General features: G+C 43.2%; 4 protein-coding genes across 4 annotated transcripts; 3 read left to right on the top strand and 1 right to left on the bottom strand.

Moving 5' to 3' along the window:
* Nucleotides 1-4,843: 4,843 nt before the first annotated feature.
* Nucleotides 4,844-14,663, top strand: LOC137157433 (C-type lectin domain family 12 member B-like). The gene is made up of 4 exons (XM_067554683.1): nt 4,844-4,937; nt 12,665-12,819; nt 13,306-13,418; nt 14,537-14,663. The coding sequence occupies exons 1-4, from the start codon at nt 4,844-4,846 to the stop codon at nt 14,661-14,663; spliced, it is 489 nt and encodes a 162-aa protein (XP_067410784.1).
* A 6,340-nt stretch (nt 14,664-21,003) lies between these two features.
* Nucleotides 21,004-27,459, bottom strand: OLR1 (oxidized low density lipoprotein receptor 1). Its single transcript, XM_067554674.1, has 6 exons — nt 26,804-27,459; nt 24,766-24,864; nt 24,230-24,379; nt 23,479-23,630; nt 22,384-22,502; nt 21,004-22,107 (listed from the first exon to the last, which is right to left on the bottom strand). Exons 1-6 carry the CDS (start codon nt 26,886-26,888, stop codon nt 21,969-21,971), a joined length of 744 nt encoding a protein of 247 aa, XP_067410775.1. The 5' UTR covers nt 26,889-27,459; the 3' UTR covers nt 21,004-21,968.
* A 3,165-nt stretch (nt 27,460-30,624) lies between these two features.
* On the top strand, nt 30,625-36,253 carry TMEM52B (transmembrane protein 52B). The gene is made up of 5 exons (XM_067554675.1): nt 30,625-31,408; nt 32,081-32,124; nt 33,324-33,362; nt 33,835-33,995; nt 34,690-36,253. The coding sequence occupies exons 1-5, from the start codon at nt 31,325-31,327 to the stop codon at nt 34,932-34,934; spliced, it is 573 nt and encodes a 190-aa protein (XP_067410776.1). The 5' UTR covers nt 30,625-31,324; the 3' UTR covers nt 34,935-36,253.
* Nucleotides 36,254-49,156: 12,903 nt separating this feature from the next.
* On the top strand, nt 49,157-59,917 carry GABARAPL1 (GABA type A receptor associated protein like 1). The gene is made up of 4 exons (XM_067554676.1): nt 49,157-49,471; nt 53,154-53,232; nt 55,033-55,151; nt 57,490-59,917. The coding sequence occupies exons 1-4, from the start codon at nt 49,382-49,384 to the stop codon at nt 57,553-57,555; spliced, it is 354 nt and encodes a 117-aa protein (XP_067410777.1). The 5' UTR covers nt 49,157-49,381; the 3' UTR covers nt 57,556-59,917.
* Nucleotides 59,918-70,993: the final 11,076 nt, after the last annotated feature.

Here is a 70,993-nt window from a genome sequence, read left to right as displayed (position 1 = left end):
GGATTTGAAGGAGGATAATGCGGTAGCTTTGTGAACTTTTACAGGAAGCTCCTCCTGAGAGTGAGGGGCAGCATGGGAGGAAAACACAAAGGTGCTTGGCTGAAAATTAACAAGTAGCTGGTGACAGTCTGGATCCTTGCTCTCTGGGTAGAGAAAAAAGGCCTTATTTAGTGATGCTATGCAGGAAGAATTGATAAGATTTATGCCAGCCACAGTGACTGCTCAAATCCATTCAATGTGCTGCTACTAGGATTATCTTCCCGGCTCATTACTGTGACCACATCGTCCTTCTCTTTGCATCCCTTCACTGGCTTTGTTAGTCTCATTATGCACTGTCCTGGAGTTCTACAGAGGGATCCCATCCTGTCCTGCAGGTGGCAGTCTCTTTACAGTCTGAAATGTGAGGATCCACAGCCCTAGCTAATGTCGCCGCAGAGGTTATTTTTATACATATTGATGTCAATATTATTCCCAAGTGGTGTGGTATCTATTTATAGGCACAGATCCTATGGAGATGCGTGCAGCATAAAAACATCCACAGATAGAGAGCTGATTCACAAAAACATATGATGTTTATCTCTCTCTGCTTTTCAAGGCATCTTTATGACTCCTTATTTAGTCACTATACATATTTGTCACTGAAGAAAAACATTGTTTAAAAAATGATTAAAAAGTGACTCAAAGGCTGCCAATCGCAGAGAGGAGGCAACACTGCGAAGAGGTGTGTGTGTGTGTGCACTTCTTTTTATCATCAAATCCATTGTTGATTTCTCTCAGGTCTCCCTGCTCTACTGCCAACATGATGTCCAGTTTGCTCACACCGTGCCTGGTCCTGTTCATAAGGCTGGTAGCCTTACTGGTCCTGTGTAAGTAATCAGACTTACTGTATTTACTTCTAGATTTTAGGGAATGAAAATGCTGGTGAAATCTGCTGGTCTGGCAGCCCCATGGAAACTGATACCCTTTAAATATCCACAGAATCAATACATCAAGGATAGCAACTGTTCAGCCTTCCAACAAACATATCCCCCCACCACACCAACCCTAAGTTTCTCACCCAGATCTTTGATGATCACCAGGTTTTGCACTTAAAACCCACCATCTCATTTCCCACAGGCCAGGAAAAAGCTTGATGGTAACAACTTTCAGTTAGTAGTGACATGTGTTGGCTTCAGATCAGTGACTGGAAGTGAAAATCTTTTTATCCCATTTAAATATTGTTCAAATTTAATGTTCTCTTACAAAAGATCCTTTTACGTACATGCCTTTGATAATGATAACATTCTATTAAAACCTGTCCCGTAAAAGTGTGTCTTAATTGCTTATTTCATAGGAACATTCCTGTGAATAATGGTAAATAAACTTGTAAATCCTCTGTCCCAGAATGGGCACAGCATGGCAATGACAGTGAAATATCCCTCCCTTCCTTAAGCACCCATCACAAAGGGCCCTGGCCTTTAGTCATGCAATCAGAGGAACAATCTCCAACTTGTAAGCTGGGCGTACAAAGGGAGGTGAGGTGCAAGAACGTTCATTTTCCAGGATGCATTCCATTCTTTTCCTATCATTCAAGATGACATAGCAAAGTGATCAATGAATGCAAGTTACAATGGTGTCCTGTTTGTATGTGGACACTTTTCCATTAAGAATTGGACTGACTCCCCAACTCATTTCACACAAACTACGGAACAACTGTCAGATGGATCCTCAAAGATTCAACAACTATCCCTGAGTCACTTCCCTGTTGGATAATATACATATTTTGTCTGTGTAACCATGTGTTTCATTTACCATTACTTGTCCACTCACACGTCCCTGCCTGTTACAAACTCCGCCCTTCTGTGATGCCTTGCCTTTAATATAGATTGAAAATGCTTTGGGGCACAGACGCTTTCATTGTATGTTGGCACAATGAGGTCTCAGTTCAGACAAAGGCCTTTGAGAGCTACCATAATACAAATCATAAATAACAATAGCACCTGTTTAGCACTCTGTATGGCAAAGTTGAAGATCAGGGTTCAATTCCCATTCAGTCTCTTTGGAGAAAGGATTAATCATTCTCCATGTCCATCAAAGGTAGGACAAGACGTAATCAGCTTAGTTTGCAGCAAAGGAACATCAAGTTAGACAGTAGGAAAAGCTTTCTAACTCTGTGGATACTTATGCACTGGAGCAGTTTACCTAGAGGTTGTGGAATCCCCTTTCTTGGAGTTTCGTAAGAACACATCAGACAAACAATGTCAGGAACGGTCTCCGTTTACTTGGTCCTGCCTCAGGTAGTACTGAGAGTGCCAGTTTTGGTGCCTACCATCTCCAGATGAAAGGCTGCAGATAAGAATGGTTGCTAAGAGTCTCATTATGTCTCTGTGCAGGCAGTGTGCGCTGGCAAAGTCTAATCTTATCTTTCCAAGTACACCTTCCTATTGTTTAAAGACATATTTATATTTAATAATGTAAAGATGGCATGTGGGAAAGTCTTTGGATTTAGATGACTAGATGACATCTTCAGGTCCCTTGAAGCTCTGTGGTTGGTCGATGGAGACATTGGCATGTGACCTTGGCCCTGGGAGGATAGGGTAGCAGTCCCTGGGAGGGCAGGAGCATCTCATATCTCTCAGCAGTGGGCTTTCTGGCTAAGTAAGAGACAACACTTATGGGTGACAGCAATTTGGGGCCTGAAGGTAGGGACTGGATGAGCAAAACAGCAAAAAACCAAAAAACAAGGCAGCCATAGAGAGAACCTCAAGTTCTTTGTTGGTGACAAAGAGGACCCTAGGGAGACAGGGAAAAGCAATTTATACACAAGGGTTGGATTAATCTATGGGGCTACAAGGGGCTGTTTTGGCTTCCAATACAAGTTAGAGCATTCTGAGGGTTGCTCTAAATTGTGCCTGTTTGGTAACTGCCCCAAGGGGATCATTCGGTAGGCGAGGCATTGCCCAAGTGCTCCCTCCCCTAGGCACACACCTGACACAATCCACAAGCACACGGATTGTGAGGGGATGGTGTAGAGCTGGCTACACTCATTGTGTCTACTGGAGTTTCCCTAAAGCGAGAGAAATCCTCAGCTGCTCAGTTCAAGAAGTTTTTATGGTGTCTTCACATGAGTGGAGTGGTGGAAAGATGCCCTCTCAGGGACTGGCCGGTGTGGATTGATTCGTTTTTACCAGAGTTGGTTAAAGAAAACATGTCAACATTGCAAAGACAAATTCATTTTGTTAATTATCTAAATGGTTTTAGGGATTTTTTCCCCCAGAATTTTTTTTAATCATAATTTTTGAAAGCTCAATGTTAAAAGTCTTAAACTGATTTTTTGTAATTTTTAAAAGCCCAAAAATGACTCATCAAAATTAGCAATGCAAACAACCAAAAACAGTTCCCAAACTAAACATAAACAATAAATACAACCAAAAAAAATGTTGCTGGTGGAAATTTTGAAAAACAAAAGCAATTCAGAAAATCCCTAATGTTTTTGCCGAAAATTTCATCTTCAAAAAAAGGATCAATTTTTTTCTGAAAAGAAAATTGAACAAAACATTTCCACCAGCTCTAATTTGTATCTTTGTCTTATAATCAATGGTTAGCGCAATTTTTTATCTTCTTCATCTAAATCCAATGAATTTCCCATATACCATCTTTACATTATTAAATATAAATATGTCTTTAAACAATAGGAAGGTGTACCTGGAAAGATGAGATTAGATTTGCCTGCACACACTGCCTGCACAGAGACATAAAATAGTTTCAGCAGCATCCTCATCTGCAGCTTTTCATCTGAAGAGGGTGGACATCAAAGCCAGCATTCCCAGCGCCACGTCTGTAGCACCAAATGGCAGAGAAGGAAAATTAACCTGGCTCTGAGGTGAATGAGATGTGTTCATCCTGTTATTGGGACTTGAAATGTTCGGCAGACATTAAAGTCGGATGAAGAAGAGCACAAGGGGCAGGCCAGACTCAGTCCACGATGAGATTCTCAACATTAGATCACAAATTGAGTTCAGTCTCTCAAAGACTGTAATGCTGTGGTCTAATTCTGGTTGTCAGGGTTAGTGGGTGGGGTGCTGGGAGCTGCTGGTGACCTGTGATATACAGAGGATGATACTGGATAATCTAGGAGTCATTTCTGCCCTGAAACTGTATGACTAAATTTCTGGGTTCAAATCTCATACCAGGATGTGGGCTTGTCTCTAAAGCTGGAATTGCAGAATTGTACCAGAGAACTGCCCCTCTGCCCGGGGGTGGGAAAATTGAGGACAAGCCACACTCTTAGCATGACCCTGTCTGTCCCTTGGGCTGAGAACGGCTCAACACAGGCGCCTCCTGTGTGCTACCATGTGCGCACATGAAGCTGGGGTTGGTGCAACACTGTGTTGTGTAGTCACATAGTTGGGCTCCGCTAAAGCTGGCCAGGAAACAGAATTTCAGGTCTGTGAAAAAATTTGAGTCTTCAGAAAATTTTTTCCCTCCTGAATTGGAATGAGACTGGGAATGGGCTGCAGTGACCTCTTGGTATTTCCAGAATAAAACATGCTCCCCACCTGATGGGCTGCCAAGGAACTGGGGAGTCTGAGGAGGCAGGCAGCAGGTGAGCTGGCAGGGAATGAGCTCTAGCCCCAACCCCTAGTGTAGTAGAAGTGTCTCAGTGAGAGGGTCAGGATTTTCCTCTAAACATAGGAGCAGCAAATCTCAGTTTAGCAGTGTGTGTATTTCCTGTAAGGGTTCAGCTGTAACACTGAGGAGTGAGTAATTCTTCCTTTTTCAGCTTGTCCTCTGCAGGACAGTCAGACTCTCATACTCTCTCTCTCCTACTGGATAATTTAAAACACTGGAAGAGAACAGCAGCATGACGGATGTTCAGGAAGAGGATGGATACACTATTTTAAACCAGCCATACCGAAATCCAGTGACCATCAACATATCAACATCCAAAAACCAAGGTATCATTTCTGCATATTCCTTGGACTTTCATTATTACAGTAGATAATTACTGCAGGTACAATTTATCCTATCTAATTCAATAGATGAGCAACAGTTGTACTTACAGAATGTGTGTTTATTTCTATACGGTACTTGTATTTCTTCTGATAAAAATGAGTCGTGTAATTGCAGTGAAAATGCATGGTGGCTGTGTACATAGAATCATAGAAGTGTAGGACTGGAAGCAACCACTAAAGGTCATCGAATCCAGTCCCCTACGCTCAAGGCATGACTAAATAATAACTAGACCATCCCTGACAGATGTTTATCTAGCCTGCTCTTAAAAATTTCCAGTGATGGAGATTCCACAGTCTCCCTAAGCAATTTGTTCCAGGGCTTAACTATCCTAACATAAATTAGAATATTTTCCAAATGTCCAACCTAAACTGCCCTTGCTGAAATTTAAGCCCACTGCTTCTTGTCCTATCCTCAGAGGTTAAGGAGAACAATTTTCCACCTTCCTTCTCGTATGGACTTGAAAACTGCTATCATGCCCCCTCCGCCCTGCCCAGCCTTCTCTTCTCCAGACTAAACAAACCCAATTTCTTCAATCTTCTTCCCTCATAGGTAATGTTTTCTAAACTTTCAGTCATTTTTGGTGCTCTCTTCTGACTTTCTTCAGTTTGTCCACATCTTTCCTGAAATGTGGAGCCCAGCCCTGGACACAATACTCCAGTTGAGGCCTTATTAGCACAGAGTAGAGTTGAAAGAATTACTTCACATGTCTTGTTAACAACACTCCTGCTGATACACCCCTAATAATGTTTGCTTTTTTTTGCAACCGTGTTACACGGTTGACTCATATTTAGCTTGTGATCCACCATAGCCCCCAGATCCCTTTCCTCAGTATTCCTTCCTAGGCAATCATTTCTCATTTTTTTATGTGTGCAACTGATTGTTCCTCTCTAAGTGGAGTAGTTTGCATTTGTCCTTATTGAATTTCATCCAATATATGTCAGACCATTTCTCCAGTTTGTTCAGATCATTTTGAATTTTAATCCTATGCTCCAAAACACTTGCAACTCCTCCCAGCTTGGTATCATCCGCAAAATTTGTAAGTGTACTCTCTATGCCATTATCTGTATGCATAGCGTGGAAGGCATTATTTATGACAATTGCTGAGGCATCAATGGTTCTGACTTTTTTTGTGTCTAACAGGACATAGGATTTCCAGACTCAGCTCTAGCAGTTAGAAGCCAGCCCTGGTCTAGATTTAATTATTTTGGTAGGGTTTGTTTGTTAATTTCACACAGGGTATTTGTGGCCGAGGAAGGATAATATGATATTAATGGAAAATAGTATGTTTAAGCCTGAAACTCTGCTCTCCCAAGCCCCAGATTAACAAATTTTAAGGCCACAAGGCATGATTGTGTCATCAAATCTGACCTCCTGTTTAACACAGAATGTAGGACTTCTCTGAAATAATTTGTGTTTGAACTGCAGCAATCTTTTAGATAATCAACCAATCTTGATTTAAAATTTTCCAGTGATGGTGAATCCATGCTACACTTGGTAAATTGAAGGTGTTTAGTTTCAAGGACCTGTTGAATTTAATGAGACTTAAATGCGTGCTGAAAGTTAAGAACATGATGAAGTGCTTTTCTGAATTAGTGCCTCAATCTGTAGATGACAGAGATTCTGGGAGTGCTCTGCATCCCTTCCGGAAAGGGTTACATTCAATTTGTAAGATGTTATTCAAACACTTCTCTTTTCTGTTAATTGTGACAGAGCAGAAACATGTGGTACTGACACAAAAAGGCATGGGTAATTTTTCTTCTAATTCAGAGAATCATCAGAGCATTCCATGATTTCACCATTTTTAGATCATAGGAATCCCCAACCTGTCTGGTTTATCCTCCATCTAGTTCAGTATCTCAGTTCCAACAGGAACCTACAACATATGTGTAAGAGGAAGGTACAACCCCCTATAACGGTCCCTTTTGTTCTTCTCAGCTTCCATTGGGCTGAACCTGGCACCTCAAACAGTCACTGAAAATATTTGATAGTGAAGAAAACTGAAGAGTTTTTAAAAAGTATTTAATAGTGAAACCAGATGGCTGCTAACGGGGAACGGGAAGCACCATGGCACCGTGGGGGAGGGATTCACTTCTCTATTGCACTGAATCCACTGTTTATTTCTCCCAGGGCTCTCTGTTCCTGTCTCCATATGGCGTCCAGTTGCTCTGACTTTGTTTACACTGTGCTTGGTGTTGATCATAGGGCTGATTGTCATGTGTAAGTATTGATACAGCCTTGATTTCTTTTAATATTTTTAGGGAATTCCAGCATTAGTGGAAAGTGTTTGTTTGGCAGAAGGCATCCAACAAGACAGTCCTTCCCCCCAAAACTGCCCTCTCTCCATCTACCAGTGTCCCTCAGACAAGTATTACTAAAAGATCTGCAATGAAAATCCACTCACTCATTTCACATAGGCCACTGAAACAGTGACTTTCAGACAGTAGCTATCTGAGCTGAATCTAGGTCAGTGACCTAGAAATGAAGGTGATTTATATAAATGAGAGAGAGAACCAGATTGTGTCCTGAGTCATGTGTCACCAACGTATTTTAATTAGGTTCCAGTTACAGAATTCCAACGCTGACTTTACCGTGTCAGTTTCAGCATACATCCGTGCTTTTCACTGATTACTTGTTGCTCAGGCCTCTTTTGACTACAGGTAAACTGGATACCTCCTCATCTGTCTGACAGCCCTGTCATATGTGTAGGCCACTATCATATCTTTCCTCAAAATGGGCAGATTCATTTATTCTCTGAAGCGTGAATGTTTACGTCCCTTCAAAGACTCTTTGGTTTTCTTAATCTTTGTTATGGTAATCGTGGATATTAACATTGTTCATATAAACAATTTTCTTGAATTCTGCTAAGCTCCCAGCCTCCAGGATTTCTCAGCACAATTAATTCCACAGGTTAATGATACACTGTGCAAACAAGTAATTCTATATATCGTTAAACATGCTGCTTTACAATGTCATTGACTGAGCCCTTGTGCTTGTATGCTGAGAGAGAGTTAACAGAAATGCCTGACCTACTTTCTCTATACCATTCCTTATTCTGTGGTCTTATATCACACCCTTTCTTATTTGTTGCTTCTCCAGGTTAAACAATCCCAGTCATTACCACTTCTTTTCATAGCGAAGCTTTTCTATGCCACTAATCATCCTCATTAGCTTTCTCTGAATCTCTTCAATTTCTGTTCAATTGTTTTGATAGGTGAGGCTGACTAGAACTCAACACAGTATTCCAGGGCATACCATTTATGAAGTGGCATTATAATACGTTCAGGATTATTCTTCATCCCATTTCTTGTCTATCCCTATGCACTTTGTTTGCTTATTTTGAAGGCCAGGTCTACGCTTGGAAGGCTTTGTACCAGTTTTTCTCATACAGCATAGCTGTACCAGTATGCTATGCTGGTAAAGTGTTCTGAGTGTTCATGCAGCTTATATTGGTAGCTCACTGAACGAAATAAGCTATACGAGTAAAAACACGGTTTTGTTCATATAACTGCATCTACACTAGTGGCTTTTGCCAGCACAGCTCTGTCGGGCACTAACCATGTCCCATCACTCCCTGTTAACATGGTTATGCTAGCAAAAGTCGGTAGAGTAGACCCAGCTGAATGCTGCTTCACATTTAGCAGAGGTTTCATTGAGATGTCCTCAGTGACACCTATGCTTTTTCTTGAAATATTATACTTTAAGGGGTTCCAAAATAATGGTATGAATAGTTCAAAATACTCCCTCCAATGTGTATTTCATTGTATCTGCCATCATGTTGCTCATTCACCTGTAAGATCATTCTGTAATTAAACTACTTATTATTGTGACTTTATTTATTTGTGGTGTTTTTACATCCTAGCATCCTTTCAACATGTGATGTTGTAGCATCTAATCTTCATGGAGTTGCATCAGAGAACACTGATGTTGCAACAAGATATGAAGAAGCAAATGATATGCAGTAGCATAACAATTACTTTGTAAAAGGTCTCACTGGATGATGGTTTTGTGAATTTCAGTTTTCCACGTGTCCAAGACCTATAAAGAGGGAAGGAGGATGCAAGAAATGAGAGAGAGTTTGTGTTTGGAAGGGGAGGAGCACCATAAGAATAATGGTAAATGGGGGTTCTTATCCACATGGGCTGATGACCTGTATATCCTCTATCTGGGAGAAAAGGAGAAAGGTAATGAGGGTTGTTGCTAGAACACAAATTTGTAACAAAATGTTTTTTAGATAGAATAATCTTCTTGATCATTTGATCAATAAATAGACAAAGAGATAATCAGAAAGAGAACTGAATGAATATGTGAGCTTGGATGTCAATGATTTACTACCACACATTTGGGATGAGAAATAGAGAGTTGTATAATGCACAAAATGGTCATGTGTTAGGTACCTTTCAATGTAAATCCCAACTCAGCCTTAACTATTGAATTCTGACTGGTGCTTGTATAATACCACATATTTTACAGAAAAGCTGTTTCAGAAATGGGTTAGTTCTTTCTTGATTAGTTAATTAATTAATTAAGTTTCACATAATAACTGGAGAGCTCATTCCCCAGAACAGGCAAAACCAGAACAGCAACAATGCAAGGTTGCTGAATAAACAACATTTCCTTTCAGGGTATCCTCAAGGAGCTGCTTCTAGGGATTAGAGAGTAATTCAGTCTAAGTGGACCATTTACTCTTTCTCCTCTCTGTTGAAATTACCTGTGACCCATACGTGCCTAGGGTAACACACTTATAATGCCAAGGTCAGGGCAGGCTGCAAAAAGGAGAGCAGATTCTCCCAAATTGGTGGCTAACAGTGAAGTTAGATTCACCAACCAGTCAAAAACAGAACTCCTGATTCCCCACACTGGTAATCAAGAAGCCCAAAAAATGAAATACATAGCCCCTTTATTGCATTTCAGTCTCCGGCTGCCAATCAGCAAAAAGGTCCAATAAAGAGACAAGTTAAAAAAACTCTATTCACTTTACCAAAATGTTCTCTGGGTCCACAAAGGGTCAGACACATTACCAGATCAATACTGGTTTGGATCTTACCCAAAATACTACACCACCAGCCAATCATTTAGTAACTCAAACTTAAGATCATAGAATCAGAGAGAATTAGGGTTGGAAGCAAACTCAGGAGATCATCTAGTCCAACAACCTGCTCAACCAAGAACCAAGCCCAGCTACATCATCCAGCCAGGGCTTTGTCAAACCGGGCCTTAAAAACCTTTAAGGATGGAGATTCCACCACCTCCATTCCAGTGTGTCATCACTCTGCTTGTGAAACAGTTTTTCCTAATATAAACTTAGACTTTCCCCATTACAATTTGAGAACCATTGCTCCTTGTTCTCTCACCTGCCACCACACAAAATAGCCTAGCCTCATCTTCCTTGGAATCATTCTTCAGGTAGTTGAAGGCTGCTATCAAATCCCCCTCACTCTTCTCTTCTGCAGACTGAACAAACCCCAGTTCCCTCACCCTCTCCTCATAAATCATGTGTCCCAGTCCACTAATCATTTACGCTGACCTCTGCTGGACTCTCTCCAATTTGTCCACATCCTTTCTGGAGGGGTGGGGGCAGAACTGGACACGACACTCCAAATGTGGCCATACCAGTGACAAACAGAAGGGAATAATCACTTCCCTCAGTCTGCTGTCAATATTCCTACTAATGCAGCCCAATATGCTGTTAGCTTTTTTGGCAACAGTGGCACACTGCTGACTCATATCCAGCTTCTTGTCCACTGTAACCCCCACGTCTTTTTCTACAGAACTGATGCTTAGCCAGTCAGTCCCTAGTCTGTAGCAGTGCATGGGATTCTTCCGTCCTAAGTGCCGGACTCTTCATTTGTCCTTGTGACATGGATATAATAGCATAGTGACAATGCTAGGCCTGATGGCTTAGATATGAGTTTGAGATAAGGGGGAAATATGTTAACTGCACCATGACCTAGCTATGAGTTTGAAACAGAGCAGATAAAGATGAAAACAAGTAACCACAGCTTATAGCGGATTGGTCTCTAGCTAATTGCCAATAACAGAGAGAATAACAAGTGTTAAGAACCAATCCCCAAGTGGATTGAGACGTAACCAATGAGCTTATTGCTTGGAGTAGGGGGAAGGGGTATATTAGGACAAGGGGTGATGCCCTGTCACGGAGCTCTCCGCAGGCCTGTAGTGTGCATGGACGGTGCTGTGTGAAGCAGGGCCATTCCTGGGGCAACTTGCTTATTGGAAGGAAATGGGCTCCTCCTTCCTGATTGTGGTAAGCGCCTGACTTGTACCTCGAACTGCCAGAGTGCTGTAGCAGTCAGTTAGACTGATCTATGCCTCTAGCAGCCTGAGTGTTGCTTAAATAAATTAAGTGTGTGGGGCACTTCCTCCTCCGGCTGGTCTTTTCTTGGTACCGAGATCTCAAAGCACGAACCCTCCATCTCGGCGGAGCACAGCCGTCAATAAAGTTTCTTTAAAATACAGCCAGCTCTCCTGGACTCCTTTCTCCCTCATATTAGCCTCCCAGGGGATCCTGATCATTAGCTCCCTGAGGGAGTCAAAGGCTGCTTTTCTGAAGTCCAGGGTCCGTATCCTGCTGTTCTCCTTTCTTCCTTTTGTCAGGATCCTGAACTCAACCATCTCATGGTCACTGCTGCCCAGGTTGCCACCCACTTCTACTTCCCCTACCAAATCTTCCCTCTTTGTGAGCAGCAGGTCAAGAGGAGCTCAGCCCCTAGTTGGTTCCTCCAGCACCTGCACCAGGAAGTTGTCCCTAACACTCTCCAAAAACCTCCTGGATTGTCTGTGGACTGCTGTATTGCTCTCCCAGCAGAAGTCAGGGTGAATGAAGTGCTGCATGTGAACCAGGGCCTGTGACCTGGAAACTTCCATTAATTGTCTGAAGAAAGCCTGAAAAATAGGAAAATATAAGCAAAAGTAGGGAGATCTACAGTAATGTAGAGGACCCCAAGCAGGTGAGGTAATCTATCTCCCATGCTCAAATATTGGTTTTATTGCCTACATAGTTCTGGTGGCTTCAGACATAGGAAAGGGGGACTCAGAATGATGGGCAACAAACGTTGGACTCATGGACCTGTTGTGCAGTGAAGTGTCGGATTAAACATTTTCTGACTTTTCCTCATGATTTGTAGAATCATAGAAGCTAAAGAAGTTAAGGAAGACTTTAAACCACAGGCCACATTTTGTTCTTTTTCTCTCCTCTCTCCATATAGCCAGTGCAGGATTGCTCTATTGTTTGGTCCAAAGAAGGTGGAAATATATCAAATGGGGATTCAACCACTTTCCTTGGGAAAGTAGATCACCTGTCAAAGGAGTTCACATCACACATGTCACATAGCAGCATCACATGGGGATCTCCATCAAGATGTGATATAACACATATCTCATTCTGAAACTCCTCAAATGGGGCCAAATCCTGAAGTCTCGTCCCAAAATTTTTGTAGCTTTTACTCAGTCAAGAGCCTTTGCTCTTAATGAGTCTGAATAAAGAGTGATTCAAATCTAAGTATGGAGCCCAGAATTTGGCCCATGAAGATTTAGTGGCATATACATTACAGTTCTCCACTAATTTGCCTCTCAAGCCAATGGCTGTAGGTTCTGTGTTCTTCCCTTAAGAGTTCAGAATGAGAAACATAATGGTGGTTTTCTTCTGTTTTAGGACCAATATGTACACTCTGCCCTGCAAACTGGCAATGGGTGGGAGGCAACAGCTGTTTCTATATTTCAAAGCAGAAGGAGACCTGGCAGCAAAGTCAGAAGTTCTGTTCCTCACAGAATTCCACCCTTTTCATGCTGAAAGAGAAGAAGAAGCTGGTATGGTCCTATCCTACTGTGTTTATCTTTTATCTGTATGTAATTTTTCTCAAGTTCCCATAAATCAGAAAATGCATTTTGGTGAGGAACATCATAATGCAAGATATTATTAAGGAAATAGGAGGCATGAATCTCTTCAATCCTGCTTATGAGACGTGGATCTTCTGCTCCAGAGACCACATTCTGCACGCTTCAAGAAGACGGGGTTGGTCAGCGCTCTAACGAGAATTGTTGTCCTTGTCTTCTGGCTGTAGGAGGAACCAAGCATAAGGCATCCACACTCGCAACTTAGACGGGCAGAAGTAGTTCTTACTGCAAGGTGTAGGTCGTGACAACCGGATATGAATTTTAGGCTATTATAATTTTGAAGTTGCCCTTTTTCTTCCTTTTTTACTACCACAATTTAACAATAATTGATTTCCATTCGATATTTTTTGAACCTACAAATGTATTAAATATAAAAGTATTTTTCTTATTTCCTTACAGGAGCATATACCTCAACTAGATAAAAACCAGTATTATTGGATTGGATTATCATATAAACCTGATGGCTGGTTTTGGGTAGATAATACAGCTCTTTCTACAAAGAGACAGGACTGGTAAGTTTCCACAACTTAATCTTCAGTAGTTTAAATCTTTGCATGCATAATATTGTGTCTAAGTAGCAGAGAAAGACTAGATTCCCAGTTTTACTGACCTGCAGAAAACTTTAATATGAAGGCTTCATGCTGGGACCCAGTGCAGACACCTCTAAACCTCACATGCTTTAAGGTAGTGGGTTCCAAAAAACTGCTGCCAGAGAAAGGTGAGGCTTAATATTCTAGAGGGAAAGTGGGTAATCGGGGGAAGCAGAACGGTCATGAATTGGTACCACTCATCACTGAGTGGCACCAGTTAGACCCATCCAGTTTGGAAAGCATCCCTAACTTCATTCCAGTCTTCCTTCCAGCTACCAAACCCTCCTGCACCCACTTCTTCTACTCAGCCACAGACAGGCTCCCACATTTAATTCCCCCTCAACCATCATAATTTTGAAAACCCTCTCACACCGCAACTGGCAAGATTAGATAAAGGGAACCTGTTTTTCTGTTTTTAAAAATCTCGTAACCTAATCTTCATTGGCCTCTCTCTAATTAGCTGGGGGAAATTCTGAATCCAGATTCCACTCGTTCCAAAGGTAGTAAATAGGGGTGGTTAAAACGGTTGCAACAGTTGTAGAAGGCAGGTCTGGTGCCTTTGGATGAGAGCTCTGCACTGCCATGCTGGAAACACAAATTCAGTTATTTTATTCTTCCTGGGACCGGGCAGGGAGTTCTGTGCAGAATCTCCTGTGTGCTGTTTGGCGAGGCAATGGCATTTTAGTTTCTTCATCCAAGCCGCCCCCAGATCTGGCTGCAGCTGGAAGCATTGTGGCTGACGGGTCCAATGATCCAGCAGTTGGTGTTCTGCACTGCCCTGAGAGTGATCTGGTTTATAATCCCATTCCTGGACCCGTTATCTCACACCTCCTGGGGCAGAAAAAGCACTCAAGAAGCCATGCCCATTGACCTCAGGTTCAGTTCTTTGCTTTGCCAAACGCTCCAACAGTTTGAACAAACGTTACACTGAGAGTGACTCAATCAATTTTTTGTGATTATGGGGCTATCTGAACGTGACTACACATTATTTACAGAACTTGACTTGACAGGATGTAATAGAATGCTGCTTTATATTCTAGGATTGTTTTGTCCTATGATGAAAACTGTGCATACCTGTACTATCATCGTTTGAAAGTTTATAACAGTAAGAACTGTAACACAAAGTACCCCTGGATCTGTGAGAAGGCAGCTGTGCAGATGACCTAAAGAAACACTGGAAGAGCCTCAATGAGTTCTGATTTTGTTATGCAGATTTCTCAAAATGAGGGTTCACAGTGATATTTAAACAGTTCCAAAACCAGAATACTTGCTTGCTTGCAAATCAAGAAGCAGAAACAGGCCAAGGAAGTCTCTGGCAGTTATAAGGCAATAGCAGTATCAAATAGCTACTGACACACACCAGAGAGGAGGTACGTGCACAGTAAATCTAGTTCTGAAATGTGTAACAGCTGAAAAAGTTAAACAAATAATTTCAGACAAAAAATGGGGCTACAGAAATTAGAGATAAGAAAGACCTATGTGACCATCTATTGTCAATCCCCTGGGAACTCACTACATACCTGTTGCCTACAAAATATTCTCCAAGGCTTTATCTGATCCATTTTAAATTATTCAAGTGATGAGACTACCACCACTTCCATTTGGGAAGATTTACGATCTTCTAATAGATCTGTTTGAAATATTTCCTGATACTCCATCTTTGCTTTCATCACATTTACTCCTAGTCACTGCATAATGACCTTTCAATGACCTTCCTTCTTCTACTCTTCAGAGACTTGTGCAAGATTATTGTAGCTCTCTGGGCCCTCAGTCACTGTCTGGATCTGAATCATTTCCTCATAATTCAGTACCTCCAGCGTCTTGATCATTTTGTGTAGTATGGGGCTGTAAAAAATGCTCAAGAATCCAATTCCATATGATTACCTTTTTACTGTGGTAACATGGTTTTAATACAGTACCTAAGAACTCTCTGGAACTTGCTGGCAATAGATATCAGAGTCAAATACTGCAGCTGAATTTCTGAAAGCAATGAGTTATTGTGAACAGAATAAGCCTTGTAGTTATGCAAAGGAAGATGAGGATAATAATTAGATTTCTGCTATGAGCTCCAGTTGGTGTTTCACCTAAAGACCCCATGGAAATTTTAGGTGATGAAGAACACATAGCCTCTTAATTAACAATGCTCCTCATAGAACATGTTACCCCGTGTACCAGAAGCCTTTTCTGAAGGGGCATGTGGAGGTTGGGTGATCTTGTAGAGGGTTAGGAAAAGTATTAATTACTGATGGTGGGGAACCTGCATGTTGTCTCTATTTTTGTATTACACGCATACCTTGATTTTTGGACAGATGTCTTTTATAACTCCAAATAAATTATACTTTGTACTTCTCTGGCTCCTTTCATCAACAGATCTCAAAGAACTTTGCACACATGAATGAATGAAGCCTCATGACACCCCTCTGTGATACTGTAAAGGTTGATACCAGCTGCGGTGCTCATACTAACGGTTCTGAGATTTAAATAGAAGTCTGCTTGTGATGGCGTTTTCAGTGAGGGGAGTTTACCACCGGTACACAGTCCCTGAATTAGTTGACTTTCAAGCCAAGTTTCAAAGTATTTCTGTGGTCTGAGGCTCTTCTTGGGGGAATGAGTTAAGTGGGTGAAAGAGAAGAAAGATTTCTGAGAGATCTGTATTCTTTTTGGATGTGCATTGTCCATTGGAAGTTGTATGTAATTTATTTCAAATCCATTTCTGTACTTAATGTCTAGTTGGCAGCCGATAATAAGCGGAGTGCCCCAGGGGTCGGTACTGGGGTTGGTTTGTTCAGCATCTTCATTAATGATCTGGAGGATGGGGTGAATTGCACCCTAAGCAAGTTTGCCAATGACACTAAGCTGACTGGAGTGGTAGATATGCTGGAGGGCAGGGATAGGATTGGGCCAAAATAAATCTGATGAGGTTCAACAAGGAAAAGTGCAGAGTCCTGCACTTAGGATGGAAGAATCCCATTCACTGCTCCAGACTGGAGACTGACTTGCTAGGCAGCAGTTCTGTGGAAAAGGACCTTGGGGTAACAGTGGACAAGAAGCTGGATATGAGTTTACAGTGTGCTCTTATTGCCAAGATGGCTAACAGTATATTGGGCTGCATTAGTAAGAACATTCCCAGCAGATAGAGGGAAATGATTATTCCCCTCTATTCGGCATTGGAGAGGCCTCATTTGGAGTACTGTGTCCAGTTCTTTGGGTTGTCCCCCCCCCTCCCACCACAGAAAAGATGTGGACAAATTGGAGAGAGTCCAGTGGTGATTAGGGGACTGGGTCACATGACTCATGCAGAGAGACTAGGGGAACTTGGCTTGTTTAGTCTACAGAAGAGAAGAATGAGGGGGGATTTGATAGCAGCCTTTAACTACCTGAAAGGGGGGTTTCAGGAAGGGTGGAGCTAGGCTGTTCTCAGTGGTAGTAGGTGACTGAACTAGGAGCAATGGCCTCAAGTTGCAGTGGGGAAGACCTAATTTGGATATTAGGAAAAACTTTTTCAGTAAAAGGGTGGTGAAGCACTGGAGTGGGTTACCTAGGGAAGTGATGGAATCTCCATCCTTAGAGGTTTTCAAGGTGCAGCGTGACAAAGCCCTGGCTGGGATGAGTTAGCTGGGGTTTGTTCTGCTTTGAACAGGGGGTTAGACTAGACAACTTCCTGAGGTCACTTCCAACCCTAATCTTCTATGATTCTATGATACTCAAAGCTCAGTTGGGACACATACATTAAAAATGAGGTGTCTGGATCTGAATGCAATGTTCTAGGTGTAGTGTCACCTGAGACACCTGAAAAATGACTATCACGTCTGTGTTCTGTGACATGACACCTCGAAGTATGAAGCCCCAGACTAAAATGGTCTTTGTGCTATCATATCATGTGGCAAATTCATGTCTAACTGTTTGTCCACTCACTCATACAATAAGTGAATTTCAGCATTACTACTTTTCTGCTTTATCCTTCCTGTTAAGTACCTGGGCCATACTCTCTGTTGTGTTTGGCTTCTATCTTCATTGGAAAGTATCAATGACATCTAACAGGTCTAATACAATCAGCATGGAGGTTAGATTTTCCGTTACCCGGAGGAGATCACCTGTTAGCAAAGACCAATTGTGCATAGTGGGACAGTGTGTTCTATTTTGTTATTTTAGGGTTGCTGGTGAGCACAAGGACAACTATGACTGACTTGTTTTCTTGTCAAAAAACTCGAGTGAAATATTTGATTTTAATTGTAAAAACAAATCCAAGCCAGACCTGCCCAATGTGGCGCCCTGTCCTCCTCTAGTAGTGGCTAGATCAGATAGAGCTTGATGAACCTGCTGCAGTCTTGTCTAACAGTCAGTAGAGAATCATGCATTAAGATCAAGAAGTCTTAATCAAGATCCCTGCTGCTGATGACTTACCAAGAGGTGTCAGTGTTACACAAATGTGAAGAATTACATGGATTTTGAGACAGATAGAAAGTGTTTGTGAGGTGGAGAATGTGCTGACCTTCCCACCAATCTTTTGATTAGAGCTGTACGGGGGCCAGGAATTCTGTCCCATACAAAATTTTACATTCCCTCCCACCCCCGAAATGCAATTCCAAATCAGAACAAAAGGTTGTGAAATAGACATTTGCAAAAAATGCCATAAAAATGGGCTACTGGAGTGTTGAGGAGATAGGGAGCTCGGGGAGTCCAGCAGTCTGGGTAGTCTGCGTGACCGGGGAGCTGGATGGATGGATGGACGGATGGATGGACAGGCTGACAGGAAACAAGGCAGCCATGTGTTCCCGTGAACATTTCTATTCTGTCAAATCAACATTTTCCAACAGAGAACAATTCCACTGGAAAATGTTTGTTCAGCTCTGGTTGTGAGTCTTCATTCTTAGAGTCACAAGTTCATTTTTCTGTAGCTTTAGGAAGGGAAGCACATCTTAATTTAGCAGCACGGGTGATTCCCATATGATTTCAGCCAGAGCACTGGAGAGTGAATAATGTTTCCTTTTCTGACTTCTGCTTCTTTAACATAATTGTATCTCTTTCAGCCAGGGTTAATATATAGGGAAAGAATAACAGATTAGCTGAAGGACAAGGATGAATAAACAACTTTAGATCTGCAGTCCCAAGCACTAGTCTCCATCTGCAGAACATAAGTGTAAACATAAGTATTATTACCAAGCATTCCTGAGGCTTTGTTTGATGATATAGATGTATGATGTTGTCATCGGTATGACTAATTCAGAAAACTAACAACAAAATAAATATTTACATTTCCAGGGTCAGCTTTATCCCTGGTGTAAGTCTATGGATCCAAAGAATGAATTTGATCCATTGAGTATGTATACATCTACAGCCCGAATCACCTTTCAAATCAGTTTTGTAACTAGGGATGTTTGAAAATTTTCCATCAAAGCTGTTTATCAATAGAAAATTGGGCTTTCAACTAAATGACTTTTTTTTCTTGTGAAAAGTCTGTTTTCTGTGGAAAAAAGTGAATGTGCAAACCCCAACAAATATTTGCAATGTAAACCTGGAGTAACTTCATGGAAGTAAATGGAGCTACATAAGTGCGAAACCAATTTCAAGGAGAAGAAAATTGGGGCCATAAATCAACATTTTTTTTGTCTTTGTACAACATGGTTGCACAGATATAAATGACTACATAAGGACTGGGTCCTCCAGTCCAGTCAAACTGTATTCAGCACAACACTGAGTGGGAGGGACAAAGGTGATTTGAGTGGTTTAATGTTGAGGCAGATTCTATGCTGGCTCAGTCCTTCGCATAGATTAAAACAACCTCATAATCACTCTTCTGTCTTCTCTACCAACAGCCCCAAGGAGCCATTCTGGTGCCTGGGGATTGCCAGGGCATAGGGATGACCCAATCTTGCTTTCTCTTCCCCAATCTCAATTAGCCACACGTGGGAATGTGCATGGGACAGGAACCACTACAATGGCTCTATTTAACCACAGGATTCCTCTATGCAGAGTGCAGATCTTTCAGGAGCTTTGCACTGCAGGATGAGTGCAAAACTGCCCTAGTGTACACTGAAATTGGGAACTAAAATCTAAGAGCATCACTTATAGTTATGGTTGCACAGGCAACCTAAGATCTAGCATTTCCTAACTTCAACAGGCTTGACTTTGCAAGCTTAACATCTTTTATTTTTTTCATGCTATATTTGTATAATTAGAAAATAGAAATTGGAGTGAATTGATCACATCAGATTAATGCATCCTTCACAGCTATTCATCTTGCAAATGAAGCCTCCTGGGGCATTGTCAGGGCTGGGTTCTGAGCAGACAGCCTAGTAGCTAGAGCCAGAGTCAGCAACCAGGAATCAGAGTTGTGGGTCAATCTAGGGTCAGAGTCAGGAGTTGAGGCAAGGCAAGAGACTGGTGTCAGTGCTGGATGGTAAGGTGAGCCAGACACCAGGGATCAGAGCCAGGAAGAAAAGCCAAGGTCAGGAATCCAGGATCAGAAGTAGAATGAGGAAGTAGGGTCTGTAGCAGCAGCTAACGGGGGTCCCACCTAGCTGCACTCCCTGTATCCCTGTATCTCTGTATCTCCAATGGGCTCTCATGCCATCTCCAAAACCTCCTAGCCCCAAACATGGTCCACCCTGAGCATGTCCAAATCATATGCCGTGCACCATTTATTTCTCCATTTCTGTTCTCTTATACACTGCTGTGATGACACTAAGAAATTTGCCCTGTAAAAACAAAATCTGGTCACCATCTGCTCCCGTGGTACCCCTTTAATTAATATGCATGTCCAGGGGCACTTTCCCCTCAAGTCTATCCAGCTCATGAGTGAGCAGTTGTGTTTGTGCTTTTCTTCCAACGATGTCTCTTGGTTCTACTTCTTCAACTCTCGTGTCTCCTGGGGGCAGGGCAGAAGACCAGAAATAAACTGGCATCTCCCATAAGAATTTAACTGGCTTTTTTCTAGCGTTTCTAACTCTTTGATAACTACCACTAAATCGAGAGCTAGGAGAGGGGCTTATGTGAAGTTATGAAACATTGTTGAACGTGCAACCCATAAACAGCCTTTCAGGCACAACAGTGGAGTGACCAGACAGCGTTAATGGCTCTCTCTGACACATTCAAGAATAGATTCCACTGACAAGAATTGTTTACAATGAAGGCTTCACTGTAGATAGCACGTTCACAATAAGGGTTGACTGACCAGTGAGGACGACTCCAGAAGTCACGAGCCCCGATTGTTCCAGCACGTTGAAACAGACTATAAGACTATATGCATGACATCATCACTGGGCTTCTCTCTCTCCTCAACTCAACACCTGAAGGATCAGCTAGAAGACAAAAGGGTTTTGAAAGCAGGGAAGGGAGTCCCAGGCAGGGAAGGTTGCCCAGCCTGCATTTAAGAAACTGCTTGTATCAACGAATGAGAATGAGACATTGCTATTTCAAATATTGGTAGCGTATAGAATTTAGACTGCGATCTTATGTTTATTTCATTCGGTAACTACTTTTAATCTCTTTACATTTGACACTTATAATCACTTAAAACCTATTTTCCTGTAGTTAACAAACGTATTTGTTATCTCAACTAGTGTGGTCTCGAATTGCAGTGTCTAGAAATCTTAGCTCAGTAACAAAAGCTGTTTCTTGTCTTCCCCACAATGAGGGGGGAGCGGACTTAATAATATAATTTTGGGGACAGACTGCTTTTAGCGCAGTTCTTACAAATTGTGGGAGGGGGATAATTGGCTGCTGCCTCTCTATTCTTGGTTCGTCATGAGTGGCTTGGCAAGACACTCATATAACTCAGCTGGGTGTGTCTCTGCCTGTAGATGGCTATGTAAATGTGGCTTGCTGACAGCATCACAGAGTGAGAGGCAACCCAGGTTAACATTCATGCAATCGAGCTGGGTGTGGGGCTCTGCTGTGTTGTGGGACTAGGTGAAAACAGTGCCTGGAGGGGTTTGCTGCTTGTCACTAGCAAGGCATTGTAAGGGACAACCCAGGCTAGAGAGTGAAGTGGGCACGGTGCTCCCACAGTTTTTCCATCACACCTTTCCATCTTCTATGTTTCAGGTTCTCTACATGCAGCATATCTCTACATCGTTCCCTGTTGTTTTTCTCTCTGGTTTTGTAATATGTGTGGGTCAATGACTCAGGCTGTGCTTCCTTCTCTGAGCAGCCATCAGCAAAGGTCAGGCATTGAGAATAGATTCTGGTGGGGCTCCGTGAGAAACAGGAAAGTGTGCGGGTTGACAATATTGTTGCATAATGAAGTGGTGGAAAGGAGCTGAAGGAGGAAGGCTCAAGGATGAATAGAACGGACTGGCTGGTGGGTGCCAGGAGACAATAAAGTACAGTTTTGTTGATCCCTAAAATTAACCTGTATTTTCTTTGTCACAATTTGAAAGGCTAGAGACAGAGGTGGTATCCATACAGCAGCATCTCAGGATGTGTCTTTCTCTGGTGATCTGCACCCCTCCATCTATCAGAGTAGCCCCGTCAAGCAGTCCCCACTGGATTAGCCATTTTCTCACAAATGCAGAATTTGTATGACCCACACTCTGCAGCGTTAACACTTGCACCTTGAATCGACACACAGATCGAGTAAAGACTGGAACTGGCTTCTGGGATATGAAACCTGGAAGAGAAAGTCAAAGTTTGCAGCCAGTTTCATGTGGTATAAATCACTAATCAACCTTATGTCAGCCCAATCAGTGCCACCCCTTTGCACCTGAAGTAGAAGTGCACTAAGGTAAGTCAGCTATCAAGTACAGTCTGTCTGTACCTGGTGGGTGTGTGAATGATGGATGACTAGGAGGTTGGGTAAGTGAGTGAGTGAACCCATAAATTAAGGATCATTTCTTCTTGCTTCATACTTAGAAACTGAACTGTTTCTAGCTGTGCAGAGACTTACAGGTCAGTGGAGAAAGCTGTGCCATCCTCCCATAACCAGGACCCATCAACTCCTTTACGGGATAAGGCAATCCAGAAAGAATAGGAACTATAAGACTGTGCTGATCTTAATATGAAATCCTGTATGGAAACATAAGCAAAGCTCTGAATCACATCCTTTCCACAGCTGGTCATAACTGGAAAGCTCTGAGTTAGGCACAGAGAGAAAGGGAACTCGTTGGTTTCAGGTGTCTTTAATGGAGGCTTGTTTCGCAAGCAAATCTGCTTTGGGTTTTCCAGTCCCAGCAGTGAGTTCTATTTCACAGGCCAGGAAAGGGGAGGTGCCCTCAATAATATTGACTCAGCACCTCCCAGGATCACATCCTAGGCCTGGAAGAATTATTTCCCTCAAACTCTGCATACAGAAGGGAACTGAAAGATTTTAGCCCCGGAGATGAGCCGTGTCTGGTCGTGTTTGTTAGGCTGGCCAAAGATAAGAGTAATCAAATTGCATGCTTGAGGGCTTAAATTGATCACCAATTGGAGTTTCGGAGGAACTTTCCCCACATTGAACATCTTTGCCTTCCCAGTGAGGTGCAACAAACCTTTCTTGGTTTCCTTTGAAGCATCACGTATGACATGCTGCTTCATCTGGTATCAGAGGGGTCAGGAAATGAGATGGGCTGCATGTTTTGATTTGGTAGGTCAGGAGGCAGGATGACAAGCTGGACTGACTAATTTTCTAATTCAGTAAGGCAAGAGATGGCAAGCCAGCCAAGTGTAGAAGGACCAATATGTTCCAATATGGCTGGATATTGGATATTAAATAGAACTGCTAAATGATCTACTGAAGTTTGGTATGAGTTGGGATAAGGAAGTACATGGAACAGCTAGGTCTTATCTAGTAGGGCAAGTCCTATGGCCTGGATCCTTTGACGGGTGTATATAAACATAATCCACTGAAGTCAGTGGAGTTACACTGATTTGCACCAGAAGAAGGATCTGGCCCTTTGTTCCTATATATGAGTCTGAGCACCATCTCCTGGGTTTCTCCTCCAATCAACTGAAAATTAGAAATTAAAAATACCCCTAAAGTAAGAGAAAAATGAATCTTTACCAGCTCTTTCTTACTCTCTATCTTAAGGAATCTGGAAGCCAGAGAAGAGCAAAGAGCTTTGCTTTCCTGCCAAGTTTTCCATTTGGTAGAAAAGAAGTAACAGTTCTCTCCATGCTGTAGCCAGTTCTCGGAGCAAGGGCTGCATCTATGTCCTTGAAAATAAAATACCATATCACCTGGCTTATCAATAGCAGCATCTAGATAATGTGATTAGATCTACCAGGGCTAACATGTCTGTTTTCACAAATACTGAAATGCACACAAGCAATGAGGACCTCAGTTTATGTCTCATCTGAGTCAGTACATCCAGCAGCACAATGACCCTGTGACAGAGTGCAAAAGCACTGCCTCTTTGGAAAATGCTGATTTGTCAAAAGCAAAACTTTTCACAGGAAAGGGTTGGTTTGGACAAGTCTGAGGATTCAAAAATCTTTTGAAAAAAGTTTTGAAATTGTCAAAATGGCCCTTTTCAACCTTTTCTAAATTAAGACTCTCATTTTTTGTTTACAAATGTTAGTAATTTCTATTTTAAAAGGTTAACAACAATTTTAAAAGGTTGATATCAAAACAAATGTTTTGATGTGACCTGATCCAACTTTTTTTTCAGTTTACTGGCTCATTACCATTTTCTAGATTTCAACTTTTCCATCCCTTTTAGGGATGAAAAAGTTTTTTTCAAAAACTCTTGTGAGATGGAAAAAAAACATTTCCTGCCCAGCTCTACTAACAAGTACTCCCCAGAAAATTTTACCTTTGGAACTTGCCAGTTGCTGCACAGTCTCTGAAAGGTTTAGGTTCTGCGCTTGGAGAAACTCCACCTGCTGGGTGAGTTTTGCCAGAAATTCCCTTTTCTGGGTAAGGTTTCCATGCCATTCACTCACTAGATGGGACACCTGCGTGACTTCAATTCACAATACAACTAGAATGAAATTGTTCCATTTAATATTAAAGTATATTATATATTTGCATATGTCTATGTGTTGAACAAACTGCACAGTTCCGTCGTATTGGAAGCCACATTGCAAAGACCTTCACAGACAGAATGGAAGCATGGAAAAATTAAACGTTCACAGCCCAGTTCCCTGAAAGCCTGTTCAAAGACTAAAACTGAGGCAGAGAGAGTTTGAGTGATTGGACGAAGCTCGCACAGCAAGGAATATTTTCCAGCTCTCCTAATCCCCAAACTGTGCCTGAACCACAGGACAGCATTTCCTCTCTTTAATTTATTTCAAAACATTTTCATGGTTCACACTGAGTTCTTAGCTCAGCTTCCCTGCTGATACTTACACTTGACACTCAGGACCCCGGCTGTTACTAGCAAACCCAAGCAGAAGATCCCAAGAATCACTGCTGCAAGTCGCCAATGAGGGGATGCAGTGGGAGATTCTGAGATAAAGAAAAGGAAGGGAATAGACAAAAATATGGGTCCTCTCACCTCTATATCACCAGTTTATACATAGCCCCACATCAGCAGCGACTGAAAGCCATTCCCATCTGATGAATGTGCAGCTATTTGAAATGAATTGATGGGTTCAGTCCAGGTCATAGTAATACATTACAAAATCTGCCATAATAGTTGTGCTACTGATTGGCCTCCTCTTTAGCAGATAGATGCCAAGGACTGCATGGACCATGGAGACAGAAGTACCCAGTGGCACTTACATGTATGGTTAGATTCAAATTATTGAGATGGACAGAATAGGATGTAATTGACTCTAACGTATGGACACATGGAAATGTACACATGCAAGAACACTGCCCTCTTTCTACCCACTCTCCCATATGGATTTATAACCAAAGACATATGTATGTGTCTAAAACATGGCCAGGATTTTCAGATGTGGTTAGTGATTTTGGGTGCCTTCATTTTGGAGTGCCCAACTTGAGATACTTTGAAGAGGCCTAATTTTCAGAAAATACCCTCTGACACACTCCCCTCTGAAAATCAGGGCCCGTTAAAGGTGTCTCAGATTGGCCACCCCCCAAAAATGGACATTCAAAGTCATTTTTGAAAATCTTTGCCATATAAACACAGACACGTCCATTCAAACAGTGCACTTATAGATGCACAGATGCACATAGAGTACACAAACATAGACATACATGGAAATCTATAGGTACATGCAAGCAATATGGAGACATAGATCCATATGCAAACACAGATAGGCAATGCATGCATACACACACAGTAATAAGTTGAGCTCCCATTTACTTCTCTGATTTCTTTTTACAAAAGATGAAGAGTCTCCGCTGGAATATCTATGCCATGCTGAAGGCACCCTGTGGGATCTAAACAATCTAATATCTGGATTAACCATCCCCCATTCCCAACTCTAAGGCGAAGCACTCTATAGCACAGATTCTGACTTTTCCCTCTGTCTAAGATCCAGGGATCCTTCTGAGGGCTGGTAATGGGGTAGCCACCAGATTGGCTAATGACAGAGAATTTCCTCCAGGAAAGTGTTCCTCAGTCTTGTAAATGAATAAATTAAGATCCAGTTGGATGTTTGTTAAAGTAATTCTTTGTTCCTCTAGCAAATTTAATCATGAAGGGTTCCAAAGCACTTTAAAAACTGTATATACCCTACAGAACAGGGATCAACCACACACACAGCTCTGTTGTGAAGCTACACAGCATTATTTGCAGACTCTGAAGTTAAAGACTGAAGGGTCTTTTTCCAACCATCTGTTCCATCCCTGCGGGGAAAATCCAGAATTGTTCCCTACAGAATATTCTTAAGTGTTTTGTTCAATTTAGTTTTAAATAACCAAATAACAATCCATCATTTCCCTTGCGAAGACTATTTCTCTGACCTCTAGGAATTGATGCCTAATATCTAGCCCGAAAATGTCCTTTTTTATTTAACTTCACCCCATTACCCCTAATTAGTCCTGTTTACCCCTGTATAACGAGTTCCTCTGCATTCTTGGTGTATAAACTCTTCAAATACTTGTAGATATCAGTCATATTCACTCATTACTAATTGGTTAGCTAAGAGATATGTACTGAGGACCAAATTTCTACACCCCATGCCATCCAAATGGCTTCAGCCCCACTGATTTCAGTGGGATCACTTGTGTGTATACCAAGGGATAATATGAGTCTTAGCTCCTCTATTTTATGAAAATCAGCCCCTCCGGCTTCTTAGCAGTTTAGTTCCTCTTCTCTTTAGTCCCTTTAATTTGTCAACAGATTTCTGATCCCAAAGCAGAACGCAGTTTTCTAGGTGAAATCCAATCAGTGTCATGCGCAGAGGGACAGCACTGAACACTGTATTCTAAGTAAGCAAGCTCACCATATAAGGGTCCACCCCACCTCTGTTACCTTTTGCTTTGGCTTCATGAGGCTCCTGGTTCCTGGGCTGCTCCGGTGTCATGAACTTCAGATCTGCATAGGTCACTTCAGCCATTTTTTTGCAAGTATCTGAGAGGAATCCAAGTGATTGCTCAGCACGCAGAGGGAGAGACAAGCAGAGGAACAGTTCCCGACGTGGTAATTCAAATGGTCAGAATCATTAGGAAGGAGAGAGTGATTCATTTACACATCAGATGGGGACTATGGCTCATGCCAAAGGATTTTATAAAACACAAATTCTGGGGCATTTGAGGAGTTTGTTTTACATACTGTGGGAGCTTTTAAAATAGATTCATAGGCTGAGATTTATTTCTTCATCTGCCTGTGCAGAAATACAGTGGGAATGGGATAGGGAGTCTTGCATTTCTTTGGTAGGCTCTGGCCACGAGGCTTCAGGCTCCGTCCCTCAGACCCGGGGTAAACGCTCCCTCCAGCCTTCGCTCCCTCCTCTGGCCCCGGGCCTCTGTCACATGGCATCGGGCTCTGTCCTCTGGGTTCCAGCCATGGAGCTTCGGGCTCCGGGCCCAGCCATGCGGCGGTGGGTGCCAATCCCGGGCTCCCCACCCGTCATCCCTGGACCCTTCTGCCTCCTCCATTCCTGGGTTCTGGCTGCATGGGGACGGGCTCTGTCCCTGGGACCCGGATGTGGGGCTCCAGGTTCTGGCCCCCGCTGCATCCTCCGACCTCATGCATCAGCGTCACAGCAGCAGGCTCCAGTCTTCAGCCACAGGGCTTTGGACTCTGGCCCTGGGCTCGCCAACCTCTCCCCTCCTCCTCCATCCCCATTGGCTGCTGCTGCCTCCTCCCACTCCTCACCCACCCGCCTATCACCCCTGGTCCCTGCTGCCTCCTTACCCACCTCCCCATCCAGGGCTTCATTTGTCCCCAGCTTGCCAGGGCTGATCAAATCTGCTGGGAAAAGAGATATTTGTATGTTTCTTAATATCGCTTTTCACTGCCTCCCAGCTAGCTAGCAAGTCTGCTGGTGTGAAAAATGACATTAACACACATATAAATATCACTTTTCACAGCAGCAGAATTACAAGCTAGCTGGTCTAAAAAAAAGAAAAAGCAACCAAAAAAGCAAAAGAAACAACAACAAAAGACAAGAGCGTGCAAAGCACCTTATTTTTGTATCTATTCCATTTAGAGCCAGTAAATAATAGAGACAACTGTACATTAGTTTTATGATTGAGTTTCCAAAAAAAGAAACCCTCTACATAAATAAATTAGAATGATTTGGACATGTATGTGTGCATATTTATTTGTTTTCCCTAAAGTTAACTAAGTTTTTTAGGAAAAAGTGTCAGAGTGGCCACCAGCAAGAGTTCTGAGGCTCTGAGGCCACCCAAAAATTTGTTGTGAGAAGCCCTGGGCCAGAATGCTAGCTGCAGTTTCAGCATCTCTGTAAATAGTTCTCTTAATAGAGATGCCCGTTTTGTTTTACAAGCAAGGAATCCTTTTGTGTTATTACACAACATGTGGTACATGAAACAGTGGGTATATCCTTTCTGCGACTGCAGGGAAAAACAAATGGCTCCTATGAACCCCAAACTCTTTCCCATCGTCTGTGTTCCTAAATTCACCAGGGAAATATCTGATGTGACTAAAGAAGCTGGCCATAGCACAAGACTCCTTGGAAGGATAACAAAGCATGACTTCCAAGAGCTGCACAACTGAATTTAATCAAATCTGGAAGGAGATGGACACCCAGCTGAGACTGCATTAGCCCAGGAGTGAGCGAGTGTATGTGTGTGTGTTTAAAGGGGAGTTGTCTGTCTGTTCACCTGCCAAATATGCTGTCAATGGAGCCCCAGTAGGAGGATGAATGAATCTCGCGGCTGAACATGTAATGGGCCCTTGAAATCTATGACGACAGGAGAACGCATCAACAAGACAAGGGTGTTTGTGAGCAATATTGTAAAGGGTACCATCACTTGCTTTAAACTTCTAAAAAGGGGGCAAATCTGATGGTGAAAACTCACTTCACCGTAAAGCAAATCAAAGGAAAATAAAATTACGGGGCAGTTGAATGTAAATTATTCTGTCGCAGTGTAACAGACTAATGGGGCCATGGTTAAATTACTGTGCCCGGTTATACCATGGTATTACCAGAGGCCACAGAAATTAAAGAAGTGGACCCAACATGGCTGAGCTTGAATGAATGAGCGTGTGTTCTTGGAAGGCCACGATTTCAGGTTACAATGTTGCTCTTTCATTCAAGAAATAGTTGTCACTTCACGTGATATTTTGCAAATCTGGTCATTCCAAAATTAAAATTTTCTTCTGACTAATACTAACATTTCACGAAGTGTCTGAAAGACAATCTATTGTCAATAGCTGTTTAATTCAAACTAAAATAGCCCCAGGAAAACTGACAATTTGGACTTTAATGATGATTAAATATGATGGACCAGAGCCTCAGCTGGTGTAAATCAGCATACCTCCATTGACTTTCAGTGCAGCAATGTTGATTTACATCAGCTGAATACCTGGCGTCTGGAAAGGACAGTTTTGAGAAATGGTCAACCATCTAAGGTCACTGTGAATCAGCTGTAAATGCAATGACCTAGACTATTTTTAGATCTGCTTCTAGGTTTCTAGGTTGTTAAATGCGGCTGAGTTGTTAAGTTGCAGTAAGTTTGAGTCCACACTTATAATTTGCACTTGTTTTCTTTCGTTATTGTGTATCAAACCACTTCATCTCTAAGTGTTGTACACAGCGAAGGCTGTTCAGTGAAGTTTCATTTGAAACTTCCATAATATTCAGGCATCTTTAAAGAAAGGAAAGAACAGGAATCTGGGGCATCTTCAGATGGGCATTAAGCCTCTAGTATGTGTTTGCATGTTTCTCCTTTGCACACCAGTATTCAGAATGTAGGCCCGGCTCACAAATTAGTTCAGACAGAAGGGTGAGGTGGAGATTGTCAGACAGACAGATCGAAAAACAGTTATCTGAAGAGCCTAGAAGCCCAGAACTCTTTTGGGGGTTGCTCATAGTGGATGGTTCTTAACCCCACTTTGGGAGGAATGTGTATGTTATGTTTATGAATCCATTGGTTCTGCTCTTTGCTTCTAATAGCCATGACCAGGGCTAATGATTCACCAGACTAATCTGGATGCGACGTGATTGCAACATGAAGTAACAAATTCCCCTAATCTCTGCACTGCTCACTTCCTCAGAAACATACCCTATGCCAGTCCTGAGTGGTTGCAGGGCAGGAATAATAACACATTACTGAGGAGTAATTTTTTTATTTTCAACTGTTGGAAACAGTGAGAGAGAGCAAGAGAGAGAGATGCTAATTATATACATGGAAACACTTCTTGGATACCCGTGAGCAGGACTTTAATGGAACTCCAAAGTGGTTATACAAGAGGGAAAACAGCAGGTCATTTAAAGAAGCCTATTAAGTTAAATAGCTGGAGGGAGAATAGTAATGTATGTGGGAGGAGAAGCATTCTCTACTATGGTAAAGGAGTTGTGGGGCACGGGCAGAGCTGTATGGGCAGCCCAGGACTGGAATAGCAGGGGGACTGCAGAGCAGGACTGAGGGGCAGGAGCGGAGCTGTGTAAGGAACTCAGGACTTGACTAGTGGAGGTTTCTGCAGGTCAGGACTGTGTGCATCGGCAGAGCTGGAGAAGATGGGAATCAGGATTGGAATAGCAGAGAGTTCTGCATATCGGGACTGAGGTGATCACCAGAGCATAGGGGGAAAGGCACCAATGGAGTAGAAAGGAGAATTGCAGATCAGGACTGAGGTGTGTATGGAGCACTTTTTAGTTATTCTATCCTCCCCGCTACTGCCCCCCCCACCAATTCTCCCCATCCTGCTCCAGCAGGAATGTCCTCGGTGCTCTCCATTCTTAACCCTGGACTTCTGCTTAGACTCAACGGGCCAGAACGGTAAAGGTATAACGATGCTAGTAATGGTGGGAGGGTATTGGGGAAGGGAGGCGGGAGAGGAATCACATCAGGAGTAAAGCTGAAGGTCAACAAATGACCTTCACACGGCACCACTCTCCCTGGGTGAGGAGGCGGGGAGAGAAGGAATTGGGATGAATGAGGTCAGAGTAGCTTTCCCCCCATAGAAGAGAGTTCTCCATTCTCAGTTCTCTCCGGGGTGCATTTTTCTCATTGACCCCGTGAGCTAGATCAGTTGGAAATAGCACAGCTAAGTGACGGGCATCTGCAGCTCTTTTCCTGAAGTGACTGGATGGTGTGTGAGCTCCCTTTCGAAGGGGGAGAAAGAGAGTAACGGAGACGTGGGCAGAGACATATAGACAGACAGACAAAGAGAGAAGAAGGCAGACCAGAAAAGCAGAGTGTGCGTGAGAGGGAAAGACAAACCCAGAAGAGTGCAGAAAGCAATAGAGTAAGAAGAGAGGAGAGACACACCCTTTAAAGGGAATTTCCCTGATCCTCACTCCAGTGTGAGGACTGATGAGGTTGAACTGAAATTAGGAAGGAGGAACTTGTCCTGGGTTACATGAGACAGCAGACTCAGCGTTATTTCTTCATGGGGATCTGTAGCCCGTTCGTGACCCTCTCTGCTCTGGCATGTTTCTCTTGGGTGAGTCACAGCACGGGTTCCACTTTGGCAGAGTTTGGCCTCCACTGGAGCATTGTATTACATCAGAAAGTTAATGGGGATTTGGGCCACACATAGATTTGAAGTAAGAGTTTCCCTGGTATTTAAAAATATGGGGGAAATAAAGAAAGGGCCACATGGGGCAGAGGAGAATTCAAAGCTGTAACTAGGATGATAGGATGTAGAGCAAGTGGGGATAAGTGCAGCAAGAGAATGAGAAGGAAATAAAATCTACAGTGAGGAATGATAGAAAATAAGATAACTTCAGATCCATTTGGGGCAGTGTGGAATTCAGACATGTAATGGGCATAGTAAATAATAGGATATTGATGGGTCTATATTTTTAGATATAGAGAGGAATTCAGATCTGTAACATAGGATGTAGAAAGCAGGTTGTTCATGGAAAGAAACAGAGGGGAAATTAGATCTATAATGGAGGCAGAGGGAGGTAAAATATAAATTACTTGATCCCACGAGGGTGAGGAGAATTCAGATTTATGACAGTGTGGGTGAGAGGGACAAAAGAGGGTGGGTAACTGAATCCCTGGGGTGGGAGATTAGGATTGGTATTGGGGTATATGAGATGTTGAACGCAGGATATCAAGGAGGTTGAATGAAGACACTTCACCCTGATTTCTTTTGCTCTCCTTGTAGTTTCCCCAAGTGAGTTGTGAGGAGGAATGTGTGAACGCTGAACAGTGAGTATACACGTCCTGCATTCTTTTCAGAAGAGGTTGAGCAGGGAGTGACACACATGGGAAGAATCTCATCTGATGGCCTTGTCTCTCACCAGTGGAGTTTGCTTTAGTTAACAGTGTTGGTAAACCTGGAGCAAGCATTTTCTGGGGCCAGACAGTTTGTTTGTTATAGCTGAGTTACTAATTCTTAACATATAATTTATTTGATGTATTTGCCTTGTCTTTGTGCTTGCAAATTGTCTGCCTTTTATTTTTTCAGAAAACTTGTTGTTTGAAAACTTTTTGCCAAGAAATTTGTGGGGTTAATTGTTCTGTCACTGGTTTGCAAGCAGTTCATTGTAGGGATTCAGTATTCAGAAGTTGAACTGTATTGGTTAGTTTTGTTAGGAAACGTAGGACAAGTGGTATTGTTTCCGTTCCCTAAATGGAAGAGTGTAACATATACTAGGTTTCCAGAGCAAATACTCACCATTATGAATTTTAATTGGCTTTCCATGAATAGATTGTAAAGTTTGCTGCGGACAGGAAGACTATTTGTAGGAATATCAACAGAAAGTGAATGCAAAAGAAGTGTGAAAGCAGCCACAGAATATTTGATTTTTTTATTTAGAGAAATGTCTTGCAACAAGTTTTTGCAAGCTGTTTGGTCAGCTCTACTGATTATAAGTAAAGAAAAGTACAGTGCACCCGGTGCCAGAAAGAGGGTGACAAATTGGGAGAGAAATTCAAAGAAAAACAACACAAATAATTGGGCTGGAAGGGCTGAAGAAAAAATAAGGGAGATATAGACATTGTCACTCTCTACAAGTACCTGAAGGATGTAAACAGAATAACATAGTTAGGAGGTGTGTGTGTGTGTGTGTGTGTGTGTGAGAGAGGGAGGGAGGGAGGGAGAGAACTTGGAGCAAATGGGATGAAGCTGAACAAAAAAGAGAAAATTTCAGGCAGGCCATTGAGAAAAATTTCCTAATAATGAGATTTATTAGAATGAAGAATAGTCTTCTCAGTGAGAAGTGGTGGAAGCTCCATTATGTGAGTCATTTAAACTTGGAGTGGAGACCAGTCTCCAATCTTCCATCAACTGGAGTGAAGATGGGAGTTGGCATGGTAGACAAGATCGGATCAAAAAGGGAATTTCTTTATCTCAAATTTCTGTGATGTTATGTTGTTAACGCTTTCTTGCACCTTCTTTGCCTCAGTTGCTCAAGTACTGAATGGGTCCGCCTCTGGTACATCTGGTAAGTTACACTTACGTTCTTATGCAAACATCATTTGTATTTGTCACTTAAGTTAGCCAGCAATTCTTAGAACTCAGTCTGATCCTTTAAGTGATAAAAATCGAAGCACTTCTCCCTTCTCCTCAGTCCCTCAACTCCCTCTAGTGTTCCAAAGGATGTATTGCATTTTCCCATTCCTGCTGGAGGCCATTAGCATTAGATACCACATTATCTTCGACAATCATGAACACATTTCTTTCGTTCTTCTCAGTCATGCATTTTTATTAAATGCATTAGTTTTGTTATGAGAAGTGTAAGATGTGCAACACTCATGATTTGACAGCACAGATATGCAGTTGAGTGGTTAGTAATGTTTTGATAAAGGACTGTCTCTTTACATGTCAGTAAATTGAGCATGATCCCTTCTTAGAATCTATTCCGTGCGTGTATACGAAAAGATATGGCGATAACTCTGCTTCCTCTTGCGCTACAGGCTGGTGGTGGCGATTGGTGGGCTGCTGCTTCTGTGTGGCCTGGTTTCAGCCTGTGTGAGGTGCTGCTGCCGGCAGGCCAGAGAGGAGTCAGGTTCCCGCCCCTATGAGGTCACAGTCATCGCCTTTGACCATGACAACACGCTCCAGAGCACGATCACGTGTGAGTGTGACCATGCAGAAGCCAAGATAGTTGTAGAGAAGGCTGAGAATCCACCAACATATTCCAGAATCCAGAAACTGGGGGTCTGAAAAATTCAGACCTCTCTGGCCCGTGAATTTCAAGGGCCAGAACTTCAGCTGGTGTAAAACAGAAAGCTCCATTGACATAAATAGTGCTAACTGGATTTACACCAGCTAAGGAGCTGTCCTCTGAAGTATAGAACCCATAACATCCTTAAAAGTGCCAAATTCTAGAGCCCTAAAAGGGATCAGGGATCAGGTCTGCATGTGGGTCATGTCACTTGCTGGAGTAGCAGAGGGAGGGTCCCAACAGCTAGTGTATGAGCCAGGTTGCTTGATGCTAGGGCATGGGGGCATCTGTGAGTTGGGACTGGGGAACTGATTGGGATATATCAGGAAGATCCAGGTAGGTGGGAAGTAGGGAATGAGGGTGGGACATTTCTTGTGCTGAAATGTGGACAGGTCCAGCAGCTAAAAGAAGCATTTGTGGAAGGTGAAGTTAGAAGATGCGGCTGATGAGAAGGTGGCTGTGGAGCAGGAAGGTGAATGGCACTGAAAGCGTGTAGGTGGGAAAAGCATCGCACAACAAGTATGTTTGTGCTCTCTGTCTGGCTCGTGTCTGGAATTTGATGGTCCCAGGGTTAAATTAACCTTTCCCGTCTCACCCCTTTCAGCTCTGCAGTCTGTGTTTGGTCCTGCTGCCAGGAGGATACTGGCTCTGGCGCACTCCCACAATACCGTGCTAGGCGCACCACCCCCTTGCAGATCGGAGACCCCTCCAGTCTATGAGGAGGCCCTACGCATGAACAGGTTCACGGTAGTCCAGACAGGGCAGAGAGTCCCAGACCTGGCCCCAGTGCTAGAGGAAAAGCAACAGGTGTCAGCTGTGAAAGATGATTCACAACAAGATCTCTCCTGATGTGAATGCACCCTAGTTCTTCTTCTTCTTTTTTTTTTTTTTTTAAACTTGGACAATAATGCAGAGTGCTAATATTCAAGGGGAGGACCCAAAATCTGGTCTAGGTGGGCTCAGGAATATAGTTCAGGTTATTTTCCTCTTTAATCTAATGTCATAAACAAGGAAAGAGAGTAACTCGATTTCCTAATACTTTATTGTCCATAATATTTTCATGGATCTCTCCTGATACCACCCTGGGGTTTCTTATTGTTAGTTAGTTATTGTTATTCATTATTACTATTTATTACTTTTATTACACACATCAGCAAAATGCCCATCACTGTAGTATCTAGCACTATAGTTAGTGCCTGCATCAGGGCAGCTGGTTCATTCTGTTGACGCCCTCTGGTAGCAGGTGCTGGTGCCCTGCAGGAAGATGCTGACCGATTCGGGCTGACTCATTGTGGCAGGTGTGACTCAATCACTCCAACCTGGCTGTAAGGGAAGTGGAATTGGTTATTTTGTTAGAGGGAGACAGGCATAGGACACAGAGATCTGATGGAGGAACAGCCAAGATTAGGAAAAGAGCTTGAGGTGGAATTTGTATTCTGTTATTATTAATTGCCTTGTTAATAAAGACATACCCCAAGAAAAGGGTAAGTTTAACCTTACACAGTTTGTTTATATTTTGGAGCAGGGTAGGAACACCATCAGCTTCTATACAGGACATAAATTACGGTGATATCTAGCCCCATAAATAGTATGCTATGCTAATATAACACTAAAGATACATGCAGTACTTTATTGATCATATGGAAAAACAAAAGGCCCAGTCCGGAAGAGCTTACATTTGAACTAAAAAATGTGATATGTGGGATAACAAATCAGATTGCTGGTGAAATAAAGATCAATTAATGTTTATCTGTATTTTTATTTTATTATTACTACACTTTGAAGGCTTAGATTTTTATCAGTAAATGTCAATAAACATCAATTTCAACTTACACACACAAATAGACTAAAAAATATTTCCACCGATAGTAATCAAAATCTACAGATGACCAAAGTAAGAAAAATGCTGCATGAGAATTGATTTGATTCAAGGATATTTTCTTTGTGTGCTTTGAAGCGAAGTTGAGAATTTGTGTTTTAATGGTTATAAAACTTTAACTATTTTCTCAATGTTTATTGTCATAAAAAAATTGTCTGACCTACCTCCATTGTCTACACCCCCATAACTTTCTTCAACTGTGAAAATTTAAATTGATAAAAAATGCCTAAAATTAAACATCAATATTATATGCTGAAATTATAAAAAATAAAAATTGCATTGTGCCAAGCCTAATTACTATTATTAGAGGCGATCAAACTATTCAAGATGAATAATATTTATCACAAATGTAGGCCATTTTTCAGGTAACAAATCATTTGCGAACCTTTCCTGATTTACATTAATACATTAATTATTCAGGTATATTCTTGAAATAGTTTGGAAGAATGGTTTTCAATCAATGGACAGTCTCCAAACTGTTCCTCAGAATAGTTACTCTTTCTGGTGTGTTATTGAGCATCTAAATTACATAGTATTGGTTTTGCTCACTAACTGGATGGCTAAAAAATGTTAAACATAATGGCAAATAATAGTGATGAATTAATGACACATTTATAGTGTGAATATTCAGAGAAATAAATATTCACCTGTCTAGCTATATAAATATAGCCCCTGTAAACTTGATTTCTAAGCATCTCACACTTTTTAATGTATTTATCATCAGAACATCTCTGTGAGGCAGTGCTATTATCCCCATTTTACAGATGGGGAGCTGAGTCACAGAGAGACCAAGTAACCTGGTCAAGGTCACACAGGAAATTGGAGCTAGAGCAGGGAACTGAACCAGCCTTTCAACATACCAGGTGAAATACTTTCCAGATCCATGAACATTTTTCATGAATTGCCCATTGCCCAACTGTTTGCCACTAGTGAATGTTAAGGTCCAATGTGCAGCAGAAAAATAATGACTCGTGAATATATGTGCAGATCTGTTTTTCCACTATTCAACCGGCTCAAATTATAATTAATAATTATTTGTGTAACCTTGATAAATCTATTCTAGTTGCTGATCTTTAGATCCACTTAAGACCCAATGAAGCCATTGGATTGTTTCCTAGAGATTTCAGATTTACTGAATAATAAAGGCCAGGAACAAATAGAGACATTAAAATCTGTTGACCCTGGATACAACTCTGCCAAGTGCACAAAGTTCCAGGAATCCCTGAAGATCTTTTCCACTTGGAACATACCATTCCTTCACTTGCTCTACCCCTTTTCTGGCTCTGAATAGAACAGCCTTGTTCTTTACAGTTATGTAGGTTTAGAACGGTAATGAGCACATATAGACACTAGATGTCAGTTTTGCTCCACATGCTAGGAATGGTACCTGTGCACTTTGTAATGCTTATGTGGAACAATTACAGAATCATAGAAATGCAGGGCTGGAAGGGCTTTCGAAAGATCATCTAGCCCAGGCCCCCATACTGAGACAGGATTAAGTAAACGTAGACTACCCCTAACAGGGATTTGTCATTCCATAACCTCCCCTGGAAACCTATTCCAGAGCTCAATTATTCTTATAATGAGAACGTTTTTCCTAATATCTAACCTAATCTCCCTTGCTCCAGTTTCTTGCCCTACCTTTAATGGACATGGAGAACAATAATCACCATCCTTTTCTTTAACATATTTGAAGATTGTTATCAGATTCCACCCTCCATCTTCTCCGCCGCCCTCCATCGACTCAGTTAGTAACACTTTTAGAGAAGGAAATGATCTGGAATGATCTGTTCTTGACAAATCCATATTGTCTATTATAACTCTTATCCTCCAGGTGCTTACAAATTGATTGCGTAATAGGTTCCAAGGGACCGTTATGATCAATTAGTCTGATATCCTGTAACACAGACCATAGAATTTCCCCAAAAAAGTAACTCTTAGAGTAGATATTTTCAAAACAATCCACTATTGATTGAAACATTGCCAGTGATGGAGAATCTGCCGTGACCCTTGGTAAATTGTTCCAATGGTTAATTACTCTCACTGTTCACAATTTATTTCTTATTTCCAGTCTGAATTTTGTCCAGCTTCAATTTTCAGCCATTGATTGGATCACATTATATCTTTCTCTGTTAGAGTGAAAAAAACATTTTGGTCCATGTAGGCACTTATAAACTGTACTCAAGTTCCGTTCCCTTTAGCCTTCTCGTGAACTAAACCGAGAAGAAGATCCCTGAGTCAATCACTGTCAAGGATTTTCTAAACCTTTCATCATTCTCATGGCTCTTTTCTGAACTCTTTCCAATTTGTCAACATCATTTTTGACTTGTGGACATCAGAACTGGACACAGGATTCCAGCAGCGGCCTCACTAGTGTCAAATACAGAGACAAAATAACTCTCTGCTCCTAGTGTCTCAAATTCAGAAAGAAAACTGGGTAGCTGGAGCTACAGAATAGGATATTGGGAATGCAGGGGGTGGCAAACAAACACTCACCTCTAAATGCTTTGGATATCTCTTGGAGTCTCAGTGGACTCAAGTACATCTGATGCCATGGGGAGTCTAAGATTGGTAATGGAAGAACATCAGAACCCTGTTTATGAGATGCTAGAGAGAGTGTTTGGTACCTCTTTGAGACAGAGTCCAGCCTTGAAATTGGCCATAATTGAACATTTGAAAACAACTGAGCAAGCTAGTGTGTGGGTTAATGTAATTTACCTGACTGACTGACTGACTGACTGGGTGGAAACATTTGCCCAGACCCAGAGCTGTTAGCAAAGAAGATACACCTAATCAGACAATGTATTCTGTTAGACCAGAGAATCCAGATTTCAAATCTCCAGGGAAGGAAGAAAAAAAAAAAGGAACAACTTTATCCTGTGAATGAAAGGCACATGTTAACCCTGAAATATCTAACCCCCAAGGATGTAGTTAAACTAAAGGCCTATACTACAAAGAATACTGTGGTAAAATAAAAGCAACTTGTTAAGTGTTCAAAAATCCAAAAGGGTATTAAACAAACGGCCCCAATGACAAACTATCTGCATTGAAGGCATGGCATGACAAAAATGATTGTAAGCACACACTTGTACTAATTTGATGTGACTATTAATGCTGATGTTAACTCTTGTAATTAATTTGTTACTAATGCCAGAAACTGTAAAAATGTACTGTGTGCCTGATATTTTGTAAAACCCTGGAAACATGTTAGAAATTGTAATAATACAAAACCAAAAATGGAAAGTTCCTGTGATGCATTCAGCAGTGTCTAGCGACACCCCTTTCTGCATCAATTTTGCATGGGGGGTGTGATGATGCTGGCTGAATTAGGGGGACCATTTATGATATTATTTAACATCAATTTTTCATAATTACAATAATTCCTTTGAGATATGCCATGTCAGGTACTGTTAGAAAGGTTATAATTTGCTAAATATGATGATATTGTCTATGTGCATGTGTCATATTTGTATTGAAAGTTATGAATATATTTGATGTGTCTGTATTTCAACTTGTGCTGTGTTTCCGGGCAACAACCCAGATAGGATGGCCTGAAGCACTAGCCTGCTTAATGGTCCATTAAGGAAACTCACTGGTACAATGGTCCCAGGAGGAGAAGCCAGGGATACACCCAATGAGTCAGGAGGACTTACTCATGTGATCCCGGAGGCCATCTTATTTCTGTAAATTTCCACAAGCAGCATGGAAAAGGCCAAGGGGCATAAAAGGCAGCTGTACCACATCCATTTTGTTTTGTCTTCAGTCAGTCTTTAGTCTTCAGTGTTGAACCTTCACCTACCTCTGTATCAACTCATCTGCAACTGAAGCTGTGAAACAAAGGACTGAGATCCATCGAGGTATTGGATGTACACCAGAGGGATTATACAAGCCTGCAAACTCCACAATTCTACTGGAAACCTGACATAGATGGACTTTCAAATCATTTGTATGTATGTGATTGCTTTAATCATTTAACATTTTTCTTATAGTTTGTTTCTTTCCTTTTATAATAAACCTTTAGTTTTAGTTACTAAAGGACAGGTTGGGAGCGTCATATTTTGGGTAAGATCCAAATTTATATTGATCTGGTACTGTGGCTGATCCTTTGAGGTCAGGGGAACCTTTTTGGTAAAGAGCATAGTGTTTTAAATAACTTATCTCCTTATTGGACCTAATGGCTGATTGGGAGCCAGAGACTGAAATGCAGTAAAGGGAGCTGTGTATGTTTTGTTTTAGCTTCTTAACCAGTGTGGGGAATCAGAAGCACTGTTTGTGGCTGGTTGGGAAGTCTGACTTCAGTGTCATCCACCAGCGCTGGGAGAATCTGATCTCCTTTCGCAGCCTGCCCTGACCTTGGCATTTTCAGATTATCTACTCTAGGCACGGATAGGTCACACTAGTCAGTAAAGATCCACTAGTAATAGTAATCCCTAGCTCTTCCATAACACTTTTCCTCAGGAGCCCACAAAGCACTTTACACAGGGAGTTTAGTATTATTATCCCCATTTTACAGATGGGGAAACTAAGGCACTGAGCGGGAAAGTGATTTTCCCAAAGTCAATCAGCAGCAGAGCTGGCATTAGAACCCAGGTCTCCTGAGTCCCACTCCTGGGCTCCATCTTTTAGGCCACACTGCCTCCCTTTGTGAAAGAACAGAAATATTAATTCCAATGATTGGACTTAATATCTGTTTAGGATAATTATTTACATTTACGCTCCCTCAATTCTTCTGGAAGTTTCCAAGAGAATATAGCATTTTTCTCTACTTCCATAGCTAATCTGTTGTTTAGTGCTGCTGTATGCTGTTAGACCTGTTCCACACCAGAGATGACTGCATCTCACTGATAGCTATGGACCTTGAGTATACTTTGTATGACAGTTTATTAGTCATAAAGCTCTTTGAAATCCTTTGTGATTACAAGTGATATATAAATGTAAATTATTATTAATTATAGGGAAGGCTTTTTAATGGAATGACTATTAAAAGAATATAGAGCATTTAATCAAATATGTTCTTTACATAGTGACTTTTTTCTATATCCATGAGTAGTAACTGCAGCTGTGACACATGGGTAACTCTTAAATAAGGCATAAGATGCTTAAAGGAATTAGAATAATTACTCTGCTAATCATTAAAGAATTGTATGACTTGCTTAACTGTTATGTAGTGTCACTGATACAGAACGGCTTCTACATTCCACCCAAGAGATGGCTACATTTTGGCACATATATTCTGTACAATGCTTTGGTATTCTTTACAATGGAAAAAAAAAAACCCAGATAAAGTGATTATCCTTATTATTAATAAAATAAAAGTAATACTTAAAATGTTCATCCAAAGATCATGAAACACTTTACAGACATTAACCCATTAAGTTTCACAAGCTCCCTGTGTGGCAGGTAAGCATTTACTATGCTCCATTTTTGAGGCACAGAACATTTAAGTCCTTTGTGTGGGAGAATGGTTCTTAGCTAACCAGCAAACTGTGTCTAAATCCTGCCAAGACTACACCACTGTGACACTTTCTTGGGGTGCCCAAGACCGCGAGTCACTGTGTTACCCCCACTTGACTCCAGCAAGAAGGACTCTTTCTTGTGCTAACTGGGTGTCTCTGCCAGCCACTCAAGCATTCTCTGCTGGGCTTATGACAGCCCTCAGTTCACCTTGCAGGTTAAACATTAAGTGCACCCCCAGTTCCTGACCTCTTCTGAAGCATCCACTTACAATGTCCAGCCCTTAACCACTTGACACTCACAGAAATTGCTAGGTTTGCTGTCTCCAAGGGAACAGTATACACACAGCTAGACTGGTATAACTCAGGATCAGATCCTTTTTCACATCACAGCGTTGAGTTATATCTATTGTGAAAACAATCATAAGTTTATTATTAAAGACTAAGATCTCAGAGATAGAGAGCAAGAATAACGAGTGGGAACAGAAATGGTTACATATAAATCAGTATAATATGTTTCTTAAAGCCTAAACTTAACTTTAATTGGCTAAAATCCTTGTTTAAAACAGTTATTCACCTAAAACAAACTCCCAGCATCACTAATCAACTTTCCACGATCCAACCTTCACAAATGCAAAAAGTGCTGTTCTTTTTGCTTCCTCAGCGAAGGATAAAATGGTGTCCTTTTTGCCTTCTCCTTATATCCCCACAGCTCATTGTCTGCGGCTTAGTCTCTGCTGTCTTCCATCCCCCTGTTATTCCGTATGCAGATTTTGCTTCCATTGTGTTGGTTTATCATGTTTAATCTACATATCCAACAGAGAGACAGGTGAAACAACGTCCTTAGTCAGATCCAAAACCTATTAATCAGTTCTGCTTTAGACACAAAATTCAGTTCATATACACAACTCCTTAAATATCATCTGTACATACATCTTGCAATGATAATGAAGATCAGTATGCTATAAACTTTTATTAGACACCTTACAAGATCCTTTTTGGACAAATACTATGAAAGCAACCTTTTAGGTGTAATTAATTTGTCTGGCACAATAGAAATTGCTGTTGTAGATCAGCGAACCCTTTGCCAGTTGACACTGAGAGGATCTTAGGGTCACAACCAGAAGGTGCTTAAGAAATATTGTTCAGAACGCCATTTAGCAGTTTTGAATTGTCCAGAAATTTGTCTCAATGGGGCACCATTGTATGTTTGAAATAATAGAGTTCTCCTCAGTACAGGGATATATGGTGGTGAATGTTTCATGGTAAATTGTATGTCAGAGGTAGCCTGCAAGAGAAGCACACAGAGTAGATAAAGACTGCCCCTGGGAAACCTGCTCTGGAACACTTTCTACTATGCTGAACCTTTAACATACACATTCGGGATCTGTTGGCCTCAAATCTGAGAGTCCCACTGTTGAACGTCCAGGCTTATGGCCTGTCAGCTTTTGGACTTTTTCAGACACCAGAGGATTCAGCATCTGCCTGATAAGGAAGGAAGACATTTGCTGAGTATTTTCTTTGGGATCCAGGTAGCTGTTAATGAAGTCGTTCTATATTATCTATGGTACAGCTGCTGATCAGCCTATTTTCAGGTGCAGGATGACTCATCTGAAACTAGTTCACACTATTTTATGCAGTCATTCAGTTGCTAGCAATGGCTGAGAAAAAAACATGAGTTTGGCAAAATGGCAATCCACACGGGGCCTATGACACCAAACGGACATTTTAGTTCTCAGAGCCTGGGTCGTGAAGGGTTTGGATGTTTTCCTTTTGTATCTGTGCACTGTTCCTGTTGTGACTGTAATTTGGGGGGGAGGGTTGAAGTTTTTCTTTAATAAATACGAACAGAGAGGCTAAACAATTGAGTGCTGATAGTCCTCAATGCCTTCTCACAGGTTTCCCTGTGTGCCCAGAAGGACAGACAAATTCTCCCACAACTCCCTGTGAAGGGATCATAAAGTGGCTCAACTCACTGCAGCACAATAAGAAACGTGGGATGTGCCCCAGGGGTCCTAATGATACACATGGCAGATCCCAGCACCAATGACATCACGTGACATCGGTAGGGCTTTGCAGCGTGGCTTCTAACACCTCGGCAAGGCTAACTCGTGTGAATCATATTGCAGAATATTAGGTTGAAAGGGACCGCAGGAGGTCATCTACTCCCACCCCTGCTCAAAGCAGGACAACCCCAACTAAATCATCCCAGCCAGGGCTTTATCAAGCTGGGCCTTAAAAACCTCTAAGGATGGAGATTCCATCACCTCCGTAAGTAATCCATTCCAGTGCTTCACCACCCTCCTAGTGAAAAAGATTTTCCTAATATCCAACCTAGACCTCCCCCACTGCAACTGGAGACCATTGCTCCTTGTTCTGTCATCTGCCACTACTGAGAACAGCCTAGCTCCATCCTCCCTGGAAACCCCCCTTCAGGCAGTTGAAGGCTATCCAATCCCCCCTCACTCTTCTCTTCTGCAGACTAAGAAAACACAGCTCCCCCAGCCTTTCCTCATAAGTCATGTGCTCCAGTCCCCTAATCATTTTCGTTACCCTCCCCTGGACTCTCTCCAATTTGTCCACATTCTTCCTGTAGCGGGGGCCCAAAACTGGACACAATACTCCAAATGTGGCCTTACCAGTGCCAAATAGAGGGGAATAATCACTTCCCGTGATCTGCTGGCAATGTTGCTACTAATGCAGCCCAATGTGCCATTACCCTTCTTGGCAACAAGGGCACAATGCTGACTCATATCCAGCTTCTTGTCCACTGTAAGCCCCAGGTCCTTCTCTGCAGAACTGTTGCCCAGCTCATTGGTCCCCAGTCTGTAGCTGTGCATGGGATTCTTCTGTCATAAGTGCAGAACTCTGCACTTGTCCTTATTGAACCTCATCAGGTTGTTTTGGCCCAATCCTCTAATTTGTCTGGGTCACTCTGTATCCTATCACTGTCCTTCAGCATATCTACCATTCCCCCCATCATAGTGTCATCTGCAAACTTGCTAAGGATGCAATCCACCCTATCCTCCAGATCATTAATAAAGATGTTGAATAAGACAGGCCTGAGTACCGACCCCTGGGGCACTGTGCTTGTGACCGATGCTCAGTCCCTGGTGCCAGTCACAGGCGTTAATTGTGTAGTGATGACACACACTAAAATTCTTGGAGGCTCACTCCTCTTGCTTTCTTTCCCTCAGGGTCTAAATTCACAGCCAATTCTACAAGCACAATGAGAATAATAATGCTGTTGCTCATCCCAACAGCTGGCAGGGAGATGGGCCAGGCAGGATAAGTGATAAGCTGCAAATAATTTATCAAAGGGTTCCCATTAAAATGTCACCTCTTTGACATATGATAAACCCCGTGTCCCAGGGGTGCAGGAGCTGCCATGAGGAGCCAGGAGCAACTGGGAAAATGATCCATTTGTTTTCCCAAGTAAACAAAATTGCTATTGCAGATCAAGGAGGGAGACAATGCCACTTGGCAAACAAAGTTATATTAAGCTGCACTTCACTGGAAGTGTTTGTTTTGTTCTTGAAAAAAATATGCTGCCTGTCCAGTGTTCAGCTTGTGGCTTTGAGATAGGGAAAGGTAGTGCATAAGGGGTCTGGCAGTACTCCTCACAGGAGAAGATGTTCTCAAAGTATCTGACCTCTGGCACAAGCCGGTCCACCGTTTAGGCCAAACAATTTGCTCTTCAGAAGCATTTTTGTTAACCTGAAGGAATTAGTTACCTTTGGCAGGGTGGTTTAGTGACGTACAGAGAGGGGGTAACTCCATCAGGGACGGGGGAATCACCTCAACCTTCCCTTCAGCTTGCTGGCAGAATTTTAATCAAGGGGCAATCACAAAGCTTCCTGTGGGAAGGAAAGTCCACTCTTAGTCTCCCTTTGGCAGCTTGGAATATATCTCCCTTTGCCAATCAGGCATGACAAGAACATTATATCCTCTAAAATACGGAAAGCCTGAAATGATAGTAAAACCTTTTTTAGCACAGCCACCCCACCGACTGCCCGCCTAAACCCAAGTGCTTCTGTAATTTTAAAAAAAAAAAGCTTTTTTTTTTTTTAAACTTACAATTGTGTCCATACTTCTTTCACTGTGATTAATCTGTCTGTCTCCAGGGAACGTCTATGTCTAAAGCATCCCTCTCACAATATATTGAGGTTCCGTTTGAAAAAAGTAACATTTTATGTCCTTCAAATTCCATAAGGATTTTTTCTGTTCTCCTGCACTGAGCTGTGGAAGACAATAATCTCTTGTGTCATGTCCTATTCCAGGCCCTTCAACCTCGACAGGCTGCAATACCCACACTGCAGCACAAGCCTGGGTCAACATACCTTCATTTGCAGTACCAAGAGGAAGCGTTTCTGTGATGAACTTCTGATTGAAGTACTGCACGGGTTCAATAAGAAGATCCAGTACTAAGAAAACAGAGGGACTTGCAGCTAGAGGAAAGGCTCAGGCTGGTTGCATAGCTTGGAGATAGGATTGCAACACAGGAGCAGACCTTTGCTTCACAGTTCCTGGAACAGGAACAGTGGCTACAGGGGGATTATAGAGCTCAGCAGAAAGAACTATTTGAGTGTCTGCTATTACTAATGGCTGCAAGAGTACCGACTCCAGCGGCACCTACGTTATAGCCTACGTCCTTTCTACAGTACCCTGTGTTGCAGTCCAGAAACAGTGTGGACAACTCCATGGCTGGGTGGCCCTTGCAGTTGGTCCCTATGAGTGGTTAGGCCATGCAACTTTGAACCATGGAGACCTCCACATTGACCCCCTCTACTGTGGATGCCTCCAACCCCCACCTCTATCACCATGTGGGCAGCAACTGTAGAGGGAAGGGAAAGAAGAATGTGGGGCTGGGGACATGCAAGAGTAGAGGGTTTCTGTCTTGTACACAGATCACTGTTTACACTTGTTCATGCACTTTTTACAAAAAGGTCATTGTTTTTACTGATATTTTGGTGTGATAATGGCAGTTGGTCTGCCTGCCAATGGGTTAATGTTGTATTTTTCTAATACATGTTTATAAATAAAGCTTTTTATGTTATCAAATAAGTTTTATTGAAATCACCGCATCACATCATACAAGTGTATTTCAAATAATAAAGGTAAACATATGATCAGGGAGAACTAGTATGGAAATACTATTTCTTAATACAGTTAGTTACATCAGTCCATACAACCGTCACTTCCTTACATCAACCATTGCTGTGAATCACCTCCTCCTTTCATAAGTGGGTAGGTCATTCATGGCAATCAACCCCTCACCAAGCATTGAAACCCTCCCCCGACAATCGATCACCTCCTTCCCTGCACACAAACCCATTCATGAAATTACCATTCTCCTTCCATTGGCCCTTGCAAGTCCATAATGTGGGTGCACAAAGCATACCTGACTTCTGTAACCTGCCTGCATCCAGCTCATGCAGTGGTGGGTGCACCGTCTGACCAAGGGTACCGGTTCAGAAATCCATTACTGTCATAGGTCCATTCAGGGGGAAATGTCTCACCTTTGGCTTCACAGTGACTGTGAAGAGTAGAGCAAGCCACAGTGATGCAGACAGCGTTGATGACACTGGAATCCAAAGGGGTCTGTAAACATCTTGAACGGGATTTCAGTGTGCCTAAAGCACATTCAACAACCATTCTACACCTGCTGGGGGTGTAATTCAACCTTCTTTGGCCAGGATATCAGCCTAATATTTCATAAGATGAAGCAAAAGGCAGTATGTGGGGTCCCCCAGAATAATGGTAGGGACAGTAATGCCATTTATGACAATGCCATTTGGTGGGAATAGTGGTTCTTAAACTGCAGGTTGACAAAGCCCTGGCTGGGATGATTTAGCTGAGGTTAGTCCTGCTTTGAGCAGGTGGTTGGACTAGATACCTCCTGGAGGTCCCTTCCAACTCTAATCTTCTATGATTCTATGAAATAGAATTTGTATATCTGCTGATCCATTTTTGTTATAATTTTATAAAATGGATATATATTTACTGATCTGAACTGGTAGAATTCACTAAGAAATTCTCTTACTGATTTCCTTGGAATGTCTTTGTTGTTTATAAGCATCAGCTGAATAACTTGGATGAATTATGGCCAGCCTATAGCTTATTTACAAACTGTTCACTTCAACTACTTGCAATTTCTGTTGTGCAGTTGGTCACCTTTATTAGCCATAGTTTTTGCACCCTAATTGGATGACTGAACTATTTTAAAGATGCATGCATGAATGAATGAATAACACATATTGAATAAGGAAGAGTGAAGTAATAATACATGAGTCTTATCTAGTGCTAGTCATCAGATCTCAAAGCGCTTTACTAAGATGGTCAGTACCATCCCCATTTTACAGATAGGCAAACTGAGGCACAGAAAGATGAAATTACTTGCACAAGCTCATGTCACGGGCTAGTGACAAACCGGGATCATATTTCAGGTCTCCTTAGCCACAGTTAAGTGCTCTATCCTCTAGGTGAGACAGTCCATCTGCTCTCTCTAGTACAAGTTTTCTGTTCAAACACAGGGAGACTGTCTGGATTCGGCAATGTTGTGACGAATGACTTCTGGTGGCGCACACACTAATGAATTATGGATCCCATGAACGATAACAAGCCGAACATGGCACTTTTATTTCCGAAAACATCCTCCACTCCTTGTTTCCCAGTTCGCCCTCCCCCAGTGGAGGGGACATCAGTCTTCACTTCACAGCGCCTGCAGTGCCCCGGGTTTGGGTCTCAGGATTCCCTAACCGCTGGCTCACAAGGGGACGTGAGAGCGAAGCAGCCCGGCTCAGGGCGCTAAGCCAGTTCCCGTTCCCACGGGCACCGCTTCGGAGCGCGCTCCGCTCTGCCGGCCTCGCTCCTGGCTCCGCGGGCGAGGCGGCGATGGCGGCTTTGCAGGTGTGTGACTCAGCCGAATCACGAGCTCTCTCCCGCAGCAACCAGCTCCCGGCTCGGCGGCAGGGGAGGCGGCCGCCGCCGCAGCCCGGCCTGACGGACGGAAACCAGGCCCGTCGATTACACACAGGCGGCCGTGCGGTCACGAGTCATGCCCTGCCCCGAGCGAGGGGCTCGGCCACCCTGAGTCACGAGTCGTGGCCAGCTGCCCGTGCCCAGCCCTTTGTTCTGCTGTCACCGCCAGCAGAGCGAAGATGCGCGGGAGACACAACGCTGCAAAGGCAGAGACGCCCCGTGACAACCGCCCCGCGCTAGGCAAGGGCAGGACAGCCTGGCTCGCCAGCCACATATTCCCCCTTGGACGATCTGCCCCCCCCGCCCCGCCCCGCCCCACAAGCTCTGCCCCCCCTCCCCCCCATGTCCCCATCAATGGCTCGGACATGGCAGGCCTGGGACGGGACGTGTTCGCGTGTCACTGTTATTGCACAGGCAGCCCCTCGCCCTCCCCTTGGACACAGCGCTGTGGAGCTGCAGCCCGGCTGCAGCAGTAGCATGGGGATCAAACCATATGACGCAGAGCAAGGGGGGGGACTGCATTGTTCAATATATATTTGAAAGGGGTGAAAGGCCGTATCTTCGGGCAGGCGATGGCGGGTGATAACTTAGCACGTCTAGGTAGATCTTCATGTGTCTCAGTCACAGCCGAAGGGCTGGGCCGAAACGATTTAGTTAATTTGCCATCTGTCCCCCCTCTTCTACGGGTGAGGTGGTGCCGCCTAGAATGATGGAAGCTTCTCCCTGTGACGTCACAATGCCCAATTTGCTACAGCGTTGTTTGTATTCCATGATCAGCTGTGTCTCCGCAGTCTGGGGAAACGGGCGCAAGGAGAAGTCAAAGCTGCGCCGAAGATTCTCAGTCGCTTCAGAATTCGCGGAGAGCCACTGTCTCTGCTAGCAAGGGTCTGGGGAGACACTGAATCCGTACAGCGATATTTATACTAAGAAACAGCAGCCTCCAAAGGGGACACTCGAGACACCAAAAAAAGAACAACAACAACATGAAGTTCCAGTACAAAGAAGATCATCCTTTTGAATACAGAAAAAAAGAAGGGGAGAAGATCAGGAAGAAATATCCAGACAGGGTCCCTGTGAGTGGAATACATAACAGTGTCTTAGTATGGTGTACTGATTGCCGCCCCCTGGCTGGGCTTGGAGTGCTGATTCTGTTTAGCAAACATGGCCTTGGTTTTATCAGATGTTCTATGGTTTATTATTTGTAAGGGGGAGGGCTAGAGAAGACGATTTGGGGGGTTATTATTATTGTATTGATCTGCTTTAAATCTGTTATCTGTTTCCTGATTTGCTTTTATATACCTATATCTACTTATAATATTGTTATATACCAAGAATGATACCCTTTGATGTGTAAATGGGTGCTGTGGTCTATCTCTGTGTTCCCTTCCCCACATGATCCGCAGCAATTTAGCAGGGGAAAACACTGCTAATCTTTTTTTATGGCTGTCTGTGTGCATGTTGTCATGGGGTGGGAAGGGAAGTTAACCATTTTCTTTGCAAAAATGGTGGAAGGCAATATGTGGGTTAATCATATTACCTTTCTGGAAAACTGGAGGGCCAGTATGATGTTATCAGAGATCTACCTTTCATTTTAATTCTTGTTTTATCTTCTTTTGGCGTATCTTTTCAATAGAGCCTTGCCTTGTTCTTGTCCTTGCATATCAGAGAAGATTGAGCAGTTGCTATCAATCTTTTGCCCTCCCATTTAATCTCCTTGTGGAAAAAACCATCACATAAAAAACAAGGTCATGTTCTCCCAGCCTAGCTTTGCTTCTTCATCCTTAGGTCCCTTTGGAATGCTTATGGAAAACTTCTATTTTTATGGTAATAATTAAGAAAGGTAAATGGGGAACTAAACTCATTACTTTTCTGTGGTTCCTTTCATTAAATATTCTCAAAATGCTCTTTCTTTCCATCCCCTTTGGAGATGTCTGTCCTAGATTTACCGTACAGGGGCTTCCATCTAAAATAGTCTGGACTCCCCCTTGGATGCAAAGGGAAAGAAAAATCTTGCCCCACATTTTTGCTCCAATTCAGCATCATTTTATTCTTTAGAAGAGGCCCCATGTTTGGTCTGGCAAGAGTTTCTGCAAGTCAGAATTGAGGTACATGCATTGGCAAAGCTACGTGTGGACCACAGGACCGGAGTAGGACTTGCGTTTGTTGCTAATCCGGAATGACGCGCAGAGCTTTAGGCCTGGAATAACGGGGTGCCACATGTCAAGAGTGAGGTCAGGATCTGTGCTAGAGTCTGAGGACTAGCGTAGCAGGCTGTGCTGTGGGTAATGATGGGATATGGACTGCAAGGGCTATGTGGGAGGCCAGAACAGGAATAGCAAGGGGTAAGGCAGGTCAGGATTGAGATGCATTGGCAGATCTGTGTGGGGGAGGCCAGGACTAAAATAGCAAGGTGTGCTGCAGGTCAGGGTGAAGGAGAAACTCTGGGTGCAGCTGTTCAGACTGGAAGTCCGTCTGGCTGCAATGGAAAATACCTTCCTCAAAATCATTGACAGAGCTGTGTAGTGGATAATTAGAGGCACCAGGGAAGCTTCTTTGCATCATTTCTGTGTCTGCCTTTCCTGACAACTGGGTTCCTGGTGATGACGTCCCTTCAGCTGCTCATTCTGCAGTGCACCTGGTACATCTAAGCATTTTAGCTGAGACAAGAGTGTTGGCGCCATCTCATGCTACAGCAAACATCACCCAGTGACAATCAGGAGATAATCTGCATTTGCCCTGTGGTTTTTCCTTTACCGAATGTCTCTCCATCTTTCTGCAGATAGATTTTCAAACTTTTGGGATCAGAATCACAGCAGAGGGTGAGGGGTGGAGATAATATTCCAGGAACAGTTTGGATGGAGTGTGGCTATTTTGTGCAGGTTTCAGGTCCCTGATAATGGACACCTGGTAAATTTATTATCCAGACAAGTTGGATATCTACTGAAGCCAATCAACCAAACATCCCCACCCCATTCCTATCTCCTTGTAAATTGTAGTGCCTGTTAAACTCTATTGGATTTCAACACTTTCTGGCTTTAGTAATCCCAGTACCATCCCTTCCTCTTCCCAAGACCCACACTTCTTGTGACCTCTCCTTTCTTCCCCACCAAGGTAAAAATTCTGCTGGAATTCGCCCTCCTGTATCACGAAGGCAGTCTCACTCCTGCATTCACAAGGTTCTCCTTGTAGGTGACTTGGGAAATTGGATGGAAGAAGGAAAAGTGCAACTCCACACTCCTTTAGTTTTTCCCCCAACTCTCCCACTACCCCAGACACACACTATACAGTTACATCCAGCAACACCAAATGCTGAACACACATAACACAAGACTCCCAGACTATCCCCCATTCGCCAGATCCTCCGCACATCAACACATTTTACACATCCTTTACACGTGTGTGGGCACACACACACCACCCTCCCAGCTATCCCAAGCCCACAAACACATCCCATTCCCCGCACACATGCAGTGTCTTAGGAAAGTCAAATCTCCAAATTCCAGAGACGCTAGGATCCACCTTTTGAAAATTGGTATGTAATTTCATGGACCAACATTAGATGTGTGTCAGGCCTGCTTTTTTCTGAGCGGCTGAGGATCTGCGACTTCCATTGACATCAGCTGGAGCTGTGAGCTCAGCACCTCTGCAAATCTGGCTCCAGGTGTTTCATGTTGGGTACCCAAAATCAGAGGCCATTTTTGAAAACTTGGGCCTAGTTTTGTCTTGCCCTGACTTGATCAAGGCATGCACAGAAAACTCAGCCTCTCATCCTAAGAAAATGAGTCCAAATGGCTTTGGATGACTGACAGACCACATAGGTTCAACCATGTGACCAATCTGTACTAATCATGCTCAAAATGAAAAATGCAAAAACTTGGCTCCATGGTTTTCCAGAGAAATCAGATAGTGCCAGGGAAATTTGTTTCCAACTTCTGCAGTGGTTTCCCAGATTCACCAAAAAACTTAACATTCCATTAGAAATTTTCACGGAAGCTACTCAAACCACCATGTCTCTCTCTGCTTTTCGAGTACTTGTTGCTTTTGAGTTAAATATTTGCCCAGTTGTACCTGTGAGTATTGCTTCCATGGTTCTGGACCTCTTTGCCTGTTTGACTTTGTTTACTTCACTTTATATTCTTTTATGCAACATATACAAGTAATTAGCCTGTGGAGCTCACTGCCACAAAATATTATGGAGGTTAGGAGCTTAGTAGGATTTAAAAAATGGTTTAGACGTTTCTGTGGATAATTAGAACATCCACTTTTACATTATGTAGGTTGAAATAATTATGAAGAATGTAAACCCTCATGTTCAGAATATATATAAGCTAACCACTTAATAATTGGGGTCCGGGAGAATTTTCCCCTGTTGGCTATTCTGTTATGGGGTTTCTTGCACTTTTCTCTGAAGCATGTGATACTGGCTACTGTTGGAGGCAGGATAAGGAACTACTTGAACCATTAGTCTGATCTGATTTTGCAACACCTGTGTTCCAACTTTGCAGCTGTTCCTCCATTCTATATTTTATTCTTTGATACTTGCTGTTCCAGTCCTGGGCACCCAACACAGCTTTGCCAATGACCCTCAGTCCTGCCCTGCAGTCCCCCTGCTTTTTGAGTGTTGGTCCCCCAGCAGAGCTTGAGAGAATTTCCTTGGGCCTTGAACATCCCTCTTAAGGGACCACTTATTTTTTCGGTGATACTTTTTGGTCCACTCCCTTTGGTCATGCTCATGTCCTATTTCTCCCTCTCCAGGTTATTGTGGAGAAGGCACCCAAAGCCAGAGTACCTGATCTGGACAAGAGGAAGTACCTTGTGCCTTCTGACCTCACAGGTAATAAACCCTGCCTCCTTTCTTCCTGCCTTCCAATGAGGAAGTTCCCAGGAATTCTTTGTGCTGATATCATCATAATGAGAATGTCTTTTGCTGGTAGGATGGAAGACCCAAAAAGGCAGTGTGTCTAGTGATTCGGAGTAAGGACTCCTGGATTCTAGTCTCGATTCTGCTATGGACTTGCAATATGATCTTGGGCAAGCCACTTAACCTCTCTTTATCTCAGTTTCCCCATCTGTATTTATAGCACAAATGTATCTTGTAAGGGCGGTTGTGAAGCTTAATTACTGTTTGTAAAGTACTTTGAGCTCTTCTGATGAATGGCGCTGTCTATTACACAGTATTCTAATGGCCTAGGTACTGTGTATGTGTCACCACTGCCTTTTATTATAATGAGAATGATTTAGCTGTGTAATATAACCCTTAATACAGCCAATAACCAATAGTCATCCTCCTTTAGCTCAAATAGTTAGGGTCTATGTCTTTGAAGCAGGAGAATGTGAATACACTAAATGCTCCCACCATGAAATTCTGAGTGGCCATGGTATGTAACACTGTGACAGCCATGAAATTCCATTTCCAAATGGTCATGGGTTTGTCACTATATGATTAAGTCTGATTCTATTTGGGGACGTGAAAAAGGAAACATTTATAAATTAATTAAAGGAAATACAATTTCCCCGTAATATATAATTAAATGCAGAACTCACTCCCACGGAATAGGGTTCAGGCAAATACTTAGTAAGGATTGAATGTGTTTTATGAATGAGAACAGCATCTGGCTGTGACAACCGCTAAGGTAAAATTTACAAGGGCCATCAAGCTTCAGGATTTAAAGTGTCAGCTGATGATATGCTGGTTAGAAATCCTCGTGTCCCTCCCTTCACTAAAGCGCTGCATGCTAGAATGAAGTGAAGGCTGCTGTCAGAGACAGGATATGGGACTAGAGAGTCCAATGATCTGAACCAGTATGATAGAAAATGAGATACTGGTCTTGTCAGGACATTGGTAGGCAGGTGATGGGGCGCTGGACTAATTGGTAGTGCCTGTTTTCTCTCCCACATTGTCCATTTTTTCCTAGTCTTTACATAACGTCTGTGGTCTTTTCTTACAGTGAAACTGAGAGTGAGCTGGGCCCAAAATCAAATCCCAGGTCCCAACACATTTGTATTTCGGTGGGGAGGATCAGAATTCCAGCCTGAATCCAAATTTCATTGCAGGCCTTTGTGCCTTGATTAGGTTGAACCAAATTCAAATGATCTTGAACTTTGGGAAAGCTCAGATGTAGATCTGAACTTTGCACTTGAGGGACGATCTCTAGAATAAACGTGTAATTCTTGCTAATATCATATCCTTGCGTATGGTTTCTTCTTGCAGAGGTGTTGAGCAGACTGTGTGTGAAGGCATTTCCGGGCAAAAGAAGGTTGAGAGCCTCAATGGTGCAGCTGGCTAATAAATTGCTCTTTGTCTTCTCCAGATATACTGCAGGTCTCCACACAATCCCACCACAGTTTTGTATGATCAGTAGCCTCTTATTAAGAGAATGGGACTGGAATAGCATAGGGGCTTGTGGGACAGAACTGAGGAGCCCAGGACTGGACTAGCAGGTAGCTACAGGGCAGCACTGAGGGTAGCTATAGAGTTGGGGTTTAGGGACAGAAGAGCAGGGCATATACAAGTCAATGTCAAATTGCATTTGCAGAGGTTTGTGCGTATCAAGCATTCTCTTGACTTTTGCTGTCTGCTCCCTGTATCAATCACATTCCATCCTCCACTATTTCCCTTCCTCTCCCTCCTCAGTTGGCCAGTTCTACTTCTTAATCCGAAAGCGGATCCACTTGAGGCCGGAGGATGCCCTATTCTTCTTTGTCAATAACACCATCCCTCCCACCAGTGCTACCATGGGTCAGCTGTATGAGGTAAGCCCAGCCCGTCTCCTTGTTATATTGCCAGAGTGGCCTGAACAACTCACCCCTTAGAATAATTTGACAGATGAGAACTCCTCACTCAGTAGAGCTAAGCACTGCACGACTGTTTGGTGATTGCCACTTGACATTTGCTCCTCCTTGAATGGAACTCCCCACTCTTGCTCGAATTCCATCAGCCCTCTTCGGTACGTTGCATTCTATGGTTATAAGTTACACCAGGAGGCCCGGGGAGAGGAAAGAGGAATTTTAGTAACTAAATTATTGCTTCATTAATTTATTTTCTTTTGCTAATGGAAGGGTTTTACATTAGGAGTCACAGAGTTTCCCCACCAGGCCCACATCTTTGTGTTACAATGCAGTCTCCGTCCCATTCCTTCCAAGAATATCCTGGGAGGCAATGTTTGTCTAGTGATTAGAACACAGAACTGCGAGTCAGGCCTCCACGGTTCTGCTCAGTGATGTGCTGCTAACATTTAAATAAGGCACTGCTACACAAACATTCAGCTTTCGCATGTGCTAAGCCCTGTTTCCCAGTGGGTTTGTTTGTTCATAACTCAGATGAGTAGACGAGTGACTGGAGAACCTATTCATTTGCTTTCCTGTTTCAACAAAGACATTTTCTCTTAGCCAGGAATAGGAACCACACCACAAACATCATGAGTGCATTTGCTGAAAAATACACTGAGTTTATGGACAGCACAGTGCAGGGGTCAGTGTGCGTAATCTGAAATCTGTGTATGAAGACCTTGTAGGGACATCTGAGGATCACCTTCCAGTTATAACGTTTTGAGAACACTTGGTAATTGGTGCTATCTGGTCCATTCTAAAGGCAAACAATTTGCCCTTTGGAAAAACTTTTATGAGCCCAAGGGACATGATCTCTGGCAGGGCTGCTTTACAGCATTCAGAAATGGGATGATTCCATCAAAAGCAGAAGAATGTCCTCAATCTTCCCTTCACTTTTAAAAGGGGCTCCCTCAACCTGCCTGTCATTATCCATCAGCAAAGCTGGATGGATTTTTGTTTAGTGAAGGTTACAAAGGATAAAGACACCAAGTCTAATTTTCAAATTGGACACCTAAGAGGAAGCTAGGTCTAGTGGTTGGAGATGAGCACTGAGGCTGGAGAGATCTGGGTTCTATCCCTGGCTCTGCTACAGGCTTTCTGTGTGAATTTAGACAGATCCCTTAATCTCGCTATGCCTCAGTTTTCCTATCTGTAAAATGGGGATAGATGACCTCTCAAGGTCTCTTCCAGCCCTACATATCTATGATTCTAAATCCAGCTCCTTGCACTGAGGAAGGGCTAAGTAAACCCTAGACCATCCCCGGCAGGTGTTTGTCCAACCCGTTCTTAAGACCCTCCAATGATGGGAATTCCAGTCTCCCTTGGAAGCCTATTCTAGAGCTTAACCACCCGTATAGTTAGAAACCTTTCCTAATATCTAACCGAAATCTCATTTGCTGCAGACTAAGCCCATTACTTCTTGCCCTACCTTAATTGGACATAGAGAACAATTGCTTACGTACCTTATGTTCTGAACATTGGTGACTTTAAATGTGTGTAAATCACTGGAGTAGTATTAATTTAACACCTCTCAGCTTTCTCTTCACAACCTAAGGGTCTGGCTTGCAACTCTTATTGGCTCGCCTCCCCAGCAGTTCTCAGAATAAGAACCCTGAAACCTAGGGCCAGGCTGCTAACTGAGGATACTTCTACACTGCAATAAAAAAAAAATGCAACAGAGAGTCTCCGATCTCGGGTCAACTGACTCGGGCTCATGGGGCTCAGGCTGTGGGACTATAAAATTGCCGTGTAGACATTTGGACTCAGGCTGGAAGCTGGGCTCTAAAACCTGCGACAGGAGTGGATCTCAGAGCCCCGGTTCCAGCCAAAGCAGGAACATCTACACTGCTATTTTTAGCCCCAGAGCACAAGCCTTGGGTGCCTGATCTAGTTGACCCAGACTCTGAGGCTCACAGCTGTGGATTTTTTTTTGTTTTGTTTCTTTTCCAGTGTAGACATAGTGCCCCATTCCTCCATCTCCCTTCCCACAGCTTCTCAATGACATGCAAATAGAACGGTCCATTTCTATTATTCCATGAGCATTTGGGGCAGACCAGAACATCCACAAAGAAACCTTGCTGTTCTGTACTCAGCCACATCCAGGATGCTTTGTGCAGGAAGGGAATGGGGCTCTGGAGGAGAGAGAGACAGACAGGGACAGAGAAATGCTCTTTCCTTTGGATGTCACAACGGCCCCTGGGTTGAGATGTTCCCAGATAGGGAGTGTGTCTCATCCTCTTCTTTTCTCCCCTCCCACTTCCAGGACAACCACGAAGAAGACTATTTTCTCTATGTGGCCTACAGCGATGAGAGCGTCTATGGCAAGTGAGGGCTGGTCTCCGGGTGCGCAGACATAATGGACTGACAGGAATTGGGGGGAGAGGGGGGCGATCCATGTCGGAGAGGAGGAAGATTGAGAAAATAGAGAGAGAGAGAACTGGAAATGAACCACATACACAATGCCATCATTTTCACACATTTCACACGTTATTATTACTGTTATTGTTACTTTTACACTGGGGGGAGGGGAAGGAGGGAGGAGACGTGGCTCAATGGTGTGATCTGACTGGCTGACAGAAGGTTTGGAGCTGTGTGACTGGGAGGTTCCCCTTGTCGCGTTCTGTCCCCGGCCGTGTGTGGGAATTCTGTTAGCTAGCACCAGGGCCCTGTGAGGCAAGCCAGACCTGCACGCCTTCCAGGTAGCAGCACGTTCTCTGGATGTGGGAGTGAGTATACCGCACTGTCCCTGTCATACTCACCTTCACCGTCTAGCACGGGCAGGCAAGTGCGCCATGCGCTGTGGTGCTCTGGCTGCCCGTACGAAGTCCCCATGCTGAGCATCCTCGCTCAGGTGGGTGCCCGTGAACAGTTCCATGGCTGATCTTCTATTCCCCTACTTCTCTGTTAACCTTTCCTTCACCAAGGGTTGGGAATTACTCAGCTGAGAGGCAGGAGGAGGAAGGGTGGTGAGGTGTGGTTTGTTTTAGGGTTTTTTGTTTTGTTTTTTTAAACAATTGCATTCAAGTGCTGGACCAAACATGTGGCGCCCACCTCCCCCCACCCCTTCCATTGCAACCCAGGCTGGTACAGAACCCTTTGGATTTAGTCCTCCCCTCCATCCCTAGTCATTTACAGCCCTTGCATGCCTTTGAAGAGCAGAGCTTTTCACTGCTGTGTACACATTCTGCCCTGGCTTGCTCTTGGTGGGCAATAGTGCCACACCAGGGCTGAGCAGTGTATTTATTTTGGGGCGGGGTAGCCTGAACATCATCAGGACAGATATTTTTTGTTGGGAAAAAAAAAATTCCCGAGCCAGTGTTGTCCTTACAAAGCTACCAGAGAGATCCCATCCCATGCAGGCCTGTCTGTGTTGCCAAAGCAGTGCCTTCTGAGTGGCACAGACAGCGGGTGTTCCTAGAACTGCCATCAGTCAAATCGGGGAGGTTGGGGGAGGTCATTGAATTTTGCGGAAGTTTTATTTTGGGATTTGAGCAACAATCAAATAATTGAATTGAATTATTGTGAACATTCCTCCATTGGTGAGGGTTGGAGGGAGGGACGTAGAGATGAGGAGAAGACCAGAAGGAAGGGAAGAACAGACTGACCCCAGATGAAGGGGGGAAATATGGTAAACACTCTCTATTTTCATACGATGATTCCACCACAACTCCCTACGTTTTCCTGGGGCGTTGCCCATAGGGGTTGAAAAATCTGGGTTAGCGCTTTGCTGGAGCAGAGGAATAAGCAAGCTGCTAATCTCTGGTGGTGTGTAGGACATTTGTCATATGCTTTCCCTGTTTTCAAACTGTTGTTCCACAAAGATCTATAGGAACAGAACAGCAGGTTGTGGATCAGGATGAGGGCCATGGGCAGAGCTGTGAGGGAAGTGCAGGCATGGAATAGCAGGAGGTACTACAGTGAGGAATGAGATGCATGGCTTTAGTAGTGCTAATGCCCAGGCAGAGAAAGGGGGGAATAAGAGGAGAAACATATAGACAAGCATTCCCTACTTTGCACCCTGAATTCAGGTTTGCTCTTCTGTTGCGCACCTCATACGGGATAACCCTCTTAGGATGACCTCACACACAAAATACCATTATCAACCACTTTGGTATTGCCTAGGATGTCATGACATAATTCTCCCCCAGCCCTCTTCCCTCCAGTCCTCGCTGCTTATTGGGGTATTTCCTTATCCAGTGGGTGGAAATCCATGTTGGCCTCTCATTTCACAAGCTCTGAATGTTCTGTAGTTTAGAAAATCCCTGTGGGTGAAAGCATGTTGGGGGCAGCAGGGGCCATTGCACTTCTCTCCCCCAGTCTTATGCTTGCTCACACACTTACTTTCACACGTGTGTTCTCTTTCGCTCACGCATGCTCTCACTCGTGCATGCCCAGGGGGAGACAGCTGCAAACTGGAGTGTTTTGATTTGGTGTCCATATCTCCTCCTAGCATCACAGTGTGTTTGGGAATAATTCTGGCCATTTGTTACATGTGGGGTTTTATGTTTGGGTTAGTTTGTTTAGGTTATTTTAACTGGATTGTGGCATTTACCTCTGTTTTCGCTCTAGTCTAGTAAAAGGCAATGATGATAATTCTTTCTATGTTGGTGATTCTAACCAGCTGCAGGTTCTTGTAAAATAAAGTTCATATTGTATGGGCTCAATCAATAAAGACACATTTGAAAATCAGAGACTGGCTCTGAGATGGACATTTGTTTAAATGTAGCTGGCTGTAATACTTGGGTTTGTCACTGAAAATGGCACTGCCTTCCATTGGACAGAATGTATCAGAGCTAGTTTTAAGTACATCACTTCCCTTTCATGACCTGTCAGAGTTCTCTTCCAGTATACTCTGCACGTGTGTGTCCCACCCTCGCTGCATGGGACATACCATGTTTATACATCTCCTCTCCTAGCTGTACACTGCGGCATGGCCATGAATCATTAAGGGACCTAAGGAGCGGGTGAGGACTTTGAAGAGTGCTACGTGCTGGGCCATTCCCTACTGCTTGAAGTGTAGTGAGCAAACCGAGCAGCAGTAAGCAGAGGAGGTCTCTCCAAACCCACCACTAACTGGGACTTGTGGCAGACTGAGTCCAAAGCTTCAACCCGCCCATAGAATGGAAAGAACGGTGGTTGGGTAGGCCCATTCTTCGCCTTATCATGCAAATATGGACCGACAGTGGTGGTAAGACAGGGACTCTCTTCTTCCCTGCCTGCCAAGCGTGTGGAGTAGTGGCGAGGAAGGAAGGAGGCCCAGAGGAAGGTTGTAATACAATGGAATTGTGGGGCCCTTCTTTATTAATGCTCAATAACTGGATCAAACATGTTCAGGTCACAAGTAAAAAGGTGTTTGGTTTGGTTTTTAACTGCTGGCCCTGCCTGGGATCTGAGAATGAAACTGGGCTCTTCCATTTTGCACGTCACCACTAATAAAGATTCTTGGGTTCTTGGTGAAACCTGGGCATCTCCACAGTCATCAGTAGGTTTGCACAGATATAACTGATTGGAACTTAGTAAACAATTCTGTTGATAATGCACAGGAAGGAAAAGGCTCCTGGCCCCAGATCCTCAGAGGTATTTAGGTGCCTAACTCCCATGATGTCAACAGGAATGAGGCACCTAAATATCTTTGAAGATCAGGGCCCTGCCTCTGAGCTGGGCTGACTCTGCAGGGTCAGCAGGAATAGAGTAGAAGCTTGTTTTGGTCACTGAGGTCTGCAGCTGCGACTGATGTACCCAGGCAGCTGGTCTGCTGTGTAAGAATGGGCCATTTTTATATCATTCTCAGAGTGTAAACACAGATCAGTGTCAAACTTGTACTTCTTGTCCTGATATCTCTTGAAACCGTGAATAATTCTCCTTCCTCCCTAATGTAAACTAAAGGCCCATCTATAACACAGTGGTTGCTATGCTAGTGTCCCCTACCATGATTAAAACGCAGTTCCATCCTGTGGGATAGATGGAATTTGATCATGACTCTGGACAGAGCAAAGCTGCAGTAGGCTCAGTGACCGTTAAAATAGGGGTATGTCCTGCTGACTCTGTTAGCTGGACTCATGTTCTCAGCAGTACAGTTTAGACTGTGTGGTAACTGGTTCACTGGCCAAGCTGTTGTCATGGACCTGCATTTAGTCTATAAGCACTCCTGTATTTCTCTAATCAGTTTGCAACACTCTGCTCTGCCATGGCTATAACAAATAAGGGGAGGGTTGGTTTTTTTCGGCGGCTTTTTTCACGACATAACTATGCCTCGGTGATGTTTGTGTGTCTGTGCCAATCACACTTTCTATTTGCATTAGTGCATTCTGCTCAGGGCCATAATACAGATGTATCCAAAGAGACAGACAGACACAGAGAAATACAAAATGGACACCTTTGAGAAACCTGATTTGCCTCATTAATATGTCAAATTTCATCCTGTGCATGGACACTGGACTTACTAACTTTGGGAACACTTGTCTATCATGTCATGCCAATAGATTTATTGAAATTGGCTTGGAGAGAGCAAGACCGGAGGGGAGCTGAGGACCCTTCTGGTTAAGAGAGATTGGATAATTAACAAGCTGCCTTGGCTCGTATATCTGCACCTGGGACCCTTTTCCCCATGCATTCAATGCTTCATTTCAAATAGACAAAGAGGTGGGCTGGGGGGAAAGGCCCATGTGGAGCCAGGGGAAATGAAAATTGTGTCGAGATTGATGGCTGCCACCTCCCCCTCCTGGTCCACTGTGAGTGGAATCCTGTCAACACAGCAGCTTCTCATCTACGTTAAGGAAACTGACAGCGTTTTAGTTTAAATACAAAATTAAAAAGCAAAAAAAGACAATTGCATATTTTGTGTACTGAGAAAAGGTTCTGACTCCTGAAAGGTTGCATCAAGTATAAACCTCCCACCCCTTCGGTTCCTGGTGGGACTGTGATCCTCCTTCCTTCCAGGATAAGTCACAAACTACGGTGCATCTCCTTTCTGAGCAGGAGACACCTGCAGGATGGATACAGGTAAAGCAGGAGCGAGTGTAAAGGATCATGGGATTGCAGCATTTTCCTTTGTGTTGCCAACTTTCATGAGTATAGCCCAAGTCTTATATCTGAAGTTTTCCTTAATGCTTCTGGAGTCCTGTTATTTCATAAGTGTTTCAGATTTCACTGAAAAAAGTGAAAATGATTGAAAATATGAGATGAATGCACCTTATAAAGGCTCTGAAACCAGAAGGGGAATATATATATATATATTTTTAAATCTCATGTTTCTTAAGCCAATCTTATGATCTCTTGAGGGCCTGACTCATGACTTTTTAACTCTTTGGGGTTAGAAATACTGCTTGTCCCAAGAGTTTCAATGCACATCTGGCTTCTGGGAACACTCAGGTATATTTAAAGGAATATGTTCATTTAAGTTTTACAAAACTGGAGAGTTCCAGGTGAATGACCCTGCAGGAAAGGGAACCTGATTCTCTCCCCGCCATTGCTCTTTTGATATGGAACTTGAATGGTCATTTACATTTGTGCAAAATGTGTGCACGTGTGAAAATGTTACCATCAGTGTATGTGAATGAGTGGCGCATTCTGGTTTGGTAGCATTTTACACACAACGTAAGAACATAGGAATGGCCATGCTGGGTCAGACAAATTGTCCATCTAGCCCAGTATCCTGTCTTCTAACAGTGGCCAATGCCAGGTGCTTTAGAGGGAATGAACAGAACAGGCAACCATCAAGTGTCATCCCCTCCCAGCTTCTGGCAAAGAGAAGCTAGGGACATTCACAGCATAGTGTTGCATCCCTGCCCATCCTGTCTAATAGCCATTGATGGACCTGTCCTCCATGAACTTATTGAGTTCTTTTTTGAGCTCTGTTATAGTTTTGGCCTTCACAACATCCCCTGGCAAAGAGCTCCACCGGTTGACTGTGTGTTGTGTGAAGAAGTGCTTCCTTTTAGTTGTTTTAAACCTGCAGCCTGTTCATTTCGTATGTTGCACAGGTGTAAATGACCATCCAAGGTACACACACTCCTAACTTGGAGATGGGGATTTTTCTAAAATCAGAAAAGCCGAATGGCTTTGGGCTATTGTAGCCAGCAATTACTAGGTTCACCTACCTTTCCTTTCTGCCATAAGCCCTCCACAATCCTCTGGACAAACACTCTCAACTTCAATGCCTTTTCTGAGGCTGGACAACTTGCCTGGTTCTGGACAGGCAGTCCCCATGCAGCCCAATTACCTCTTGGTGACAAATGCTGCCTGCTCCTCTTGACAAGTGCTCCCCATGCAACCCTCCTTGATCTACTCCTCATACTGTCCTCTTCTATTCAACCTGCCTCACCTCTGCTAGAGATCCCCCAGATTGCCTCTAACGTGCTCAGCTCCATGGGACAAGAGCCACAGCAGTTAGTGAAGACTGGTCCCTGTGACCTGACAGACGTGTAACGTTTTGTGACATATGACTGGGGCAAGGGCATGCAGATCAGTTCCTCACCAGCACTGCAGTGCTCCCCACCTTTAGTACACAAGAGATCTTGCCTCATCCCCATTCTCCGCCCTGTGATCCCAGCACATATTCTCCCCATGTAACCTGTCTGCCAGCTGCCAGGGCATTCTCCAGATCTTTGGCCATGCACTTCCCCCTTGTAGTCCTTTTCCCTGCTTCCAGAAACCTTCCATGATTTACTTACCCTCCATCTCTTGCTGCCAGTAAGGCTGGGAATGTGCATATGGCCAAGGGACCACAACGGGAACTGTCAGGGAGGCAAGAGGCATTGTGAGTGGCTGGGTTAGAGAATTTTCCAAGGCAATTGGGAGGAGAATCAGATCTCTCATGTCAGCGATCCAGAGCAAACGATGTGTAAATCTCCCCACACTGCGCAAGTCCTCAATCCACAAACCCATATTCCAGGGTTATCGTGGAGCAGAGATTTACTCTCTGGCTATTCTCTGCTTATTTTTCTAGCTGATGTGCGACTGAGGGTAGCGTCATGCAATAACATTTCTGGGGGCCAGTCTGCCCCCGGGAGGTTTCTTTTCCATTTGGTGTTGCTATCTCCCCCGCCCTCCTGTTGTCTCCCTGAGGAGGTGACAGACGGTTCCAAGATTTCCTGCTATTCAGCAGCCTGAAGCAGCAGCACCTGCCTCCTTTCCCTGGAGAAGGGGGATTTCATTACCAGTAGCGCGGGAGGCAGGGCTGTGGGGAGTGAGTGGAAATAAAAGATAAACACACCACATCAGACATACACCCACTCACCCACCACAGTCACCACATCAAACATACACACATTCGCCACAGCCGCCACACAATCATTCGCAAACCACACTCACCACATCAAACACATGCACATTATCCTCACACCTCATCAGATATACACACATTCCTACACCACACTCATCTAGACACATCCCACATCAAACATACATACAGTCACACAGCACACTCACCACAGCAAAGAAACACAGCGCACAATACACTCACCATTTACACACAGCACAGGTCAACATAACCTCAGGAACACGGTGAGGGAGGCAATACAGAAACAATACACCCACAGCAGCTCACACCCACACACATTTAGCGCAACGGAAAATGAAAGGGAAGGAAATCCACTATACACACACAGAGCACAACAAACACACAAACAGAGCAGAGAATGCTCTAGGGAACTGAGTGATAGTGGGAAAGTGAAGGTGAAAACATACACACAGCACAGCAAAGCAACCACGCATCTGCATGCACAACCCTACCCACAGAGTTTAAGGGACTATGCAGAACTCTAAGCAGTAGGGAAAGAAGAGGAAAAACATCTGCCACCCCCAACTCAACACAACTTTTGCTTCCATGCAGCAAAAGGGGAGAGTTGGTTTAAGCATTGTTCTGAGGCTTAGGCACCCAGATACCTGGCATGGGGCTGGAGCGCATGTGCCGAGAGGCAGAAACATAGACACCTAGGGAACTTTTACTGCAAAAATGTAGCTGTTAAGATATTTCAGGAACCTAGACAGCTGAGCAGGGGGATTTGTGACTTAGGCACCTATGTCCTTTTGTGAATCTAGCCCTAGGTGACTTGTCCAAGGTCACAGAGAAAGTCTGTGGCAGAGCAGGGACTTGAAATGGATCTCCCAAGTCCCAGGCCAATGTCCTAATCTCTGCACCATCCTTCCCTCTCCTCACCTTGTATTCTTGGGCCAGGAGCTCAATGTGGCCCAAGACCCAGGGTTACAGGAATGTCCTGATTTTAGTATGTAAATTCTGGTTCACCAAACGAATGTCATGGGAGGTCTAAAATGAAAGCTGGAGTCACTCTGGTCATTGTGAGATGTATGTACAGTTACTGTGTAAGATGTTATGTATACATATTACAAATATATTTCAAAGTCTGTATCAAGGCAGAGTTCACAAACAGGTTTTCTGTCAGGCTAAGGATGTTTATTCTGTTGAAATGTAAATGAGGTATTGTCTCATTCACAATGGATCTCCCATCACCCATCTAAGCTGAGTGCAGATGAAGGATTGTAAGAATTTCAGAAAGGAACTAACAAGTAGAGAAACACAGCAGAGGAAGAGAACCTTATCTTGAGATACACTTCGAAGGTTTGCTGGACTGTATTTGGGGAACAAAGAAAACACTCTGTCATCGTGCACCTAGGAAGTAAATGGGCAGTGTGTTTACATTCATGAAAACAGGATCCCAGCCAGCCTTGGCTAGAAATGCTGCAGAAGTCTTTGGGTGAGATAAGACTTCATTAGACAGGAGGTTAGCCTGTTAGGTTAAATGTAGTCTCTAGAAAGCATGTTGTGGTTTTGTTTTGTAAGCAACCTTTTGTTTCCATTATCCTTACTCACTATCTCTTGGATCTTGAATATCTGGGAACAAACTTTTCCTTTTCTTCACTATAAATATATCTCAGTGCTGGGATATTAAGGCAGGTACTGATCCTGAGATGAATCATTCAAGCTGGTGTGTCCACTTTTCCCTTGGGGACAGCAGATCTGGTATTTCTGTGAGCATTCAGTGGATAATGGACTGGACACTATAGGGAAGTGGTTCTCAAACTGGGAGTTGGGACCCCTCAAGGGGTCATGAGGTTATTATGGGGGGTGGGAGGGGTCACGAGCTGTCAGCCCCTGCACATGCCATGGCTGCGGCTATCAGCCCCCTGCATGGCTGACAGCCAGAGCCCTTCAGAACTGGAGAGCAGCAGCTGTTGGACAGGTGTTCTGAAGGCAGCACCACCCCCAGTAGCAGCACAGAAGTAAGGGTGCCATGGCATGGGGTGGGGGAATGGCCTGGCATGGGGAAGTTGTCCCTTTTTTGGGTGGGTTGTCACCACCTGAAATATTCTCAAAGGGGCTCCCAGAAAAAAAGTTTGAGAACCTCTGCTCTAGGGGAATTCTGAAAGGGGCTTGGGGACTGAGGTAAACCCATTGTTAACCTGAAAAGCAAAGTAAGGGCTGGCATAGCCTAGAAGAGAGTGCTTGGATAAGTGCACAGAGTGGTGGTGTCAGGACTCTGACATCCAGGTAAGCACAAGCAAATTTCCCTCACGCTGGAGGGAGGCGGTAACAAGGTGACTCACAGTCCAGTGCCCCAAGAACTGTCACACTCAGATATTACAGTAAAGAGCTGGGTATAAATACCTAAATAAACAGATTGATAAGATTAGATCAAGTGATTATGCAGCAATTGATTACATGTACCAAGCTGGCATCCATACAATAAATACAGCGGCATAAATCAAACCCAGAAAAACAAAAGTCAAGTTGCATTGTAATTTTTTAAAATGTATTTTCTAAATGATGAATAAAATGACAATACAAATCAGAATCTATTTTTTCACTACAAAAATCTTGCATTTTTATATAAATACAGTAACTTAACACTGAGATACAAGAAGAGACATCCTTGTAAATGACTTTTCTAAAAAATCTTTGGATAACGGAATGTGGGCCCAATTTTCAGACATTTACGATTTCAGTTTTTGTGCCCAGATGCAAGGTTTGGATATTTCAGGCCTGAGTTGCCACTGCACTATTCTAGTTTTGCATCAACGTAAATTCATTAAAATCAATGCATTTACAGAGGCGCAAAACTGATGCAATGGTGAATCGGACCTTTCCTATGTATGTTTTACTATTTTGCACTTCTATGGTGCCTTTTATGTGAAAAGCACATCACAGATATTGATGAATTAGCCTCACAACACTCCTGGTAGGTGAGGTAGGTGAATATTATTATCCCCATTTTACTGATGGGGAAACTGAGGCACAAAAGGATAAAGTGACTTGCCCAAGGCCACACAGTGAGGCAGTGGTAGAGGCAGAAATAGAACCCAGAATATTCTGACTCCTAGAGTCCATTCTAATCACAGGACTACACTCCCCTGTAAGGAAAGCACTCTGGAGACAGCGGGAGTAAACCTCTTATCCCAGGTTGACAGCGAGCGCTTTAAAAATAGTTGTGCAGACAATGCTTTGAAGTTGTGGCTTGGGTTGGAGGAAGGGCTCTGAAGCCCGTCTCACTCCTTAGACTTCAGAACTAGAGCCACAACTTCCAGGTCCTGGCTATACAACCAATTTTGGAGCATAAGTGCGACCCCTGCTGGCCCAAGGCTGTTAATTCAGGTTGACAGGCCTGTTCCTACTCGCTCAATATGTTATGCTGACGTACTCTTAGGGGCTTGATTCTAAAACTGGCCTCTGTGTATATATCTTTTTTCCCATTAGTTAAACAAACACCTGACCTTGTTTGTGACCACAAGTTTCACAATTTTGACACTGTGAATCGGCAAGTTTAATGTGGCTTCTTCTCTGACAGAATGACAGTAGAATGTTAATTAAGTTACTATGAGCACAGCTGTTTTCATGGTCCATTAATGCATTTAACTGTGCTTTTTTTCAGTGTAATCTATTTTTTTAAAAGTCTCAAGGCAAGACTGGGGGGAAAATGTTTTGAATTTTCCTCCCATCCTACACATGGTGGGTGGTGTCTTTTTCTCTTGCTGGTTTTATTTTTGGCAGCCTATATGTTTCTACTAGCCAACTTATTTGACAAGGTTCCTAGGGCAGAAGACGTTTGAGTAAAATGTTCAATAGTGTATCAATGATTTAGGAGCCTAAATCCTATTTTCAAAAGGGATTTGGGTACATAGCCCCAGATATGTAAAGGTATTTAGGCTTTGCTCCATTCAGTGTTGCAAGACCTAAGGCCTAAAGTTATACAGGTTCCTAACCTCCACTGATTTCAATGGAAGTTAGGACCTAAATATCTTCGAGAGTCTGCGCCTCAGTGACTTAGACGGCTAAATCCCATTTTCAGCCATTTAGATTCAATGAGATTTGGGGCATATCTACACGACAGACACTACAGCAACACTGTTGTAACTATGTTACTGTAGCACCAAGGTAGATGTTTTCTTCAGTGAGAGTAAGAGCAGAGCAATTCCTAAAAATCTTTGAAAAACTGTATTTTAGGAACCCAATGGTAGTTAAGCATCTAGATGCTTTTGAAAATCCCAAGAGGCACCAATCAGCAAGTTTAAGCCACCTAAATACTTTTAAAAATCTGCCCCTAAATGCCTAAATCACTTCTGAAAATGGGTCAGAGGCTCCTAAGTTTCTTAGGTACTTTGAAAATTTAATCCATTGCCTTTTGGGACAGCATTGTTTGGGCTGTTAAGAAGAAGAGAGCTCCTTGGAATGTATAGTTTTGCTGAGGAACTTGCAATGTGAATTTGAGACAATGATAATTAATAATAATTCCATACATTTCTCTAGTCTCTTTCATCCCAAAGGATCGCAAAGGGCTTTACAGATGGTATCTACAGACTATGTCCTTGCAACCACCTACTAAAAGGCTGCTTCTGGGGTGGAGAGTAACAGCTGTTTAATAACACATAGCAACACCATACAACAGATTTTTAAGTTCTTCAACTGACAATACATAGAGAATGTCAGGTGGGCAGGTTGCAATCCCCCCTCTGAGTTAGTGGGAAGAGCATCTCCAGCTAAAACACCAACAGCTGGGATTACCATAGACGTCAGGCTCAACCACTGACTGGGCCCTCTTAACTTGTGACAGATCACAAAGCTACCAAGGGAGGTGGAATTTGATATTTAATAAGCCAACCCTTAGGATAGATCTGGCCTGGACCTAATTTTCATCTCACTCACACCAAGGGAATCATTGCTCATTTACAGTGGTGTGATAGAAGAATCAGACCCTAAGGAAAGTAATACGTTTCTCCAGAAACCAATCCACCAAGTCTCCCTTTTGATCATTTAGCAAATTCTTTTACTCCCCTGCCCCTTTTCTCTCCCTCCCGCTCCCTGCAATGAAACAGAACAAGCACCTAATAAACACAAACACACAGACCATCCTGGAAAGAAACCGCTAGCATATGTCACTCACAAAACATCAAAGGACAGAACAGAGCAATCACAAACGCACATGACAAACATGGCTGGGAAAATCTTTCAATTACAATGTTTTCCCTTTTGCTTTTCTTAAATTTCCACCCATGAACATGAATATTATATTTTACATTATACATACATTAAAAAGAAAATAGAAGAGCTGCTTAACCAACTTGAGCCAGATTCTGCTCTCAGTTAAACAAGTATTAAGGTGGTCAAATCAGAATCCCACTGGAGTCAATGTCAAAATTCTCACTGATAACGGGGCCAGACGTTGGCTCCGAACCTGGAATAACTGCACTGACTTCAGTGAAGTTACTCTGGCTTGACAATGGTGTCGCTGAATCAGAATTCTGCTCTCCCCCCCCCCCTCCTCTTGCCTCTTAAAAGAAAAAAAAGGACTTTGATGAGAGGAACAAGCTTTAGAATATCAGTAGAGGAATTAACATCATGTTAATGGTCGATTAGTTAAAATACGGGTTGATTTAAATATATATTTTTTTCCAGTGTCAGCCACCAAATCATCAATAACTGTTATGGAGTGGTAAAGAAAGCAGAAATGGTTGTATCATGGTAACAAAGTTCCCTGTTCTAAACAATGGAATTATTCCTTTCTATTTTTTATTTCTGTTTCCACCTAAACCCCCCCTTTGTTGCAAACCATTTCTGGAGTCCTTTAAAACTAGGCCCTGGAGAATGTACTGTAGGGAACTTTGACCATGAGAGCAGCTATGGACAAGAGGTGAACAGCAGTAATAGGTCTTTTCCATCCCTTGTTTACGACATTTCTCTGATTCTCCCTTCACACACTGTTGATTCCAAGAAATGCTTCAATTTGAAGAAAAAGAAAAGTCAATATTGTGATATGTGCAGAAGATTGCGAGCCCTGTAAGACAGCTTTGAAGAGTGGCAAGATAGTTTTGAGCGGGCTGGGCTTGGAGTGGACGCTAGTAATTCTGAGGCTATATAATCGAGGGAGGAGGACTCACCATAAAGGATATCACAGGCAGAGAGCTCAGACGAGTGAAGGAATTTAAATACCTCAAATTAATGGTTGCTGCTGCTGATGTTCTACTCAGTGATGTCCAGCATCGTATTAAAGCTGTGCGGTGCAAATGGCAGGAGATGACCCCAGGTCCCTGAGACAAAAAGGTGCCAATAAAGTTAAAAGACAGAGAGTATAAAACTGTAATTTGACCCATCCAAACGTTCAGAACAGAGACGTGGCCAGCCACAAGAAATTAAATCAGGCTGCTCACCACCACGGAAATGAAGATGTGGAGATGGTCAAATGGTTGAATGCTCCGTGGCAGAAACTTGGTATATGGACAGACAGACCTCAGAGAGACAAATCTGCATGACAGCC

This window comes from Emydura macquarii, unplaced genomic scaffold (genome assembly GCF_026122565.2).
Source record: "Emydura macquarii macquarii isolate MOO-44397 ecotype Brisbane River unplaced genomic scaffold, CSIRO-AGI_Emac_v2 contig_1498, whole genome shotgun sequence".
NCBI lineage: Eukaryota > Metazoa > Chordata > Testudines > Chelidae > Emydura > Emydura macquarii.
Note: the sequence above shows the minus strand (reverse complement) of the source record. Positions and strands in the feature narration are given on the sequence as shown.

What these genes read in the sequence shown, in the direction of transcription:
- LOC137157433 (XM_067554683.1), top strand. Translation starts at nt 4,844, where the DNA reads ATGACGGATGTTCAGGAAGAGGATGGATACACTATTTTAAACCAGCCA. An exon ending in ATCAACATCCAAAAACCAAG is followed by an intron (nt 4,938 to 12,664) that starts GTATCATTTCTG and finishes CTTCTGTTTTAG; the next exon opens with GACCAATATGTACACTCTGC. An exon ending in TCTACAAAGAGACAGGACTG is followed by an intron (nt 13,419 to 14,536) that starts GTAAGTTTCCAC and finishes TTTATATTCTAG; the next exon opens with GATTGTTTTGTCCTATGATG.
- OLR1 (XM_067554674.1), bottom strand. Translation starts at nt 26,888, where the DNA reads ATGGCTGAAGTGACCTATGCAGATCTGAAGTTCATGACACCGGAGCAG. An exon ending in CGGGGTCCTGAGTGTCAAGT is followed by an intron (nt 24,380 to 24,765) that starts GTAAGTATCAGC and finishes TGTGAATTGAAG; the next exon opens with TCACGCAGGTGTCCCATCTA. An exon ending in TAGAGAGTAAGAAAGAGCTG is followed by an intron (nt 22,503 to 23,478) that starts GTAAAGATTCAT and finishes GTTTCCATACAG; the next exon opens with GATTTCATATTAAGATCAGC.
- TMEM52B (XM_067554675.1), top strand. Translation starts at nt 31,325, where the DNA reads ATGAGACAGCAGACTCAGCGTTATTTCTTCATGGGGATCTGTAGCCCG. An exon ending in CTCTGGCATGTTTCTCTTGG is followed by an intron (nt 31,409 to 32,080) that starts GTGAGTCACAGC and finishes CTCTCCTTGTAG; the next exon opens with TTTCCCCAAGTGAGTTGTGA. An exon ending in GAATGTGTGAACGCTGAACA is followed by an intron (nt 32,125 to 33,323) that starts GTGAGTATACAC and finishes TCTTTGCCTCAG; the next exon opens with TTGCTCAAGTACTGAATGGG.
- GABARAPL1 (XM_067554676.1), top strand. Translation starts at nt 49,382, where the DNA reads ATGAAGTTCCAGTACAAAGAAGATCATCCTTTTGAATACAGAAAAAAA. An exon ending in AATATCCAGACAGGGTCCCT is followed by an intron (nt 49,472 to 53,153) that starts GTGAGTGGAATA and finishes CTCCCTCTCCAG; the next exon opens with GTTATTGTGGAGAAGGCACC. An exon ending in TGTGCCTTCTGACCTCACAG is followed by an intron (nt 53,233 to 55,032) that starts GTAATAAACCCT and finishes CTCCCTCCTCAG; the next exon opens with TTGGCCAGTTCTACTTCTTA.